General features: G+C 38.2%; 6 protein-coding genes and 2 non-coding genes across 22 annotated transcripts; 4 read left to right on the forward strand and 4 right to left on the reverse strand.

Annotated features, from left to right (window-relative positions):
• The first annotated feature begins 22,780 nt into the window (after nt 1-22,780).
• LOC114822079 (DNA replication complex GINS protein SLD5) lies at nt 22,781-25,816 on the forward strand. Of its 15 annotated transcripts, none has more exons than XR_011577363.1 (7): nt 22,840-23,084; nt 23,213-23,424; nt 24,006-24,128; nt 24,315-24,599; nt 24,820-24,970; nt 25,138-25,270; nt 25,356-25,816. XR_011577363.1 is itself a non-coding variant. In XM_029096083.2 (4 exons), the coding sequence occupies exons 1-4, from the start codon at nt 24,476-24,478 to the stop codon at nt 25,456-25,458; spliced, it is 402 nt and encodes a 133-aa protein (XP_028951916.1). In that variant the 5' UTR covers nt 24,415-24,475; the 3' UTR covers nt 25,459-25,816. The 15 variants fall into 15 exon arrangements, 2 of the variants coding, with proteins under 2 accessions (XP_028951916.1, XP_070671827.1); XR_011577362.1 differs by having other exon boundaries at nt 22,894-23,084; nt 24,816-24,970; XR_011577361.1 differs by having other exon boundaries at nt 22,781-23,424.
• A 1,121-nt stretch (nt 25,817-26,937) lies between these two features.
• Nucleotides 26,938-27,938, reverse strand: LOC114822078 (calcium-binding protein CP1-like). Its single transcript, XM_029096082.2, has one exon. The coding sequence runs from the start codon at nt 27,723-27,725 to the stop codon at nt 27,234-27,236; it is 492 nt and encodes a 163-aa protein (XP_028951915.1). The 5' UTR covers nt 27,726-27,938; the 3' UTR covers nt 26,938-27,233.
• A 5,526-nt stretch (nt 27,939-33,464) lies between these two features.
• LOC114822382 (small nucleolar RNA R66) lies at nt 33,465-33,536 on the forward strand. Its single transcript, XR_003770458.1, has one exon. It is a non-coding gene; the product is annotated as a small nucleolar RNA R66 (small nucleolar RNA).
• A 54-nt stretch (nt 33,537-33,590) lies between these two features.
• LOC114822399 (small nucleolar RNA snoR118) lies at nt 33,591-33,668 on the forward strand. The gene has a single exon (XR_003770477.1). It is a non-coding gene; the product is annotated as a small nucleolar RNA snoR118 (small nucleolar RNA).
• A 7,812-nt stretch (nt 33,669-41,480) lies between these two features.
• On the reverse strand, nt 41,481-41,957 carry LOC139192996 (uncharacterized). The gene is made up of 2 exons (XM_070815950.1): nt 41,883-41,957; nt 41,481-41,735 (listed from the first exon to the last, which is right to left on the reverse strand). Exons 1-2 carry the CDS (start codon nt 41,955-41,957, stop codon nt 41,481-41,483), a joined length of 330 nt encoding a protein of 109 aa, XP_070672051.1.
• A 760-nt stretch (nt 41,958-42,717) lies between these two features.
• Nucleotides 42,718-49,034, reverse strand: LOC103425615 (uncharacterized). Its single transcript, XM_008363705.4, has 16 exons — nt 48,612-49,034; nt 48,213-48,407; nt 47,966-48,040; nt 47,698-47,865; nt 47,338-47,501; nt 46,469-46,687; nt 46,132-46,258; nt 45,723-45,911; nt 45,354-45,440; nt 45,049-45,203; nt 44,524-44,643; nt 44,002-44,227; nt 43,776-43,835; nt 43,528-43,701; nt 43,335-43,444; nt 42,718-43,196 (listed from the first exon to the last, which is right to left on the reverse strand). Exons 1-16 carry the CDS (start codon nt 48,807-48,809, stop codon nt 43,031-43,033), a joined length of 2,433 nt encoding a protein of 810 aa, XP_008361927.1. The 5' UTR covers nt 48,810-49,034; the 3' UTR covers nt 42,718-43,030.
• An 853-nt stretch (nt 49,035-49,887) lies between these two features.
• Nucleotides 49,888-53,800, reverse strand: LOC103425614 (probable protein phosphatase 2C 42). Its single transcript, XM_008363704.4, has 4 exons — nt 52,887-53,800; nt 52,080-52,450; nt 51,006-51,242; nt 49,888-50,380 (listed from the first exon to the last, which is right to left on the reverse strand). Exons 1-4 carry the CDS (start codon nt 53,221-53,223, stop codon nt 50,165-50,167), a joined length of 1,161 nt encoding a protein of 386 aa, XP_008361926.1. The 5' UTR covers nt 53,224-53,800; the 3' UTR covers nt 49,888-50,164.
• A 4,016-nt stretch (nt 53,801-57,816) lies between these two features.
• LOC103403632 (uncharacterized) lies at nt 57,817-58,857 on the forward strand. The gene has a single exon (XM_008342477.3). The coding sequence runs from the start codon at nt 57,817-57,819 to the stop codon at nt 58,855-58,857; it is 1,041 nt and encodes a 346-aa protein (XP_008340699.3).
• The last annotated feature ends 2,091 nt before the right edge of the window (nt 58,858-60,948 follow it).

A 60,948-nucleotide genomic window follows, 5' to 3' on the forward strand; every position in this document is an offset into this window, starting at 1 on the left:
ACATGGAAAAGTTGTACCACTCATCTTCTGGTAGGTGGATTGAATGGTGAGTTACTTTCATCACTTGGTTGGTGGCATAAAGGAGAGTACGGGTTGTACATTTCATCACCTGGTTGATGGCATGAAGATGAGTTCCTTTTTCACCTGGTTGGTGGCATGAGTGGCAAGTTGCCAAATGATATTAGAGTACGGGTTGTACATTTCATCACCTGATTGGTGGCATGAAGATGAGTTCCTTCTTCACATTTCATCACCTGGTTGGTGTGAATAAAGGCAAAGTGTCGAGGCACATTGTAGCAAGTGTCGAATGACATAAAAGAATGTTGAACCATTTCGAAGCACAGTTGGCTTATGTATGAATGTATTGGAATGTATGATTGAACAAATATACTGTGAAGCTGTTCATTTATTTTTATAGTCTTGTTGACACATACTTAGACTTTGTTTCATGTAGGAAGCATTCATGTTGAAACTTTGAACCCGAGTGTTTCATTGCTAGGAATGTAAGAGGATTAGGACTGAGTTGTCTAAATCACCTCTTTATTGTATTCATGCGAAATAGTCTTCGTTACATAAGATGCTGAATGGCTGAAGCTTAACACTTGTACAATGTGAGTTTACTTGTAATAGTACTTCAAGTGATCAGCGTTCCATGGATGGCCAAGTGTCTTGTCATCGGAGCTTCTAAGCTTGTAAGAGCCAAGGCGACTGATGCCAACAACTTCAAACGGTCTATCTCAGTTTGGACTAAGTGTTCCTTCACTCGAGACTCTGTCGCAGAGTAATCTTTTCTTCAATACCCAGTTCCCCACTTTGAAAGAACGAGGTTTGACCCTTGAGTCATAGTAGTTGGAGATGCGCTGCTTGTAGGCGACATTCCTCAAGTGAGCCTGGTTTATGTATTCCTCGACTAGATCTAAATTGAGGGTAAGTTGTTTGTCATTTTCGCCTTGCACGTAGTTCTGGACTCGGAACGTTGCTTGCTCAAGCTCAACTGGGACAACTGCCTTTGTACCAAAGGCAAGTGAGAATGGGGTTTCTCCTGTTGATGTCTGATACGAAGTGCGGTATGACCAAAGAACTTGGGGTACAAATTCTGGCCAACAACCTTTAACCTTGTCCAAGCTAGTTTTCAAAGTTCACTTGATTATTTTGTTGATGGCTTCGACTTGTCTATTAGATTGGGGATAAGCTGGGGAGGCAAAACATAAGTTGATGTTGAACATAGAGCAGAACATCCTGAACTTATTGTTGTCGAACTGTCGCCCGTTGTCAGTGACTATCACATTGGGAATGTCGAATCTACAAAGGATGTTCTTCCATACGAAGTCTTCTATTTTTGCCTCAGTAATGGTTGCCAAGGGTTCTACTTCAGCCCACTTTGTGAAGTAGTCAATTGCAACGATTGCATAGCAGACCATACCCTTCCCTGCACGCATTGGGCCGATCAAATCAAGTCCCCATTGGGCCGATCAAATCAAGTCCCCATTGGGCCAAGGGTCAAGGGCTAATCATAGGAGTGAGCGGCTCGGGAGGGGAGTGATGAATAATTGCGTAGTGTTGACACTTATCACATGAGTGAGATATTCTGATGGCATATTTGTGGAGTGTTGGCCAGTAATATCCTTGACGAAAAGCCTTGTGTGCTAGGGATCGAGATCCAGCATGATCTCCGCAGACTCCTTCATGTATTTCCTGAAGGATAATTTTTGCCTCTGCGCGCGTAAGGCATCTTAGGTACGGTAGGTTAAAACCCTGCTTGTAGAGTTGGTCATTAATGATCAAGTAACAAGTAGCCTTGTATCGAATCTGCTTAGCTTGGACTTTGTCATTTGGAAGGATGCCATGAGCAAGGAATTTATAAATCGGGGTAATCCAACTATCCCCCTGTTGTAAGTTGCATACTTCCGCAACCATGGTGCTTGGTGTTGACAACAATTCGACCTAAATTTTTTTTCCAATCTTGTCTTCCACCGCTGAGGCGAGGCGAGCCAAAGCATCTGCATGATTGTTTGCCACTCGAGGAATTTGGGTGATCTGGTAATAGAAGTGCTTGAGTAACAATTGTGTTTGTGCCAGATATGCTGCCATGAAGCTATCCTTATCGTCAAAGTTGTTGGTGACCTAGTTAACCACCAATTGGGAGTCATTGAAGATATCAATTCGTTTAACCCCAAGGTGTTTGGCCAAACGTAAGCCTGCTATGAGGGCTTCATATTCGTCCTCATTGTTCGATGCCTTGAATTTGAAATGAAGAGTATACTCCTTCGTCACTTTGTCAGGGGTCGTAAGAACTAGTCTTACTCCACAACCCTGTTGGTTGGACGAGCCATCAATATATAGACTCCATGATGGGGCTGTTGGTTCTATTTTCTGAGTTTCTGAGGGTAATGAAACCACTTCTTTAGGCGTAGAAACAATGTCAACAGGATATGTGAAGTCGGCGATGAAGTCTGCCACTGCTCGGCCCTTCTCAGCTGGCTTTGGTTGGTAGGAGATGTCAAACTCACCCAATGTTATCGCCCATATGATCATTCACCCGAAAATGTCAGGACTTTGGAGTATCTGTCGAAGAGGATGATTGGTAAGCATAATGATGGAGTGTGCTTGGAAGTAAGGGCGAAGTTTTCGAGCAGACAATACCAATGCTAGAGCCAATTTCTTAATGTTAGAGTATCGTGTCTCTGCATCTTGTAAGGCATTGCTAGCGTAGTAGACAAGCCGTTCGACATTACCATCCTTTGGAATGAGAACAGAACTTACTGCTGAAGCCGATACCAACAGATAGATAATGAGAGTGTCACTAACCTCAGGTTTGGAGAGCAGATGGGCTTTACTCATGTAGTCTTTGAGGTTCTTGAATGCCTCGGCACATTCATCAGTCCATGTAATGTACTTCTTACATTCCTTAAATGCTTTGAAGAAATGAGCATATCTGTCTGTGGCCTTAGAGAAAAACCTAGTTAAGGCTGCCACCTTGCCAGTAAGGCTCTGGATGTCTTTTGAAGTTACCGGTTCCTTCATGTCGAGGATTGCTTTGATCTTCTCGGGATTAGCCTTAATGCCTCATTGGCTTATCATGAAGCCTAAGAATTTGCCAAAGCCTACGTCGAAGACACATTTGTTGGGGTTCAACCTCATTCGATACCTCTTCAGAATGGTGAAAGTTTCAGATAGGTTGGTAATGTGTTGGTCAGCATATTTTCTCTTAACTAGCATATCATCAACGTAAACTTCCATGCTCTTCCCAATCTGTTCGGCGAACATTGAATTGACCAGTCTTTGATAAGTTGCTCCTGCATTCTTTAGGCCGAATGGCATGACTTTATAGCAATATAGTCCCCTGTCGGTAGTGAAGGCTGTGTGATCTTGGTCCGGAGGGTTCATGAGGATTCTATTGTATCCTGAGTAAGCATCCATGAAGCTCAGAAGTTCACACCCTCCCGTAGAGTCTATAAGTCTGTCTATGAGAGGAAGAAGAAAGCTATCCTTCGGGCATCCTTTGTTTAGGTCGGTGTAATCGACACACATTCTCCACAAGACCTTTTGGAGCAAGAGACTTTCCTTGGTCGGATTCTTCTTAACAAGGACAACATTTGCTACCCACGTTGGATAATTGACTTCGCGGACGAAGCCTATGCCTTTGAGTTTTTCAACTTCTGCCTTCATTGCCTAGTACCGTTCAGCGTTATAAGATCTTCGCTTCTGTCTCACTGGCTTAGTCTTAGGGTCAATACTTAAGCGATGATTAATGATATCGAGAGAGATGCCTGGCATGTCCTCGTTAACCAGGCGAAGACCTCAGTGTTTTCTTGCAAAAAAAATATCAATCCCAACCGAATGGGTGGTGACAAGGTGGTGCCAATCTTCACCATGCGATCCAGATAATCTTTTGAGATAGAGACATTCTCCAACTCTTCAGCGGGTTATGCTTGCTGGGTGAAAGAGTCATCTCGATGATCGTTGGGTTGACTGTTGTCATCGTGAAGATCCAAGTTGGCTTCATCTGGGCTGGTCTTTATGACTTGGTCATGTATAGAAAGGGTTTCCTTATGCACAGGCAGGTGTTGTTGCTTGACCGAAGTGTTGTAACATGATCGTGCACTAAATTAATCTCCTCTGATGTAACCATTGCCATATAGGGTTGGAAATTTCATCAACAACATATGTATGGATACCATGGCCTTGAAATCATTGATGCATGTGCATCCCAAGATGACATTGTATGCAGTTGGGCAATTAACCACAAGGAAGTTAGTGGTAATGGTAGCTGTGTAAGGGCCTGTACCAATGGTGAAAGGTAAGTGTATGCTCCCCAAAGGTTGCACGATATCACCAGAGAAGCTTATCAGAGGGGAAATTGAGCGATCGAGCAAGTGTTCAGCTACATTAAGTGCCCTGAAAGCTTCAGCAAACATGATATTGACCGAAGCCTTCGTGTCTACCAGGATTCATTGTACTTCAAAGTTGGTTATGTGAGCTTCCACAATCAGTGGGTCGTTGTGAGGGTAGATGATACCTCTTTCTTCCTCAGGGTAGAAACATATTGGATCACAGTTAGGCTTTTGATACTTAACTCCCCTGATGTCTTCCACGTGAAACACTTGGTAGCCAGACCTTAAAGTTCGTTCACTATTTTTCATGGCCCTGTTGGAAGATTTAGATATGGGTGTACCACCACTTATGGAATATATCACACTCACCTGGTGTTGGTTACTGTTACCCCTTGGAAGGTGAAGGAGGAATTGATCAATTTTTCCTTCACGTGCCAAAGCTTCAATATGATCACGAAGGGTGATACACTTCTCGTCGTCATGGTTGTTATGCTCGTGGTAGCAGCAAAACGTGCCCGTGTTCTTTGTGGGCTTGTAATCTGGGTGCCTCGGTTTTGGCTTCAATATCAGGTGTGTTATACTGGGGTAAATGGCCACACACGTGGCATTCAAAGGTGTGTATGCCTCATACCTCGGGGTAGGGGCTGTCCTGACACTTGCTTGACCCACTGTGTTGACTGCCTAGGGTCGGGGATTATCATGGCGATACCCTTGGTTATCGCGTTAGTGTCCCTTACTCCTTTTACTAAAATGAGACTGGTGAGGATGGAAATCTTTCCTTTTGCCCTAAGATTGATATGTCTGTTGACTTGGCAAAGTATTAAGTAAGGCAGGGGGCGGCACCGCTGCCGTTTGGATGTAGGGGGTTTCCCTTGATATGTCCTTGCCTCGGCAGAGGCATGGTTGTAAGCCTGTGCCATCACCTCAGAGTAAGTCTTCCAAGTGTTGTCATTGATCATGTACTTAAAGAAACAATCACGTAGGCTTGCCGTGAAAGCCTTGAGGGCGATCTTGTCATTTGCCTCAGCGCAGCGAGAATACTCATGGCTGAAACGACCGGCATACTCTCGTAGTGACTCGTCCAGCTTCTGGTGAATAGTGTTCAAGTCATCTGCATAATGCAAGCGATCGGTCTGGAAGATGTGTTGAGAGACAAACAGTTTCCTCAGTTCGTCAAATGAGTCTATTGTTTCAGGTGGAAGACGGCAATACCAGTTTAGAGTTCCGCCAAATAGGGTGAAGGGGAAGAGAAGACATCAATCTTCATCGGTGTGCATCCGATATGCCATAGTGGACTCAAAGAGGTTAAGGTGTTCAATTGGGTCTTCCCTTCCAATATAGAGTTGTAAACCAAGCTTTTGTTTTGTCTTCGCTTGAAGGGGTGTCAATGATCCTCCTTGTGAGAGGGCCAGGCTTGGGTTGGTTCCAGTCAACTATCTCGGCCTAACGTTCGGCCTTCAACTTGTTTACTTCCTCAATGAGCTATAGGACAAGAGTGTCCTGAGTGGAGTCATGTACCACTGGGATTTTCTTTCGTAAATCTCCATCGCCTCTTGTAAGTAGGAAAGTTTGAGCAAGGGCGTGTGATTTTTCCTTGGACTCGCCATACTGACTTCTAGGGCGAGTTTGTCGAAATACCTCAGAGTCTCATGTACCTTCATGTTCCTTTGGACATGTCGTTTCTTCCCTAGATTGACAGCTGGCTTGGGTCGTGGGAGGGGACCGAGTCTTTCAGAAACCCTTGGGTCATTGATCTTTGAGCATATGTGGAGGGTATTCTCTCGACGTTGCTTTAAGAAGTCTCGGCAATCACGATAAATGGTTTTCAATCCTTCCAACCCTTTTACAAGGAGGTGTCTTCCTCCACTTCTCCTGTTTCGGGTCGAAGCAGCTGGGTTGAGAGAAGTCTCATGTTAATCAATATTTTGATGATTAGCTCGCTCCTCATCAGGGATACCCATGTCGAATGAAGGTGACCCTCCGTGTTGGGGACCACCCAGATAATGGTTGATGTCCATAGGGCAACGAGCCCGCGTGTTTGAGTACGCCTAGTTTCGTGGAGCGTCTCATAGAGCTTCTCATATTGCTCCTAGAGGACCTCATTCTTCATTGTTATCTTGTTGTTCTGAGCTTCTAGCTCATCCACTTTAGCTTGAAAAGCAACCCTCTTTCCTTCATTCTTTCGTTGCTTCGCACTAGGTGCAAGAGATGTGTCATTCTGTGTGCTGTGGCTTCCTTCGCTCCCCATGTTGGAGAGGGATACCTGGTAAAAAAAGAGTATACGAATGATGGAAACCAGCTTGACAAAGCTGAAGAGAGTGAGAATAAGTGTCGCCCCCACAGACGGCGCCAAATGTTGATGCACAAAATCAGTGAGGACTTTGGTACAACAGAAAATGTTAAGTTTGTGACATTCGCTAGATTACTCCGGTCACTAGTGTGGATAAATATGTAAATGGATAGGAACAGGGAAGCAAACACAAGATGTACGTGGTTCACCCAGATTGGCTACGTCCACGGAGTAGAGGAGTTCTCATTAATTGTGAATGGTTTACACAAGTACATAGGTTCAAGCTCTCCTTTAGTGAGTACTAGTGAATGATTTAGTACAAATGACATTAGGAAATATTGTGAGAGAATGATCTCTATTTATATAAGAGAGTTTCTAGTTTCATTCTGACATTGACACGTGTCGTGTTGTGATTGGCTTCTAATGTTGACACGTGTCGCGCTATGATTGGCTTCTGATGTCGACACATGTCTTGCTGTGATTGGCCTCATGGTTAGAGGGAAACTCTTCTGGGTCCTTGAAGGTATAACGTTGACCGGTGCTCAGTAGTTTCAGGATTGGTCAAGTATGGTACAAACAAATTAAATACAGCCACTTGTTTCTTTTTTGAAGCAAAGTCTTTGAAATGACTTATTTTCTTCCTTTTGGTTTCCACGTAAGCATCAATTCCCAACTAATTTAGGAATATCACAAGCTTCTCGTTTCTTCTCCTTGTAGACTTAGATTTCTAAGTCCAAGCAGGACTTCATGTGGCGTCAGTAAAAACAAGCCACATTTAGCTTCATAAAAGCATCTGGCGCACTTTTCTTCCTTAGAGTTTTTAAACTCAGCGTATATACTTTTCCTTCTTTGTGTAGAAAAACATACTTGAAATTGGAATAATGGCAAGTGCCTATCTTGCTTTCTTCTTCACGTATCTCAGGCAGAAGACTTCTTTGATTTTTTTGAAGCAGAGCTCTTAAATGACTTGGGTTGCTTGGGTTTGCTGCGATATGTCTCTCTCTGAGAGATAAGAGTCGGTGGAATAAGAAGGAAGAACAACTATTAAAGTTACGAAGCCAGAACATCAAAGCTGTTACAGTATCGTCGTCTCAAGTATTGTACAAAGCTTTCCTTGACAAAAACTTGTTTATTTCCTTTACTTTTGATTTGTAGCTTTTATCATTTTGTCTCCATCTCATCTCTTCTTTGTATTTGCATTAAATCTTCTAGCAATTTAGAAGACAACTTCCTTTATTTTTGTATTCCCTGTTATAGCTTTCTTTTGCAGACTTTACAGTCTTCATTCTTCCTTCTCTTTCGATTCCTAGCACAAAAAGCTTTTGGTGGAACTCTTATTCTCTCCCTTTTGAGTTTTGAACTCTTTTTGTTTCTTGCACAGAACCCCACTTTAATGGAGAAGAGACAATCATGATTCATAGGTGATGATTTATCAGATGTTCCTGTTAGAGTAATTGAACCACATTTACAAGGAACAAATGACGTAGATGGCCAGGAAAGATGCACGGCTGCTTGCTTAGTGTAATTATCCCCTTTGCTTCAGATTTTTCTTTCCACTCATTTCTTTCATTACTCTCACTAGCCCATCCTCGCTCTGTCTGCATTCTGTTAAGCTGAAAACTTCTCTCTTTCATTTTTTTTCTGCATGATTTCTCTTTTCCACCATAGGCCTTTCCTCTTGTAGAGTTTGTAATCACTTGGTCAAAGTAGGAACAAAAGTATGGACCACTTTTCCTTCATGATTATAGGTCTTACATGACATCTTTTTCTCAAACGTAGCTACACCCTTTTCAAACATAGCTACTACACCTTTAACAGCATATCTCCAAGCAGCATATGTGCATAACTAATGTCTTGCATTGTAGCAATCACCAAGTCACAAATGACTGCTATCTTTTCCTTATTGTCGTGCTCTTGGACTGCGAAGGGGGCGATGCCTTCAACTTTGGCACCCAACAGCGTCATGGAATTCCTGAACTCCACGAAGCGTGGCCATTTTGTATGCTGCTCAGTGTGCCCATGCGTGGTGGTGCTTTCCAAACACGGCCTCAAGCCTTCAATTTCAAGTCACTTGCTCATATTTACAGAGCAAAGAGAGAGAGAGAGAGACGCATGATTTGCACATAAGATGAGCGGTCATGGCTGTTCTTAAGGAGAGAAGCAGATGGTGTGGAGGCCTTGTGCGCCTTCTAGAGGATCAACGGAGATGACGAGCATGGATCACTTATATTTGATTGGAACTTCACGGGGTGGTTTAGACCACCTCTAAGAAATTCATGTGATTAATGGTAGTGACAAATGAGCTAGGTTGTGGTAGGAGATGGAGGACTCAAGACAACGCTTGCCTGCAAAATAAATTTACTGGAGCGAAAATGAAGATAAAGGAAACATAGGTTTTGTACCTTCTGATTGTTGCTTGTAGTTTGCTCTCCTTCCTTGAAGAGCTTGGTTCGGACTCGCCGACAATGGAATTACTTCGTCTTCTCTTCCGACAATACTTTGTTGCTTCTTTTCTTTTCTCTCAATATCTGCAGAGTACCTCTTCCTTTTCTCCTCTCAATTCCTCTTTCACTTTCTGCAGCGTACCCCCTCTTGTTTTTTTCTTCCCCTCTTTGCTTTGGTTCGATGCCTTTTTATAGGCGAACAATGGACATGGCAGTTGAAGTTAGTGGGATGCTACTTTCCTGGGGTGTGGAGATGCTGAGAGAAAACCATCACATGAGTGGAGAGCGTGGGAGTTTAAGAGGGTTCTAGACACACACGATCTCTATACCCAGTTGCCATGTAGGTGACAAATTCCTTCAGATTTGGCATACGTTAAGGTCCACGTGTGCGGGTGTAGTTTTTTTTTCCTCTCTTTATCTCGGACTGGACTAGCTTCAAGGACTAAGTTGAACTGGCTTAGACTAGACTAAGCTGGACTAACTTAGTGAAGCGTTTGGTGCAGTGTTGGACTAAGAAGCTGGATAATAACAAATTCTAATATTATATTATTTAATATATAAATTATTAATATTTTATTATGATCTAGGTGACCGGAGATAACGAGGAGTCTATCGAGAGTGGTTGTTGAGCATGACGAGGACGAGAGAGGATAGTCTTAGCTAGTCCCATGGTTATTGGGGGGTCTCGCTAAGACCACTTAGTGAAGGGTTTTGTCCATGCTAGTCCCCTTTAGTCTCATTAATGTTAGTCCCAGCATGGAACAAACACAGTATTGGACTAACAGTTAGTCCAGTCCAGTCCAGTCTAGTCCCATTTAAAGAGGGCAAACAAACGCCCCTAATGGTATTCAAAGTTTTATCAAAGTTCCTTGACTTTGTACTCCTCATTACATTACAATTAATATTTTTATTTTTATAGTTTTGACATTAATTGTTTGATATTTTATTAGATTTATAATCCTTTAAATTTAAAACCCCTCATTATAATACTATTAGAAACGGTTACAATAAAAAAATTCAAACATTTTGATTGAATAAATGGATAAAAACTATGTAAAAATAAGAAATAATAAATGGCAAAAGAATGTATCCATAATGTTAAAAAAATTGGTACATTTTACAAAAAAATTGGTACATTTCACATATAACAAAGTGGTACATTAATAAAGAATAATTGGTACATTATAAATAAATTAGGGTATAGATAAAATATTAAAAAATTATGAGTATAAATGAAATCTTTAAAAATATAGGCGCTAAAAAAAATTAATACATGGGTACAAAATAAAACTAAAAAGAAAATACTACAAATTTAAAAAAAAAATGTTGCAAATTAAAGGTGGGTACAAACTAAAAATATAAATATATGATACAAAATTTAGGCATAAAACATAAATATACCTGTTTGGACCCAAAATTACATTATCGGCCCGAGTAATCAAGGTCGTTGAATGATCAAAATTTTAGACCATTGAATGACAAAGAGGTTGAAATAATTTTCGATTATTATTGAGAAATAATGTTGTGATTTTAATCATGATATTATCTCTTGGTAATATATTAAATTATTTAACCTAATATTTGTCTAAAGGATGTGAACCTAATTTCTCCATATTAAAATAACAAAATAGTGGTTTAAGAGCTCTTGGTACCCTTTCCTTTCCCGGTTTTTGAGCAGTTTTATCCATGAACTCTTTACAATTAGTATCTGATAATGGTTTACCCGGAACATTTGGAAATTACTTATAGCAAGTTCTACACCATCCCTTGCTATATGTATGTGCGCTATAAATGAGGTTCTATCATGCAACTAATCACTACATATATCTTTGAATATTTAGAGAAAAAATATGGTATCGATCAAACAAGCATGAATGAACGGCTGTACAATAAGAGTTTTGTCCGAACTTTTAACTCGGTCAGGAAAAAAAGAGAATCACACTCCAACTTATTACAAATGAGGTTAATCATGATAGCACAAATCCGTCGTCTTCGGTCTTGGCGAATTTACAAAAAAATAAACACCTTTGACCAAAGAACAAAGCCACGCATGCTCACGAGTTGAGAGGTGGTTTGGCCAATGGATCTCAGATGCCTAAGTCAGTTTCTCTAAAAAAAGAAAGAGTTTAGGGTTTGATTGCGTAACAAAAGCCTAACATAATGTAGGGTTCGCCTGGACATGTGTCAGCATTTGATTGGCCATTCATTCGTTGGATGGATGAGGAAAGAATTATGCATGTTGGAACATATATTTTCACAAACAAAATATATTAGCAAGTCTTATTAAAAACGGGGAGACTTCAAAAAAAAAATAATAATAATAATAGAGTCCAAAATGCGGACTGACGAGAAATAAGGCTCACATTATGTGTGTGTGTGTGTAGATATTCTTATATATACTATATTATAATGGAGAAATTAGGTTCTCATCCCTCTTTTTTCAACACCATTGATTGAAACTATCACATCCCGGCCCGGGCCCCACCACATCCCGGGCTCGACTCCACCGTAACACGATATTGTCCGCTTTGGTCCCGACCACGCCCTCACGGTTTTGTTTCTGGAAACTCACACGAGAACTTCCCAGTGGGTCACCCATCATGGGAATGCTCTCGCGCAAATTCGCTTAACTTCAGAATTCCGATGGAAACCGAAGCCAGTGAGCTCCCAAAAGGCCTTGTGTTAGGTAGAGATGGGAATATACATATAAGGCATAGAGGATCCACTCCGTTGGGCAATGTGGGATGTTACAATCCACTCCCTTAGGGGCCCGACGTCCTCGTCGGCACACTTTCACCCATGGATTGGCTCTGATACCAAAGTATCACATCCCAGCCCGGCCCCAACCACATCTCGGGCTCAACTCCACCATAGCACGATCTTGTCTGCTTTGGGCCCCCACCACGCCTTCACGGTTTTGTTTCTGGGAACTCACACGAGAACTTCCTAGTGGGTCACCCATCCTAGGAATGCTCTCGCGCAAACTCACTTAACTTCGGAATTTCGATGGAACCCGAAGCCAGTGAGCTCCCATAAGGCCTCGTGCTAGATAGAGATGAGAATATACATATAAGGCATAGAAGATCCACTCCGCTGGGCAATGTAGGATGTTACATAAACCTTATTCTTTTTCAATTTTTAATCAAGGTCCCTTAGTTTTAATAAACATCATTAATTATTTCATAATAAAATATTTTACATATCAATATAATTAAATTTTATTTCTAAATATATTTATTTAGTGTTAAAAATGTTACATTTGATATATTTATATTTATGGCTAAATTTTGTATCATATATTTTTATTTTTTAGTTTGTACCCATTTTAATTTGCAACCCTCTTTTTAAATTGTGCCAATTTTCTTTTCAGTTTTAATTTGTACCCATATATTAATTTATTTTTGTGTCAATATTTTTCAAACTTTTATTTGTACTCATATTTTTTTTACCATTTATTAGTACCCATAATTTGTTAATAATGTACCCATTTGTCTTTAAAAATATACTGCTTTGTTATATGTAAAATGTACCATTGTTTTTTTATATGAAATGTACCTTTTTTTTATATAAAATGTATCACCTTTTTTTTTGTATAAAATTTACCAGCTTTTTGTATGTAAAATGTAGCGTATAAAAATTACTAATTTTTTGTATGTAAAATATCATTAATATAAGTAATGACAAATCATGGGTTTTCTTTAAGTATATATATTTTTTTAATAATTTCAAAAAATTATGAATTTTATTTAAAATCTCATTAATATAAATAACTACAAATATCAAATTTTAATTTAAAAATTATAATAACATACATAAAAATGCATTATTGCATTAATTTCATAGATCAATAAAAACACTAAAAACCAACAAAATTTCAATCTAAGAATATTAATGAATAGGAACCGCATCCAAAATGACATTTTTTTATTTTCAGTACGGATTTGTCCACTTCATGATGTTATGAAGTCGAACTCTAAAAAGTCTGCACGTGCTCTAAAAGTGAGAAATATTAACTTTATTATGTCTTTATATTTTAACATGTAAAACCGATTATATATCACGTAACATTCAAGAACCACATAATAACTTTTCATAGAAAATTACATCAGACACCATAATTCAGTTTTGAATAAGAGTAATGTCATTCATACCATATTTTTGTACCACATTTTTATATCACTTTAAATAACATTTGATGTGGACAGCCACATTATTTAAATTAATCAGATTTTTAAATTTAGTTCATTATCTAATAAACTAATAATTAAGAAAAACTAGTTAATTAAATAATGATTGTGGTATACGATGAGTTTTTTTTATTCCTCTCCTTGGGTTTAGCAAATTTTTCAAATGATGTGGCTGTTCACATCAGATGTCACATAAGATTGTATAGAAATGTGGTATTAAAACATGATATGAATATCATTACTCTTTGAATAATAAAAAGTCAACAATGCAGTTAATTAATTAAACGCCTTAATTATCATTCATCAAAATAATTGCTTCTTTGGTGGCCATGTCCTCTCGACAAATATGGTGCCACCGCAATATAACCCCCCACTGCGTAGTGCTAAGAGATTTTATTAGGGGTGTGCTATCCACACATCTTTTTTTACTTCTCTCACACTCCTTGTTAATTTTTATCTTTTGATCTTCTTCAATTCATCCGATCCGACGATCGAAAATTAAAAGGGTATGAAAGAAGTAAAAAGGAGTGTGTGGATATCACATCCCTTGTATTATCTTAATCACCCTCCAATTATCTAATTATCTACCGCAGGAGAAAATACACTAACTTTGGTAGGCCAAAATAGCCTATATAAATGACACCTTTGAGCATAAATACTGTCATTGCCACTTCAGACGTTAATCTCTTATAGCAAAACTTGCTGGGTATCATCCACAAACCCTAATTATTATTATGTTTGCTTGTTATTTTTCTCAGGATTTTGTTTGCTTGTTTGTTGATTCATGTCTTGTCAATTAATAACGCTTTGATTAAGTAGCTAGTTAATTACTTAATTACACGCACCACTTTGTAATTTTATTTTCAGGGTTAAATAGTTTATTCTCCATGAGGACCTTACTCGTAACATGCGTTGCCTTTGCCTTGATCTTGGCATCTCTTCAAGCTGATGCTAAAAGGCTCACTCTGAATGAACGTCACCTGCTTGCTTCACTTAAAAATGATCAAAATCAGGGTCGGAGCACGGCGTTTGTTGCTAACAGCGGTGCGAAGTATCAACCTCAGTCTCAGACCACAAACAACAACGAGGCTAAACTTGACCAGGATGACGGTGATGCCAACGAGAGTTATGGTCAGTTTGGACATGGTCCTTCCGGAAGTGATTCCCACCGTTATTTTACCGGCGATCAATTTCAGCCCCATTAGCTAGGGTTTCTTCCAAGAGCTGCCCATGAACTTTTAAAATGAAGGTTCAAGCTCGCCTTCATCAGCAATCAAGGTTGTGTAATATAAATATTGTGTTTGGCTTGTAATTGCTAATTAATAAAGTGGAATTCAATAACACGTCGCCATATATCTAAAAGATGTGTCAAAGGTCGCAAGGCGCATGTTTGATTACACCAGTTTAGGGCTAGTCATGTCGTATGTTGTAATATTTTAGACTCATATAATAAAATGTCATGAATGTATGCATGGCTAGTGTGGATTTTTTTTGTGTAATTTCAGTCCAAAAATGTTATATTACACTCGTAAAATCTGACGAAATAAATTTTATGCTTCCATTAAATATGTATCATTTTATCTTATGGCATGGTTAGTGTGGGTTTTTTCAGTTATTTCAGTTCGAAATGTCCTCTTACATTTCCTTCTTACACTCGCACAATCTAACTAAATAAATTTTATGTTTCCATTAAACATCTATCATCTGAAGTAAATTTTATGTTATCATGAAAAATAGTATCAAACTATCAAGAATCTGAAACCCTAACAAACTTCAAGTTTTGTTCTTACTGATTCATTATTGTGAAATGGACTTTGTTTTGGGCCATAAGTGTATGCATGAAAGTAAAATTGATCAACAACTGGGCTTTCTCCAGTAGCCAATACATTACACACTTTCCTTTTTAACCATTGGATCAATCTCAACGGTTAGTATTAGAATTTCAACAAGCAAATGAGTTTGAGCGTGATGCTATGGATTTTAAACTATATTAAACGTGTAGAGTATACTAAAATTTACTTACATTCATATTAAAATTTATTTATATCTTTTTGTTCAATAAGGAACAAAAATATGTGTTTGTACAATATATTTCATAGCAAAAGTTGAGAAGTGGTTCACATAGTTATAAAACAAATAAAAAATACTTTGTTTTTCCATGTCATAACTTTTTATATTGTTGTTAGTTCTTCACTCTTTATTTTCTTCATTGCCAAAAAGATGTTCCTCTTCTACCATCTCGTTTAATCAACTATTCCTAACAACAGAATGACAGCTGGGAACAAAGAAAAACGCATGCATGAATATAATTTTAAATTTTCAATCACCCTTAATTAAGGTAAGAAAAACACAACTTAATTACAAAAATATTTATTAAATACCATGCACAAGATTTTTTGATATAGATCAAAACTAACCTGTATTATTGAACATTTGACTTTCACTTGCTTATTGGTAGCATCTAGCTCAGAAAAAAATATTCTAAGAGCTGAAAACACAGTAAAGAAAATGAATATAGAAGTTGTTCTAAATCATTCTACTGAAAGCATTAAAATAGTTATGTTTGTAGTATGTTGTTGCGTAAGTAATGTGATGCCCATAGAAATTTAGCATTGTAAATCTGATCTGCATATCTTCCAGATTGGATTACGTAGGGTTGTTGACCCTACATGATGTAGGCACTACAATAAGTATGGTCCCTATATTAAATATGGATGTTGGTGGCTTCTCATCTATCAAAGCCATGCTTTTATCCATTTTAGTTAGGTTGCATTGTAACTATAATATGTTATTAATGTCTATCCTACCAATGTAAGGTACCCTCCTATTTAAAGGGCTCCATATGTAAGATTAAGGAGTCAATTAGTAAATTAAAGTTAATCTAGAGAGTAATTTGCTCCTTCTTAAACAAGCTTTTGGCTTGGTCGTGTACGAGCAAATCCACGATTAGCGACATCAAGTGATTTTGTTGCCCCTAGTTGATTGATTTCCAGGTTTCTATCCCCCGTCTTCTCGAGACTCCCTTGGATTTATGATGTCAATTTCAATCAAGAAGAAGAAACTAGGGTCTACAACGCTTGGAATATTAGGGAAGTGGAATTTGCATTTTTTTTGCCTTGGAACACTTTGACCTCCTTGAACTTCATTTTGCTAGTGTGGTTGTTGTGGAAGAATTTGCAAGGTCATCCAAACGATCGAGGAAAACGAAATGAAACTCAAGGACGAGCGTTTTTTGGAGAAGAGGAGTATGATGTAGGCACTACAATAAGTATAGCCCCTATATAAAATATGGATGTTGATGGCTTCTCATCTATCAATGCCATGCTTTTATCTATTTTAATTAGGCTGCATTGTAACTATAATATGTTATTAATTGTCTATCCTACCAATGTAAGGTACCCTCCTATTTAAAGGGCTCCATATGTAAGATTAAGGAGCCAATTAGTAAATTAAAGTTAATCTAAGAAGAGGGTGGGTTTTCTCCACCTTAAAATCAAGTGTGAGACTTGGTCGTGTCAAGTGAATCCTTGATTAGCGACATCAAGTGAATCTCGTTGCCCCTGGTCGAGTGATTCCCAAGTTCTATCCCAGTAAAGATGTGAATGAATCCGTCCCCCCTGGTTGAGCGATTCCTAGGTTATTTATCCCCATCTCCTCGAGACTTCCTTAGTTTTCTTGCGTCACTACGGTTGACCACGTTGACTGAGGTTTGACTTCTGGTCAATATGTCTTGAATCATTCTTAACTGCTAAAGTTGTTATACTAGAGACCCAATTGAGCTTAATGACACCTACCAAGAATTTAGTGTTTATTGGGCTTCTGGATGAGATTGATGTTGTGTGCGATTGCTGGTATGAGAAGATGATTCGGGGATCATATAGAATTTGTACATCTGTGTGACTAGATATTCAAAGTCATTGCAATACAAGTTGTTTTCTTGAGCTTGATAAAGTGATGAGTTATGATTGGCTTGATCCCTTCATAGGATATGTAAATAGTCTAACTCAAAAGTTAAATGCAACCATAAGTTTAATGAAAATTAAATGTGGTATTCATGTCCTAGAGTTCGAGACATGACATTGTGTTTCGGTCAAGGTACAGATTTTACTAGAATGACAAGAACAATGCTCCTTAAGGGGAGCAAGCTAGAGGTGTGAGGGGACTTTTATTACAAAAATGTCTTTTAAACAAGCTTAGCAAATTTGATTTCAGTTACGTTATGGGGAAAATCAAGTTTTATGAATTTTTATCAGACCTTCAATGTATAAACGTATGACTCCACTTACACTAGCTATGGCTAGTGTATGATAATGATATTCAGTTTACACGTGTATGATATGTATTCATTTTGTCCATACTACATATATTACATTCAACTTACACACGTGTATGATATATATTCAGCTTATCTATACTACGAACATGTCATTTAGCTTACACGTGTATGATATATACTTAACTTGGCATTACATCAAGAGTACTACGTAATGACATGATTATACAGTTATAAGATTATTCAGTAATGAAATGATTATACAATCATGCACTCAGCTTGCCATTACTTTGAGACTACTTAGTTATGACATGATTATATTATCTAGCTTATACTAGCCACGACCAGTGTATGATATTGTAGGATCAAGATCCTCTCCTGAGCAAATGGAGAGGATCCTCCTGACCGGGTCCATCGGACCGTTCAAAAATTATCCAACGGCTATAATTATTATAATTTTTAGTGGAGCTGCCTGTTTGTAACCGTTGGATAAATTTTGAACTGTCCGACGGGCCCGGTCAGGAGGATCCTCTCCATTTGCTCAGGAGAGGATCCTGATCCGATATTGTATGATATGTCATCGGAACTAGTAGCAGTTGCAGTGAGGATATTAGACGTTGAGGCATCTTTCCAAAGCTCTAACACATTATTACCCTGGTAGCTTACCTATATTCATCTTTATTAACAGAACTTGTATTTTGGCAAATGTGCTCTGAACATATTGGCTGGCATGTAATAGAGGGTCAGAGACCTATTAGGTGTGGCCCTTCGGGAAAGTGGTACTTGCAGATGTTTCAAGTTGGGCCAATCTTTATTTTAGAGGAAGTTTTGCCAAGTTTTTAGTAGATTTATATAGATGACATCTTTAATTATGTTTTCATGCATGTTATAGCTTCGTCATATATTCGAATGATGGTCAGCACATCTCGATTTCGGTGATATTTGGATCAAAATGTTCAGTGCGTTTAGTAGTCTCTCTTTTTAGATGGTTCTAGTTTTGTTTTTCAATATGGATATGTCTACTTTATGATATTAAGGTCAAACCCTAAAAATTCCTCATGTGATTTAAAAGTGAGAAATATCAACCTCTTTATCTATCACATTTTTAACATATAAAACCGATTATACCACGTAACATTTAATTACCACATAATAATGTTTCCAAAGAAATTAGATCGCAGCCAATAATTCATTTTTGAATAATAAAAAGTCAACAATGCAGTTAATTAAACACCTTAATTATCATTCATCATCATAATTGCTTCTTTGGTGGCCATAGCCTTTCGACAAATATGGTGCCACAGTAATATAACCCTCCACTGCGTAGTGCTAAGAGATTTTATTGTCTTAATTACGCTCCAATTATCTAATTATCTACAACAGGAGAAAATACACTAACTTTGGTAGGCCAAAATCGCCTATAAAAATGTCACCTTGGAGCATCAATACTGTCATTGCCCACTTCAGAAATTACTCTCTTATAGCAAACTTGCTGGGTATCTTCCACAAACCCTAATTATTCATATGTTTGTTTGTTATTTTTCTCAGGATTTTGTTTGCTTGTTTGTTGATTCATGTCTTGTTAATTAATAACACTTTGATTAAGTAGCTAGTTAATTACTTAATTACTTGCAGTACTTACATGTACCTCTTTGTAATTTTAATTTCAAGGTTAAATTAGTTTAATCTCCATGAGGACCTTGCTCATAACATGTGTTGCCTTTGCCTTGATCTTGGCATTTCTTCAAGCTGATGCTAAAAGGCTCACTCCAAATGAACGTCACCTGCTGGCTTCACTTAAAAATGATCAAAATCAGGTCCGGAGCACTGCCGTTGTCGCTGACGGCAATGCGAAGAATCAACCTCAGTCTCAGACCGCAAACAACAACGAGGCTAAACTTGACGAGGATGACGGTGATGCCAATGAGAGTTATGGTCAGTATGGAAATGCTCCTACCGGAAATGATTCCCACCGTTATTTTCCCGACGATAAATTTCACCACCAATAAGTGTAGCTAGGGTTTGATCCAAGGGCTAGACATAAGCTTTTGAAATTAAGCCTTCATCAGGAATCAAGGTTGTGTAATATAAATTATGTTGTAATTTGCTAATAAAGTGGAACTCAATAATAACATGTCGCCATATATCTAAAAGATGCGTCTAAGGTTGCAAGGCGCATGTTTGATTTCACCCATCTAGGGTTGGTCATGTCGTGTGTTGTAATATTTTCAACTCATATATTAATAAAATGCCATGAATGTATGCATGGCTAATGTGGTGTTTTTATGCAATTTCAATCAGAAAATGTCATCTTACACTTTTTTCTTACACTCGCACAATTTGACTAAATAAATTTTATGTTTCTATTAAGCATGTATCATCTAAAGGAAGTATGAAAATGACATTTTATAATTGTCCACGCAGAGCCACAGTGCCACGTGGATGCATAGTAATCATCCAATCAATGAGCCACGTCATCAGTTAACTAAGCTCTTGAGTATTGACAGAACAGCTAACGGAAGTATGAAAGTGTCACACAATCCTCACTTTATGTGTGAAACTAGGACGACGAAAAATGTATGAAAGTTTGAAAATCACAATACTTGAAAGTATAGGAAAAATTATCCAAAATAGTATCGAACTATCGAGATTCTGAAACCATTACAAACTTCAAGTGTTGTTTTCACTGTTTCGATGTTATCAGCTTTAGAGCTGGGCAAACGGGTCTTCGACCCGCGGGTCGGGTACAGGACGGGTACATATATTGTAAATTCAAAACGGGGCGGGACGGGTACAAATTTTAGAGCAAACGGGCCCCTGGCCCAAACCTTTTCCACCGTTCATTATAAGGTGATTAAATCTCCACCATTTATTTCTAACACATAGGTTATGTTGAATTCTCCAAAGTCCTCTGACTCCTCTCAATCTCGACCTCAAATTCTCCCATCTCTGTCTGTTCATTAACTAGTCGGCGTTCTTCTTCGTTTCAGCAACCATTTCCAGCCTTTAGATCTAGTCAGTTGGTCTCCAGAGTCGACCTGCCTTGGTACTACACATCACAAGTACTACGAATTAGGATTCTTGTCGAATCCATTACATCTGGATCCTTCAGATCACCCATATTCTCCTTCCCATCTCCTCTGCAACAATCACCATCACCGTTGCAAACAAACCTAAATGCGCCGTTGAAACTGCAATGGAGGTGAGCTTGTAGCACGAGAACTACACGAATGACGCAAGGGCTTTCGTCACGTTGGCTGCAGTTGTGGATCTGGGGATGGACGCTTACAAGATTTTCTCGCAGCAGTTAAGGAATGAGCTTGGATGGGGTGATGTCGATGTGCTTCAGTAATTGTAGAGGAGAGTGGGATACTGAAAATTGATCGATTTCATCGCTCCAGTTCTTTGATTTGTTTCCGACGGTGCCCTTTTCCTGTCCAAAAATTCAATTTTGAACTTGAATTCGAACTCGGTCGAGTGGAAATTTGACTAGGAATCTAGGATATTGAAAATTAGAGAAAAAAAAATGTACCCTTGGACCTGTAGGAACAGGTCCATTTTATATGGGTCGGGTTAGGTTCGGTTCTCAATTTTAAAATTGTAAAATCCGCCCCGCCTTCTTGTTTTTTCAAACGGGTCATATCCGGTCCCTCTTTGGGCCCGGCCTGGCCTGTGCCCCGCCCCAAATCAGCTTTGTTTTGGACCATATGTGTCTGCATGACAGTACATCGATCAACAACTTGGCATTGGCATTCTCTAGTACACATACTAGTTGCACGCTTCTTTCCTAACCATCGGATCAATCTCAACTGTTAGTATTGGAACTTTAATTTATGCTCCAACTGGATCAATCTCAACGACCTACGCTGCAATTGCAGGCTTGCAGTGGTGCTTTCAGGCGTCCTGGAGAAGGAAGGAGAAAGAAAAGCAATCAGTGAAATAGATGAGAGAACCGGAGTGATTGGAAGTAAACGTTCTACCATGGGCGGGTTTCCAATTCGGGTCTTTTTTGACCCGGTTGTAACTTGAAGAAAAGCCTTCATCTCCGTTTATTTTAATCTAACGGTTGCTGTTTAAACGTATAAATTAGATGCGGATTTAGTGTACACTAGAGAATAATTGCAACTATGTGCTTGGGCTTGGCCGATTGTATACAAACAGATTTATTATTTTTCTTAAAAATGATCGGTTAGTGACTTCGGCACTGCAATTATTGGTCCACCGCGTGATTTATCATTGTTAGAAACTACTAGCAAACCCCCTGGCGGTTGTAAACAGACAGCTTAGTGGAGCTGAAAAGTATACATTTTTGTGTAATGCATGTCCATTTTTGCATACCTTGGCTTGCCCAAATCGCCAAACTTATGCACTTAAATTGAAATCGTCGTGCAAATTAAATAGATTTAATACAGATTATACTATTGATTAAAGAAATATATACAATTTTTGGCATATTGTATAAATATAAGTGGATTCATTTTTTAAATTTCAAAGTAAAGTACGTTACAACAGAATAAAAGTCTTCAATATAAAAGACATGAAAAAGATTTTAACGATTTGGTATCAATTTGTTCGTGGAGTCCACATCCCTAGTGGCTATTTAGGCACTTTCATGGTGCTTAACAACAAGGTTGAAAGAGAAAGAAAGTGTAGTAGAGATTGTTAAGAATGAGTTCTACATTGATGAGAGAATGAATCTTGCATGAGCTTATAAGATGTTGAACTACTCCTCATATTGCAAATTGGTTTTATGATGGAACCTCAACTTCTTCATGGTATCAGAGCACGTTGTCCCATGTGTGAAGCCAAACGGTCACACGCGCTCCACGTCACCCCATTGTGTTGTCCACGTGTTAGGCTTGAAAATGAAAATTCGCCACAAGTGAGGGGACGTGTTGAGAATGAGTTCCACATTGATGGGAGGAGGAAGGAGGAACCTTCAACTTCTTCAGAGATAAGTGTTATTCTTGCACCATGGTGTGGATTCAATTTTCGCCCACTCTCTATTCTAGCATCTAATTGAATAAATTTATTGTTTCACCAAAAAAAAAAAAAAAGAAAAGAAGAAAGCTTGAAAGAGAGATGCCAAAAAACTATTTGAAAAATGGAATTCTCCATTAACTCTTCACCACCTCATATTTTTATCACGTGCCAACAAAAAACTTAAAAACAAACTTTATTTTCTTCCAAATTCCAACACACGATACCGTTTTGGTTTTTTAAACATTTGATATTCGTTTTTTTTTTTTGGTACACGTAAAGATACAAGTGCTTGGTCCAAATCTGGAGGTGCGTGACGGTCGATCTCCTTCTCCCAACCCTCCTACAAATGGCAATATTTTCCATCCCTTTTTCTTCTCAGACCCCCATCGTCTCCCACCCTATCTATTTATATCCATATCTTCCATTCTCCATCAGATCATATCAGATCAGACGGGGCACATCTCCAGTTTGTGCCTGAATCAAACCCCATCTCAGCTGTCCATCTGTCTGATGGCTAATCCAACGGTGTTAGATTCACGCACAAACTCGTGATCTGTCTCCTCTTCCAACACCGTACCCCCCTTTCCTGCTTCGCTTTTTATCTGAATTACTTTTCTTTGCAAAAATAAAAATTAATTTAGCTTTTTGGCGCCAATTCCGATTCAGATTTTCCCTCTCAATCAGTTTTTGTTTCCCTCCAGACTCGGAAGAAGAAGAATTGGGGAGGGGAAGAATCTGAAATATTTGGGAATCGGATCGAATGGATTCGGGTCTGGAATCAGGGTCAACGGAGGATTACGAGACGGACGTGAAGCTCCTGAAGAGTGCGTGGCGGCAGGAGAAGGCCACTCCGGAGGTTCTTCAGTTCGAGAGTGCCTTGATTCGGAGAATCATTGAGCAGATCCAATTGATGGTAAACTTCGCTAAATATAAACAAACAAAACCCTAATTTCTATTTTTACTGTCATTATTTTGTTGTATTGAATTTGAGCCACAAAAATTTAGCATCGGATATTAAATGACCTAACTATTATTAACACTTCAAAAATTTCATTTTACGTTTTTCACGACTATATTTTTTTTTTCTAATTATAAAAACAAAAGGCAACGCTAACATTTCTCCTATGGCCTTGTAACTCAGCTGGTTAAAAAACGTTTACATGCACTCGAGATGCTGTGTTCGATTCTTGAATATCGTTTGTATTGACAAAAACTAAAATTTATCCGGTATTTATTTAAGAGGATTGTTATTGACACTCCAAAAATTTTACTTTGCAACTTCAAATTTTTTATAATTAAAAAAAAAATTCACTTGTTAGGAACGTAGAGTAGAATGATATTTTTAAAGTGCTAATAGCAGTTGCTTTGTTATTCTGAAATTTGAGAAAGGAAAAAGAAGTAATCTTACTGTTAGTTTAGCATGTTAATTGGGTTGAAATTTGTGCTAGTAATTTGTGTTATTTATAATCCCAATTGGATTCATATAACTAACAGGAAGAAACTGTGGAGGAGTTCACTGAGAGCGGTATTGATCCGCTTACCGTGTCACTCTACCAGATGGATTTGGACAGGACTCAGTTTTTGTTGAGATCTTATTACCGAATTCGTTTGCAGAAGGTAGCAATTCTTACTGTTTGCTTCTTTGCTTGTTTTTCGGTGATAGAGAGACGAGCATTCACTATGTTTCATGATAAGTTTATTAAAAGAAAGTTGAATCCTAGGTTGCTATAAGCATTTGGAAATTTCATATATGCTACTAAACAAAGCTTTGTTGTTTGTCTCTCAAGTAACTTCCTTTTGCAGATTGAGAAATACATGTTTCACATTCGGGATAATGCTGAAAGCCGTCTCTATGATAAGGAGAAGCTGTTTGTTGAACAGCGAGGACTCCAACTATCTCATTTTTAGTTTGTGTTCATTCATTGGAAGCACATGATTGAGATTTACTGTGTTTTGGAGTTGACATGGTTAGTGGTTGCAGGTGCTGCGCTGATTTGCAGACGCATCTTGAAAAGAGCGTTCTGTTGCAGTTGCCTTCTACTTATCAGTCTGTATTCCGTCAATCAAGTGAAAAGGAGACTGACATGGGTAAACATTCACATTATCCTTTCAGAATTTCGTGATGAATCTCTATTCTTCCCCCACCCCCACCCCGTATGTGATGTCTACTATTATAGTAACAGTTCATTTACCTAAGATCAATTCCACATGCTTAATGCTTAAAGTTTTAATTCCAAGATATATAGTTATTGGTCGCCTTTTCGACAATTTACCTGAGAGGCTTGCGTTTTCTGATATTGTTAGGCAGAATCGTATATGGTCGCTATTGTGCTAAGAAAAACTTGTAATAGCATGCAGTGAGGTATCCAATGACAAGCTAGTGTGGAACCAAGGTTGTTTTCTATGAAAAACTTGAAATTCTTAGCCCCCCCCCCCCGGTAGTCTGATCTTTCCCCGCGGTTAGTACTGTTCTTGATATATTTCTTTAACCGCATAGAATTGCTTTAACGGCAGACTATTTTCTACTAAACAGATTTTTTTTATTTTATTGATCATATATATGGTAGGCAGCTTGTAGATTGGAATTGTGAACTCTAACAATGTTCTGTCTATGCTCGACTTTCAGTGCCGAGACCCCAATTGGATACATTTGTTGTCTGCAAAACGAAGTACCATCTTGGACATATCCAGCTCAAAACCAAGTACCATCTTGGACATATCCAGCTCGAGGACAGTGGAGATGGAGAATCAGATAGCAGGCAACTCATATATTCATACTTATTTACTCTTATAGAGACTGTTGTTTCTTGTTCAGCTTACCGGTTTCAATTCCCCTTATGACAGTGCGAGCCAGAGACCATTGGACGAGCCGTTTGAGATGGAGCCTAATGTGTTGTACTTTGTACGTTATAAAGCAGTGAAGAAATTTAAGATTGATTTATACTGAGTACAATCTTGCACCCTATTGCTTGACCGATTTCATCTTGCACCCATCATGGAAGTGAGTTTCTGTGCAACATCCAGCGCTTCTACGTCGAATGTTGAAAATGATGAAATCCTCAAACCAAAGGTGACGTCGCGGTCTCTCCACCTTATTGCTTTACAACATTTGCTTAGAAACTATCCACGTGCAAGTCGGGGGAGCGGTTTTCTCCCTAGCAGGATCTGTATGTACTAATCATTTATCATTGCTTAAGAATGGTCATTGTGTACGATTGCTATTCTTTTCGATGGATTTTTAGTGTGCCGGAAACATGACCAAAGGAAAATTTCTCGTTTTTATTAATGTCAATTTTTTTGGCAAACGTTTGGTTTTGAGTTCGACGAAATCAGAAATCATATCTCAACTGATCAAAATCAAATCAAAATTTTATTGGAAATTGATACATCGATCATTGAGATTTGATAATTTCCCTTTCTTTATGTTAATTCAGACACAGAAAATAAAAGGTCATTATGGTAGAGTTTTGAAGTCCGTGTTGATTCAAATGCGTTACACAATTTTAAAACGTACTTGCATGTTTACAATGTGTTGCGTATGCGGATATGCTAGTTACACTAACTTGAAAACAAAAACAAAAACAATGAGATCCAATTAGACTTGATACCAATTTACTTTTCTTTACAAATTGGCTCCTACTACAATTTCCTTCTTTTCTTGCCAAATGACATTTCAATTTCAGTTATCATAAAACAAATTTGAGTTTCTATACTGGGGATTTTCAAGAATCGAATTTGTAACTTGAAGTGCATAAATACACGATCTTAACTACTTAAACTATAAATGATCAAATTCGTGGAGTCATGGTTAAGATATGTAGTCGAATCACTTTCAATGGCCATATTAGTGACAGATGAACTTTGACTGAGTCGTGGTTGCCACGGATCCGGTGATGTTGCATATGGTCGTGTCGAGTGTGCCTTGTTTTGTCGCTATGGAGATGAACCGATGGTGGTTTTCTTTTGGCTTAGTTGTTTTATGTATGTTTATGATGCCCAGTTGTTTGTGTGACCTCGCTTTTTAGCGATGGTTTTATGTGATCCTAAATTTCGAATTTGTCACCACTGATCTATTGTGGCAAGATTTGCACCGTTGGTTCTTATGTGTTCTTTGTTTATTGTGTTTGTCACATAAGGAATGCATTATGCTTGCTTGTTGCGCGTGCTTATTCTATCCACCAATAAAAAAAATGTACCCAATTATCACCTTCTTATAACCGTGTTATATTGTGTTTCTATTATTAATGAATTATCACTATCAAAAACTACATACAAATCAAATCTCGTACGCTCTAGAATTTCTCAATTGAGACATATAGTTCATTGGGGTATGTAATATCGGGTAATGTTAAGAAGACTAAATTGCATGCCGTTTATTGCAGAACGTACACTTCCACTGTATGCTAATATATGTGGACACCAAGTATTTTGAACCTACAACCAAAGAAAATTTCGAATATTATTGATTAAAAGAAAAATACTTGGAAAAAGATTCTCTGCATGCTATATAATATTAGCATGGAGCCAAACACTAACAAACAAATTTGGCAAACCCGACCAGAACGAAGCAGGGACACCTATCAGCTTTTCTTTGTCATCACATACAGCTTCAAACGACACACTAATTCTGTTTCCCACCACTTTCGCGGAGAATACAGAAAAATCTGGCTGGAGCACAATGAAGCCAAAAACTAAGACCTGGCGAGCAATGTGGTCAAGGGCTCAAGGCGCTTCGCCGACTTGATCAACGGCCAGGATCTTAAGCAAGCCAGCATACGTCACGCCTTGGTTCTCATCGCCGCCGCCCAGTTTAATCATGGCCTTGATATCTTCATCGGTGGCGACGAAGCCGGCGCTGCTCATGTAGTTCTTCAGGTCCTCGTGGCTGAGCTTCCCGTCGCCGTCCTTGTCCATCACCTTGAACACGTCATCCATCACTCCCGAGCTTTTCTCCCCGTCACCGCAAGCCAAGACGCGCTCGAACTCCTCGTACTGGACGAACCCGTCGTTGTCGGAATCGGCGGCAGAAATCATCGATCTGATGAGGTTTTCGTCCGCGGCGGAGCTGGAGAAGCCGGCGTAGAAGGCTCGGAGGTCGTCTTTGCTGATCTTGCCGTCGTGGTCCGCGTCCAGAACGTCAAATGCTGGACGGAAGTCAGAGGTGAGCGTAGTCGTCGCGGTCTCCACGCTGAGAGTTCGGCCGGAGGGACACATTGCGATGCGAACGGCGCTGTGTGTTAAACGACGTCGGGGGGAAGCTCCGGTAGAAGAAGTCGTGGAAGGAAAATTTATGTGACTTGAAGAGAGGCATTCGGGTATTTATAGAGGTAAGGGGTTTTGGAATGAGATGTGAGAATGTTAAAAATTATTTTAAATACTTTTATTTTAAATTAAATATAAATAATATTTAATAAAAACTTGTTGTACGATAAACGATTTGAGAATTCTCGTAACGAGAGGATCGTTTAGATGGTTTTCGGCCTTGATTATGAGAGAGTAAACAGTGAATTGCATGTGTAATGCGTATGGAGTGACGTCATGAGACTAGGATCGACAACGCTGGCGGGTCCAGAACCTGCCAAAACCACACCATATAATTGGGTTAATGATGCATTAGGTTTGACTTGGTTAAGTTTAAACCTCAAATTAGTAGCATAAACTAACATTAACAAAAAAAAAATTTATTTCTCCATTTTCTTTCCAACGTATGTTAGAAATCGTTCGAAAGTAATTTTAGTTTTGTGAAATTTATAACTAAATTTTGGTAAAAAACGCAAGTAAATCTTGAAAAACACTTGAAAATGTTTTCTGGAAAAAACACATAATTAGTACTTCTTCCAGGAAGTACTTAAGTGCTTTTAAAACTCAAAAATATTTTCTTTAAAAACGGGCTGTAGATTCGCTATCCCCTTTTACGTGTCTTATTTGTGTCTCGTTTACTTATATTTTGACACATATCCTCTAACTTAACTGAGAGATAACGCCGTTAAGTTTTTACTTGACATTTAAAAATTAAAAACAAAATCAAACACAAGAGGATCCTTCTGCAGATTTTTGAGTTCCTTCATATCAAAATCCATATATCAACACCCACGATCAAAATCCCTAACCAAAAGCCCCAGATCAAAATCCATAACCAAAACCCATATGACACAACGAAGACGACGATAGGCCGAGTTACTGAGAGAGAAAACGAAGATCCGCTTGGATGCCATATGCGAAACTCATATTTTTCTTCTCAAACCCCGATAGGCCGAGTTAATGAGAGTGAAAACGAAGACGGCGACAAATCGAATTCGGTTGAAGCGGAAACGCAAATAAAGAGTAAGGGAAATGCGATTGATTTTTGATGGGGGAGATGGGTTGATTGAGGGTGCAGAAGGTGTTTGATAATATGACTAAGAGAGACTTGATCTTGGAATTCTATGATCTGGTGTTACTCTCAAAAGGGTCTTCACCATGAGTCATTGAAGATGTATAATGGGTCTTGATGGGTTTACGATTGTTGGGTTGCTTTCGCCTTGTGCTCAATTGGGCGCATTGAATATTAAATAAAAAAGAAATGAATAACTTAACAAAGTTATTTCTCAATTAAGTTAGAGGATATGAGTCAAAAGGGAAATTTTATTTGAACTCATACAACCTCTTTCTACACCCAATTTACTCTTTACACCCATATTATTTTTAATTAAAGAATCAATCTCTTTTTAAACCCAAATTTACTATCTAAAATACCCTCACAAACTCAATTCAATATATAAAAATTCATCTTTACACCCTTTTAGAAAGCAAAAGCAAGAGGAGGTCATTGATCACTTTGTGAAGCAAGCCTCATCACTCGATGGCTCCGCCCTCGGCCCCCTCGTCGCAGAAGTCACCTCCCACCTTGCCCTTTTTTCCTTTTCGGAAATTATCGATGTCCCTAATGTTCTTCAGGTTCCATGTTTCTATTTATTTATTGTGGAAGTTTCATTTTTCTATGTATATTTTGGTGGTGTAGTTTCTGGGTTTGAGCAAATGATGTATAATCAGGATTTTGTTGTAGCCAAAGACAAAATAAAATTGTTTATTGTTACTGGGTCTTGCTTCATATGCATTTGTTTTTTTTATTGTGGAATATGTGCAGCTTGAAGGAACTGAAAATTATGTCTACCTCGATGTGCTTCGATTGTTTGCACATGGCACATGGAGTGATTACAAGAGTAAGCACGCAAAAATCGCTTCGTCTTTTGGTCGAGTTTCTAATAGATGAATTGATAAACAACATCAATTTGTTGAAAGCTTTCTGACTCTTTTGTTTCTTGTGGTGATATTGCTTGTAATTATTGCTCTTGCTGATCGAGTTAACATGAAGCTAGAGAGGAAATGAAAAGCAACCGGATTTGATTATTAGGTGATCGTAGGGTTTTATGGCAGCTCTTAGGAATTTAGTCAAAATGAGTATAGGATAAAGATTGTATGATGGTAGAACTTAATTATTGAGTATGGGTTTATTGATAAATTTTAGTTTTATTCTTAATTTCATCTTGTACTTAATGGTAATTATGCATTAAGATAAAATAGACAATTCATATTTAGAATTTAAGTTGGGTATAGAAAGAGGTTAGATAAGTTTAAATAAAATTTTCCGAGTCAAAATATTAGTAAACGAGACACAAAAGAGACACATAAAAAAGGACAACAAATCTACAGCACTAAAAACGTTTTCAGGTATTTTAAAAACATTTCTAAACGAGTCATTAAATACTTTGAGAGACTCCCTATTACCAATCTTGGCCGTCATTATTACAAATGCCTTTTTTATATATTTGATTTCCTAAAAGTTAATTCCCCTATTTTTTTTCTCCTTGATTATATCATTTACTTTTTATTTATTTATTGTCGTATAAATGCAATTACAATCTTCCAAAAGAATCACAAAAATATGGAAGCTTTTCAAATCAAAAGAACTCACGTCGAAAATATTAATAGGTTTAATATCATATTATTACTCTGAAATTTCTTAATTTTTAATATTCATAAGTTTTTTCGCCTTAGTCTAGTACATAAAATCATAATTCTGATACACTTTCATACATCTCTTAAATTTTTTGTTAAAACATCTGTCAACTAATGACGTGACGTCTATGTAGACAATGAATGAACGCCACGTGTCAATCTGACACCACGAGGACATTAAAAAATAAAAATAATTATAAAATTGGGGATGGATTTGCTTTTCTGGTGTTCTTCCTGACCCAAAACCAAAGAAATTATCACACCCTTTTCGCCCAAAGGGGCTTTTCAATTTCCTTCTTTCCGGCCTTCGAACTGAGAACCTTCATCTTCAATCACCACCGCCATGTTATATCAGTCCCCCACTCCTCCACCCACCGCTTCGACTTCCTCCTCCTGCCAACCCCAAAACCCTAACCTAATTTTTGGCCCGAATCCCCAAAAGGGGTCTGTCGAGTTGGGCTTCGTTCGGTCCCTGCAACCCAGAAACCATCCACAACCATTTCTCTTCTCAGTTCAGATCCGCCCAAGATGTTATTTTCCAACCCCAACATTGAAGGGACATCGATGATTTGCATGTAGGCCTTCAGATTATCGACTACCACGATGGACGACGGCGTTCAGGATATGAAGAAGGAGGAGTTAGATTTGACAATGCGTTCAGGCTCAGCAATGTGATCGGGGAAGAAAAGGGAGGAGCGGAGGAAGAGAGGGTTGGCTGCCCACGCAATGATGAATCCGGTCCAACGCCGATGCCGTCCACATCCCCAGTTCCAGTTGGTTCTTGCCCGTGGGACATGGTGGCAATGGTGAGGATTTTGAAAAGGCAGCGACGGCAGGAAGGGAAATGAAGAAATGGGGTTTTGGTGAAGATGGTAGCTCGGGGAGAAGAGAAATGAAATAGGGTTTTCAGTTTTATTATTTATTTAATTTTTTAATATTCATGCGGGCTTATATTGACACATAACATCCTGTTCACATAAACGTCACGTCATCTGTTAACAGAGGTTTTGATGAAAACTTAACGGAGGTATAAAAGTACCCTAAAATTATGATTTTAAGTACCAGACTAAGACGAAAAAAACTTCTATGTATAAAATGTTAAAAACCAATAAATTTTAAGATAATGAACTGAGATTAACCCATATTAATATTATAAATCACACTGCGTATGTATGGTCCAATACGATTAATAAATGAATCTCGAATATTGTCTCGTTTACGTAATCGTAATCAAAATAAGAAGAATTGGATTGAGGAGGAATTGAATTGAGGAGGAATTGGAATGAAGAAGAGTCAGAATCGGATTCCTGTTAAAGCTGTTTACTTAGATGTTCAGGAATCCGAATAGAAATTCAATTGATTTGATATAAGTTGTTTACTAGTTAAACTGAATCGGAATAAAAATTAATATAATTACTAAAATGTCCTTTTTTAAATTTTATTCTATATTTATTTTTAAAAACATTTTAATTAGTTATTTTTATTTATTTAGTTAAAGTAGAGTTAAATGTCAATTATTGTGTATAAATTAAATTATAATATATATAAGCCTAAAACCCAGTCACGTTCATCTTCCCACCAGCAAAAGAATAAACCCAGAAAACAATCAGAGCTGTCAAGAATAGACGAGCATCGAATGGCTAAGGTCGCGATCGCAATCGTCAAAGCGACGTCGTACGAGGATGAGCCGGCGAGCGAGAAGCACGTCCGTGAAATACCGACGTTGACGTCATCGTCCCGGGGCTACATCCACGCTTTCTGTCGGCCGTGTCGAAGCGTCTGCCGTCTGGTCCATCGCCTCCTGAACGATGGTGATCCGGTGTTCGTGAACGAGATCTCGTATGCAACCCGCAGGGTCTCTTTACCTATCGGATTTCATGGACGCACAGTCGACATAGTTGAAAGGCAGATTGATGGGAGGGCATTATAGGAAGAGCAAATGTATTCCTGATTCCCTCACCATCCGGGAATTCAATTACCTCATCTATGGAGGGAGTCCAATTCCTCCGATTTGAGGAATTGAATTCCATTTTTCTTGTGGGTCCCATAAACTTTTGATTCCTCCCAATGTCAGTAAACACAAGAATGAACTGTAATCGAAATTGGATTTCTTGTTTTCATTCCGATTACGGGTTAGTAAACACTCCCTCACTGAATTTCAGTCATCAAGTAATGTGTGCGTACAATTTAAATTTGATTTTAGCGAAAATCGAATATGAACCTAAACAATCGTGTAAGTTTAGAGCATAGGTAAAACGCAATCAAGCCTAGTAGCCCAATACGCTCGGCTTTGTTATTCCTTTATTTTCTTTAGGCCCAAAATCAGGCCCTGGAAGTTGGGTTTGCTTAAATGGGCTATTATTAATGTTGGATCCAATCCAAGTGAGCCGAATGTTAATGTAATGGTTGATTCGTAATATCACTAACATGAAGGGGCTTTCCATAGTATAAGTCACAAACCCTAAACCTATAAATTCCAGTATTTAAACACAACCCTGCCTTGCCTTCGCTGCAAACGCGAAAACAGAATAGTTCTCAGCCTCCCAGCCTCCCAGCTTCCTTTCATCTGCCTCCTCCTCTTTCTCTCTGCTATTTTTTTATTTTTATTTTTATATTTTGGTTCTTTTTTCGTGATAAAAATGGAGGAAAAGAAATGTGGTGAGTGCTATCGTGCGCCTCTTGATGAAGCCCGGATCCCATTAATTTGGATTTTAGGGTTTTATGTTCTTAATATAAAGAACGAGGAGGCAAATTTGGTGCAGGAATGTTGAGTCGCTTTGCCTTTGAATTCTTACCGGGCTCAGTGAATAACACCCTGCCAAATCCCCTCTTCTTTTTCTTTATTCTTTTTTCTTTTTTCATCCGGTTTTATTTTATTTTTTTGTTTCGTTTTGCATCTGATATTTTATGAAACGGATTTTATTGAAGAATTTTGATATGCGTTTGTGTGGGGGCTCCGATGATGGATTAAATCTTTGAGACCTGATCATCGAATGGATGACAACTATAAGCATGGTTTCTGAGGATCCCTTTTATAATTTTATGCAATTTAATTTAAATAAATTTATAGAATTTATGAGTATAAATGATGAAGTCAGCACTGGGCTCTGAGTACATTTGATGCACAAAAAATGCAGCCTAGAAAGCTATTTCTGATATAATATATATCAGAGAGCTTAAGGGAGGGATCCCGAAAAAAATGGGGATTAGGTGTGGGGCCCATTTCATATCAAATTTCAACGATTCGAACCGTCTATTTTGTTAGTCTCAATTCATAGATCATCCTTGTAAAAATTCAATTCAATCCGAAATCATTTGTCTATTTAATTATCAATATCAAATTTCATATTTTCTTATATAAGAAAGTATTCGTTCATTTCCTTGAACCCAATTAGATGTCTTAAACATTTCCAATTTAGCTAATATTTTACAAAGATGATCTATGAATCGAGACTAACAAAATAGACGGTTCGGATCGTTGAAATTAGATGTGAAGTGGACCCCACACCTAATCTCCATTTTTTTCCCTCCCCTTAAGCTTTATGTAATATATATATATATATATATATACTTTTCTCTTGTTCCAAATCTCTCACTTGTCTTTGTTCTTTTTTATAGGAACCCAAAAAAAAAAAGAAAAGTAAGTTGCAGACCTTGGTTATTTACAATGGAAATGGATTGTCTATCCTTCCCTTTTCATACTCCTTTCATGTTCTTCTGTTTTGTACGATCATGATTAGGTTTTATCAATATTTTATATTAATTTTTTTATAAAATAATAAGATAAAAAGTAAATATTGATGTGATTTAACAGTGGCCATACAAAATAAAAAGGTATGAGGAGGGGAGAGCAGACAATCTATCTTCATTTACAACTGCTGGACAAAAAGCAAAGATGTAGGGAATATTTAAAGATAATTAAAAATAATCTGAAAAGCGAAACGTTATTTGGATTGAAATGTTTTAGAACGAGAAAAACAGCAGAATGTTTAAAACATAAAACCCAAATGACATGTCTACTGATATGTAACAAAAGTGAGGGGAAACTGAATCAGAGGGTTTACAATTACATGCGACGAATACATCACTACTATGTCGTCTAGTGTAAATAACGAAATAACCTGGTAAAATTTTGTCGACATTACAATGTACCAAATGTGCACAAGACGCCATTGGTAAAAAAAATTACATATTTAATAAGTTATTCTTGGGGCAAAGATAGTTTCCTTAAGAGCAACTCCACCATGGCCAATAGCCTAATGGATATGCGATTTTTTTTACCCAATAATCCCAACTCCTTGCTCCAGCCCCATGATTGGCCCGAGTGAGAGACCCGACTCGAATCGGTGGTCCGAGAGCCTGAGGCCAAATGATGATGTTAGCCACGTTACAAAAAAAATTTGCATCAGGCGCATGTCGCACACATGCGTTGGGGGCACATCACCGACAACTTTTCAGTCAGTGGGACCAGCAATGCAGACGATTGAAATGTTACCGTTGGTGGGCCACGTGGCATGTTCTTGCCCGTTGGATTTCAACGGTTACTTTTTCTGAACCGTTGGATTTCCAACGGTAAAAAAAAAATTCAAACCTTTTGCAATATCAGCCGTTGGATTTGAGATCAACGGTCTACGTTATTCGTCTTTAAATATTTTTTTTTTAATTTCACATTAAAAAATTCAGATATGTTACCGTTATGCCACGTGGCACAATCTAGAGGGTTGGATTTCAATTTTTTTAATCCAACGGCAGAAATTAATTAAGTTGATAAAAAATCCGAAATTTTTTTAAATTAAAAAAAAAATTGATTTTACTTTTCTATAAATACCTTCTCGTTATTTTTTACCTTACACCATAATTTCATATTTTCTCAAATACTTTCAACCACATTCCAATATTTCTCTCAAAGTTTCAATCTAATTGGTTTCCAACAAAATGACTAATGATGCAGGTACGAATTGGACGCTTATTGAAGATGTTACGTTGTTTTCTATTAGGTTGAAGTTACTCATGATCCGGTTACGGGCAATGAGATGCAGTTGCGAGAAATATGGAGTCTTATTCATACACTTTTTCTTGAGAAAATTGGTGGAAAAGAACGAAAGAATCGATGTCCAGTTGTTGGAGAATACTTAGCCAATCGTTTAGTCTTTGGAGAGACGCCTTGGCACAAGCTAGTAGTAATCTTCGAAGTGGGAAAAATTTAGCGGATCAAGTAACAATATATTATTTATTTGTTTGTACTATAACCAAATTTACATTAGCTACTTTGATTATAATTATTTCTTCTACCGCATTGTGTAGACACTTCAAGCACAAGCTTGGTATAATGCCAAAACCAAAAACCAAAACAAATCATTCACCCGGTGGGAATGTTGGAATTGTCAAAGATTGTCCTAAATTCAGAGTTGTGTCAGTCGGTCCAGAAGTTGTCATGAACATCACCCTTCTACACTCTACGTCCAATCATGCCTCACGTGCTCATAAAACCGACATAGAAGAAGTGCCGGAAACGCCCCCTAAACAAGGGTCGGGGTCGACCCGTTATTCAATTAGGCCTCAAGGTAAGAAGGCTTCAAAGTGAAAAGGGAGTGCTTCCAAGAATGATTATGCAAAGTATATGGAAGAACTTGCTCGCCAAGGTGAATTGACTTTGGAAAGGCTCAACAAGATCGTGACATTATGAAGGAGCCTGTTCTAAAGCGGTCGTGGTGCAAATGAGGTGTGCAAGAGAAGCGAGATAAAGAGGAGATGATTATAGCACCACAAGAAGAGATGATCCTAGCACCATAAATTGGTTAGGTGATGATTTTCCATCCACGAAGGACTAGGGAATTTGTTTTTAATCGAAGCCCATAAATTTCCAATCACTTTGGATTGTAATTTCTTATTTATTGCATAGAGTACTTTATGTTGTTTCCAATTTATTGAATTTAGTACTTTATTTAAACTAAGAGTATATTTATTTAATTTGGTAATTTATTTAAACTAAAAGAATCTTTATTCAAATGACATAAACATACCAAATAAAATTACAAACACACCAAATAAATAAATAAAACTCACTAAATGAACTTAAAAAACACACCAAATAAAATTAAATAAACACACCTGTTGATGCACAAAACCGGAGATCTTGGAACAACGTAAATCCGACTGTGAATCTGCAAGTAATGTAAATAACACAAGATGTATCGTGGTTCACCCCAAAGTTTGGGCTACGTCTACACTGATTATGTATTTCTGAGGGAGAGAGTACCTCTGTAATGTGAGAGGGAATCTGAGAGGATGAGGGAGCCTAAGGCCTAAGAATTGGCCTCTCCTAATTGTGAGCGTGAGGAATCCTTTTATAGAATAAGGGTTCCTCACTTATTACATATTTGCCCCTTTCTTTATCACATAATTACATTTAAGTCCCCCGAGTATTTGTACGAGATCGAAATACGAGGCCCTAAATATTGTATAAACAGTAGTCCCCCAAGTCTTCAGTCAAGAGAGTCTTTTGGCTGGAGACTTGAAATTCAATCCATGTGTGGGTTGAAGTAACTAGATGTCGTCTAGAACTGATGCTCGATATGAGGCGATGCCTAATCTGAAATGATGCTCAACTAGAAGTAGCACATGTTGCGAGGCTGCTCTGCTTGTGGCTTATGTTGCCTTGGTTGTCTCGGCTTGTGGCGTTTGAAGGTGAGGGAGTCCCTTTTATAGAATAAGGACTCACTCCTCAATACATAAATGATGGGCTAGAGTTGATGCTCGCGGCGAGGCGGTTGCTCCGTAGGTGGCGATGCTTTCTAATGAAGGTGAGAGAGTCCCTTTTATAAAATAAGGGATCGCTCCTCAGTACATGAGTAATGGGTGCTCTCTAATGAAAGTGAGGGAGTCCCCCAAGTCTTCGGTCAATAGAGTCTGTTGGCTGGAAACTTCAAATTGAATCCATGTATGGGCCGAAATGGCGGTTGTTCGGAGGCGATATTTGTATACCCTGCACTGAAGCTTTGTAGGTGAAGCTTTGCAAGTGAAGCTTTGAAGCTAGAGCTCTGTAAATGAAACTTTTGAAGCTGGAGCTTTTGTAAATGAAGCTTTTGAAGTTAGAGTTATGTAAATGAAGCTTTTGAAACTGATTGACATGAGTGATGCTCATGAATGTTTATGTTGATTAACATGAGTGATGCTCATGGATGTTGTCATGAGTGATGCTCATGAATGTTAACATGAGTGGTGCTCATGAATGTTAACATGAATGATGGTCATGAATGTTTATGTATGATTGTCATGAATGATGCTTATGAATGTTTATGTATGAATGACATGAGTAATGCTCATGTATAATTTGGAGTACTAAGCGTACTTTTGATCACCTGGTTGGTGGCATGAAGGAGAGTACGGGTTGTACATTTCATCACCTGGTTGGTGGCATGAATGGCTAGTTACCAAATGATATTTAGAGTACGGGTTGTACATTTCATCACCTGGTTGGTGACATGAATGGCTAGTTGCCAAATGATATTAGAGTACGGGTTGTACATTTCATCACCTAGTTGGTGGTAATAGCGGCAGGTTGCTGAATAATTTTGGAGTACTGGACGTACTTTTGATCACCTGGTTGGTGCTATTTTGGGCTTATGGACCTTCGCCCTCTACACAACATTCCAGCCCATTTATTTTGGGCTTTGTCATTTATTTTATTTTATTTTATTACTATTACCCTCTGATGGGGTTTATACAGATGTCTCCGAAAGATAGGAAAAATACATCATAAAAATAAGAAAAGTAAATCACATCATTCTGGTGGGGTGTTAACTCCTTGCGTTTGCTTTCCTTTTTTTTTTTTTTGCTTTCTCCTTTCTTTTCTACTTTGCTTTTGCTTTTGTTTCTGTTTCCCACTGCGTTTCTTTGCTCAAGTAGAAATATCCTATGGGCCTTCAGAAAGTGATTTCACATGGCTACCACCCTGTAAAGAAGATGCTCCTTGAAGCAAGAAAGCAAAAATGTTGTTTGGATATGGGCACATGCAAGCTTTGCATAGTTGCAGCAGATAATTGTAGTGGAGATAATATATATAACAGGTGAGTGCATGGTTGGAGTTTATGGAGGACCCGTTGGTGGTGCCTGTGCCACTGCTAGTGGATGATTGCTTTTGCCTGTTTTTTTATGATGGTGTCTCTTTCTTTTTGAGTTGGTGGTCGACACATTAATTCGTCAGATTAAAAATTCTTATCTTCTTTCATCAGTTTTCTCTGTCCACCACGACATTGAACCTCAGCTCCATGATATGGGTCCATCTGAAAAGCAACTTGGGATTGATTGTATGATCCGAAAGCTACGTCGTTTAAGCTATGTGAAGCTTGGCGACGTGAACTGGATCGGAGAATCTGGGAGTTTAGGAGCTCTGAGCAGGAGTTTCTGAGGGTGTGCAGATCAGAGATGTGGCGTAGATCCGGTATTTGAGTCGGGTTGACCCGTTGGATGGGTCAGACTCGGACGAATGGAGAGGATATATGCTGCACCTGCTTCATATATGCAGATCAGAGACACGTGATCAACTTCTGCTTTAGGATCATTTTCCCCCGACGTTGGAAGAACTTTCAACCTCGAGATCAACGCTCATATTTTCCATTGAGTAAATCAGATTTGAGTGGTTCCTTTGTTGAATTAACTGCTTCAAGTTTGCGTGCAATCTGATCAACAGTTTGCTGGTCCTCCGGAGTGGCCTCAACGCCTCGATCGAGCGAAACAATGACGTCAAGAAGCTCGTCCTTGATAGGCTGAGTGTCTTTGCGTTTGTTCAAAAATGCAGGAAAGAATGAAACTTTGGCTCTCAATTTCTGATAACTTGAACTACAGCTGGAGAGTGTGTGAATGGTGGTGGTGGTGGGTTTCCCAGGCCATAAAGAACATAGGTATCAAGACGCCGCCATCTAGGATTGCGACTACTTTGGAGGAATGTATCAAAATTGCGAATGAGATTGGGTTTCTTAGTGCAGTTATTCACAATCTCCTTCAAGCTCTGTACCATCTTTCGAGATCCCACCGGTATGCCGGAAATCCCAGTATTACCTTTGCCATTGCTGGCCACTCCTCCGCCGCCTTTCCCGCTCATTCTCTTTCTCTTTCTCTCCCTCTATGAGAAAACCCTTATTAGATCTAAGACTGCTGATACGGCATCGTATTGGATTTATAGTTGTTCGCCTCTCTCTCTGTGGTTCCACCGCTGCTGCCAAACAGAACGAACAAGGAAGAAGAAGAAGATCATACATAAACAGCCACAGCTCACGGGGATGGAAGAAGCATGAGGCTTTTTCTGACTAGCTACTGCTATATGGCGCTGACGTTACTGGTGCGCGGTCGACGAGTTGTCGACCATCTGATTAGGTCGGACCTCCATAGCTCACGATGATCAACCGCCCCTGATCGACGGTTGCTATTCAATATCTGATTTAACGATTTCTAGTAGTGGTGGTGGCGGTGAGGCTGTCTTTTTGTTTTTTTGTTTTTTTGTTTTTTTTTGCAATGGCAGGGGCATAAGAAGATCAGAGAGAGCAGAATGGAGAAAACCACCGCAAGCCTCAGCGTGAGAATTCTTTTTTTGCTAAAAGATTCTCTGAATTTTTGCTACACAGTAGAGAGAGAGAGCTGAGGAGTGTGTGAGATTTGGATCTTTTCTGTTTCTGGGTTTTTTGTGATTTTGCAGATTCACGATGGGGGTGAAAAAAATGAAATAGAACCGACACAACTTTTCGTATCGATTCCCACAGACGGCGCCAAATGTTGATGCAGAAAACCGGAGGTCTTGGATCAACGTAAATCCGACCGTGAATCTGCAAGTAATGTAAATAACACAAGATGTATCGTGGTTCACCCCAAGGTTTGGGCTACGTCCACACTGATTATGTATTTCTGAGGGAGAGAGAACCTCTGTAATATGAGAGGGGATCTGAGAGGAAAAGGCAGCCTAAGGCCTAAGAATTGGCCTCTTCTAATTGTGAGGGTGATGAGTCATTTTATAGAGTAAGGGTTCCTCGCTTATTACATATTTGCCCATTCCTTTATCACATAATTACATTTAAGTCCCCCGAGTATTTGTACGAGATCTAAATACGATACCCTAAATATGATATAAACAACACCAAATAAAAACAAACACACGAAATGAACGTAAGTTTCTTGAGCTTGTTTCAATTCCTATTGGTGCTCTATCAAGTCAATTTGCCTGGCATTGTGCATATATGGGTCCTGAAGTGAAAAATCTTATTGAATGAGCTTTTTATTATAACGTCAATCTTTTTGTAATGGCTCATGTTGCATGGGTTTTTCGGTGGAATCATGAGCACAATATATTTGTGTTCTAGAATTGTTCATCGTATCTGGCTCATATTCATCAACAGCATCATAATCGTACTCATCTTCCACAATCATGTTGTGAAGAATGATGCACATTATCATGATGGATCAAAGCGACTCTAAATCACACATTCTGGCAGCATCCCTGACAATCGCCCAACGACCTTGGAGGATACCAAAACAACATTCCACATCCTTCCTACATCCCTCTTGATAGCTTGCAAAGTATTTTTCCTTTGCACTTCGTAGACGTGGCACTGTTTTGACAAACGATGACCACCTTGGATAAATGTTGTCTACTAGGTAGTATAGCTCGTGGTACTTATGTCCATTAACCCAGTAAGTGACTCTTGGTGCTTTTCCTTGCAGGACATCGTTGAACACTGGGGATTGGGCAAGGATATTGAGGTCATTTTGAGCTCCCGAAACACCAAAAAAAAGCGTGCCAAATCCATGTATCAAATTATGCCACCGCCTCCAAAATGATACTTTTTGCTCATTTTCTATCCCCATAAGCTCATTGCCATGCACTTGGATAGTTTTTCAGTCGATGCTTCCAATCATCCCAAGAAAACCTCGCATCTTGCCCTTCTTCAGAAGCCTTTGCAAGTCCATCTCAGTAGGTCTTCAGAGGTACTCTATGGTGTAAATAGATTCGATTACGGAGCAAAACCTCATCAAGGACTCAAGAATGGTTGATTTCCCCATCCTCACTATCTCATCCACTTGGTCTGCAGATGCTCTATATGCAAGCATCCGCAAAGTAGCAGTAATTTTTTGCTCAGGAAAAAGACCCATAACACCAAAAACATCATTCTTTTGCATAAAGTAAGAATCATTGTTGCAAACATCAATCATGATTTTGTTGAACAAATGTCGTGTCTAAAATACGTATCAGGGAATGCACTGTTAGGAACAAAATAATCGTCGAAGAGATCGGTACCTCATAGTTGCGGAACGGCTGGGCTTGAAGATCTGAGCCATAACTTGGATGACTTGACGGGAATGTGATGCTCTTTGGCTTTTTACTTCATCATCTTTCCTTCTACGTTCCTCATCGTCTTCCTCTTCCATCTCATTTTCACCCACCTGAAGATTGAACATTTCTTCCTCTTGCTTAAATAATTATTTCTCTTGCTCACCGATTTCCTACAACATCCTTGAAGAAGACATTGTAAGAAGATAACAGAAATTATGAATAATGATAGATATTTTGATTTTGGTGTATGATTTCTTAGGATGGATGATGGGTTATAAGGAGGAAAAAGAAAGGATTAGGTTGTAGATAATGCCCGTGGCATGCCATCATTCATTAAAAATCTAATCGAAAGCTATCCTCAAAGATTGTAACAGATTGTGACACATGGTGCGACTTGATTGGTTAAAAATCTTATCGGAAATCTATCCTTAACGATTCTGAAAAGATAACGACACGTGACAAAATAGCATTGGATAAAAATCTTATCGAAATCTATCACCAAAAATTATCTTTTTGGATAATGACATGTGGCGCAACGAAAACGATTAAAAATCTTATCCGAAATTAGAAATAAAATTATTTTGTATTATTTTATAAAATAAAAAATACTAATATTTTATTACATATTACCATGACTATTGAGTTAGGGATGAAGATACAAAAGACAATTACTGTTCATTAAAGGCAATTACTGTTAACTAGAGGGGATTGAATAGGAAGTTGCCCTATAAGGCTTTTGTCACGTTGGAGTTGCTCTAATATAAAATTTGGAATTTAAGTACAAAAATTGAAGAGTTTCAAATAACTTATGAACTACGTGTATTGTTTGACTGAAAATCAATATGGTGTCAGTATAAAGAGCACAAGTAAAAATTGAGAGAGAGATTGTGAAAACTTACCAAATACTTTTGACACTATTTTTATGCTAAAAGCGCATTTACGAATACATTTTACAGAACACCTAATTGTTTCATAAAAAAGCTGATCCCTCTCATAACACAGCATAAACAATTTTTTTTTAAAGCACAGAAAAATACCAAACTTGCCATAACTTAGTCCAGATGAAGTGGTGCAAAATTTTCAAGGTATCATTCTCCGCCTTGTGTTCCTTCTCCATTTTCCTGTTCTCGTGTGTCCGAGACATCTGTGCCCCAGGATTTGATTTGTAACCACTTTAGCATAAGGATTTGAACTAAACTCAGCGTACAGGATTTGAAAAGAAAATGACCACGAAATATACAACGAATCCGGCAATGAGAATCCCCCCGTAGATATAGGTTTGAGATGACTGCACAGGATATTTGTACTCAATATCGCAGCATTTCATCTTTTCCCTCTCAGTCGCCAGAACATGGTCTACATACCTGCACCACGCAAATGATTAAAATTTTGAGAAACCTGCTCCACAGATATACAGTTCAACAACCAGCTGATGATCTTTTCCTGCGTGGTAAACTTATAGTAAAATACCGAACTAAACTTTTGCAAATATGGAAACTTACTGCTGAGTAAATATGGAACTCTGGAGAATCTCTGAACTGTTTAGATGTGCTTCTTGTAAGCGATGACCATACAGTGATGAAGACAAGTCTACAAGCTGTTCCTCAAGGTTCTGTTGTTTAGATGTCTTAGACGTGTTAATTAGCTTCAAGATGTTTGCCAAACACATGAATTCTACAAGTAGGAGTGACTTACATCCAAGTAGTTCTCCAATCTCTCCACTAATACATGCGGGAAGGGTTCGGGCAAGTTTGTTGTTTTTTTGTAAAACTTCTCTACCCACAGTTCAGTGGTTGATTTGTTCTTCTTGCCCTTCACTGGTTCACCAAGGGGAGTTTTCAGATACTCTGCGGCAAAAGTTTGTACAGTCTGCAGAGGATGATCGAAACCATATAAGCACAGAATCATGCAACAAATAAACGGCCAAAAAAGACCAAAATTACCTCTGATGTTTCGCGAATTTTGCGGAGTGCAGAATCTACACATGCATATATTGTGTTCCTCTGCCAAAAAGATAAACAAATACTTTAGATATCACAATGCTAAAAAATATGTGCGTACATTTATATCTGTTTGCGTGTGCCACCTAGTAAAGAATATGTGCATACATTTATATCTGAAGTATTATATATGATAGTGCACAATTTGGCATCATAAAACTAGCCTTACCAACGCAACATCCTGAAGAATTTGACTGACTTGAGAAGTATTAGAGAATGGTCCAAATGGATGACAACCAGCTGCCCAAAGCCAATTTACAACTGGCCTTTCATGTATATGAGAAGCCTTCTCATATGGTGCACTCAACCCACCAACAGCGGAGGCAAGCCCTGCCAATATATGGCGTTGTGCCTGAGAAGGAAAGTTGTGTCTTCTCTGTGTTTCTGAAACATAACTGCCCGCCAAGACATTTCAGCAACACAGTAAAAATGTGACTTCTTAAGGAACATAGGGAGGTGAAAGGAGAATGCCATCAAAATCAATTCCAAAAGAAAGTCATAAAAATATGAGAGGCATACTCTTTTATTTTTACCCATACACATGATACATGATGTACCAAAAACATGTACTGTTTTATATCTTTTTCCATAGTTTTGACCAACCAGTACACTGTAAAGAATGAACAGAAACAGTACATGTTCAGTGATGCTACGATGATGAAAGCCCAGGAATATTATATTGTTTCCTTACCTAAGAGGTATCTTCTCATTTTGGTGCTCAAGTACAATCACGACATCTTTGCTTGTCCATACAAGACTTTCGTCTTCCATCATAAGTTGTGGATCCACATCAGCCAATGATAGCACAAAGCTGTGGAAAAAGATATAAAACAAAAATTTACAGCAAACAATACACAATGATTTTATGAGTGATGCAGTAAAAAAAACAGGTCATGACACGAAGCATTACTTACAAACTTCTAGCTACCGCAGCTAGGTGACCATATATGTCATAAAAAAACCGAAAGCAAGCCCTAGAAGTTATATGCAACAGCTATCTGATGTAAATATTCTTAACTACAAGTTTCAATGATCATATTTTTATGCTAAAATTCTGGGTAGCACACTATACACTTAAGAAGGCAGATGTAGTTAAGCAAGACGAACTCAAGAAAAGTATCTTAGATGTAAATGTATGAAATAAGAATGAAGATGCACTATTATGAGAATAATACTAAAATTAAATACTGCGGGCAACTCAAGATGGCATGCTCACACAGGAATCACTCTTGTTCCATAAGTCCGGTAGATATCTCCTTGTTTCCTTTCTACTTTCTTCTTTTTCTTGCCACGTTTTGAGTCATAAGTAGTCCAAAGAGGTTTATGCTTTAGTATAGAATCACTTGAATTTTCAGTTCGATCTGCCCAATGCTGGCGGACGAAAAGTACAGATTAGGACATTGAAGACAGGAAGGAAAGAGAACTCAAATATACTTTAGAGCTTCCATAACAGAAGAAAAATGTCTCAGAAAACAAAAAAGAGACACTAAACATGTACAACTGTAGTAGATTTAGACAAACCTGGCGGAGGAAAAATTTACTTGAAAGAGATGGGTCAGCCACTTCAAGTAAACCAGCAGCAAGCACATCGGCAGAACGTTCCATCTCCTGGAATGAGTATTTCCAAGTGGAAAAAAAAAATTAGAATGTAGAACTTAAGTTCCATCTGATGTTAAGATGAGGAAAGAAGCATGACTTTTTAACTAAAAAATGATGACATCTATTATGTATGGCCCTAAAGAAAAAGAACTGGGTAAAGAAACACATCCCGTGAATATTTAGACAGAGAGTCTTTCACCAAAAATCTGGGAAAAGGTATAGAAAACAGAAACCCATCATTTGACACTAAAAATACCAGGACGAACAGTAGATAAATGAAGAAGTACCCACTTCTTTAAGAATAGCACCATCCAGATAAGTCTTGGTATGAACATGGAAGCGTCCATCATTCTTAGTTTCTTGCAGCGAATGGCTTCGCATAGCTTTTGAAACAGCAATAGACAACTTCTCATGGCGATGCAATGAATGTGAACCCCCAATGATCACAACTTCTTGGCCAACATGAACCATTTTCTTCACCTGAAGAGGGACAAATTAAACGATCAAACAAACATGGAAGTGATTTTGGGTTTATGTATCTCAAAGCACAACAATGCAATTACTATAGGAGAAGGAGAGGGTTGCTGTAACGGAACAATCCTAAAAGTGCCTCATTCTTTCTTCACATAGTCATCATAGGCAATCTAAAGGTGTTAGAGTTATTCCAGAAAAAAAAAAAGAAAAAAAAAAAAAAACTTACCTCTGCCTCAATTGCTTCAATATTTATGCTGTAGTTGTGGCCTTTGTCTATTATATTGTACCGATTGTGATTTTGCAGGACAATTATTGGTAAAAGCAGCCTTGTTGTCAAGTCAACAGTTTCAAATCTGAGTTAAGAGCATAAATAATAGTTAAAGACCACTAATAAAAAATGTATGAAGTATTATAAAAAAAATAGCAAGCTTGTTGTCAAAGAAAAACCATAGTCCTGATTTAGTACGTTCTACTTTGTGACGTACAAAAAGACCAAAAAAATCAAGGAAAGAGTAAAATAGTCCCAGTTTCAAATCAACATGTCAAAAAAATACACTTATTACCTAACATCTGGAGCTATAACATGCTCAACTGTGGTGGACACTAAAGACGCAAGTTGTCCAACAAATACATCATGTGTAGGATGATCACTAGCTGCACCCAAACCTCTTGGAACCATCACATTGCGAAGTCGTGGCAGCGACCTAGAACTGACGGTTCCCTCTTCAGTTTCAATCTTTCCATATGTGCATGGGCCTGCTGAGAGATCGATCACAACAAATCTGACAGCATATGCAGGAAATTAGTCCCTTTTTTTTTTCTCAATGGAAAAAAAATACCATAGTCAGATATAGAGAGCATAAATTGGTAACAATACATAGTCCCAAAAAAGCACAAAATTGATCATTCAATTTGATACTGTCAAAAGCTAGAGTACCTAGCAAAAACGTGGATTAAAGGAACGTTTCTAACCACCATTAAACTGCAAAGCATAATGCCATTTTTATTCATATTCTATAACACCAAATAACAACTCTCCTACATATAAACTACTACCTCCTACAAATAACTCCGCAACCGAAACAGATAACAGACGACAAGGTAACACACTAACCATAACTCAAAACAAGCCTAAAGACTTCGAGATAACCTTTGTAACATACTAACCATAACCTCACACGTTCAAGTACACCAGTCCATGGATTTGAAGTATACTTGCTACATGTTCACACGTTCACTAATCCACGTTACTCCATGTACTTTCAGGCTAGGCTTCCCCCTCCTTGTGGCCTAACACAGAGCACACTGGATATGTTCGTAATAACTACATGGATATCTTACACCCCTAAAGTAGTGTGTAACTTATTCTAGCATTTGCTCTTGGAAAACTAAAAGGAGGTTTAATCTACAAATAATACTATGTTAACTGTACCTGCCAGAGCCAAGCCAAACTTGAGAGGCACCTCCTCCATTGTATCGATAGCGATAAATGTAGTCTCCCTCTTGGTTTTTCATATCTTCCTCAGTTAGCTGGCTAAGTTTTCCATACATTAAGCTGTCAAGATCAATGTCCTTATTCCTAGGATCCATCCTTACCTGTAAAACAAATATAAACACCCAAATATAACAAGTACAGTTGAGAGAGACAATTAACGACTGGTTTGAGAAATATTAGCAAGCACATTCCCTTCATGTATGCAAAATCATATGGTAAAGGTAAAGTACCATGCAATTAAATGACTAATGTTGAATACAAACAGAGACTAAGAACTGTGCTGATTTCAGACCATACCTTATCGAAATTGACGATAAATATTGCACTCGGGATTTGCCGATCCATATTCGCAGCAGAATTAGCAGCATTCTCTATGTCAAATATGTAGGAATATAACTTCTCAAACATCGGCTCCACTACAGTTGCGTCCACTTCATACAGAGGTACTTGCCTTCCAAAATCAGTCTAAAATATTGAAGAACGATTTAAACCTTAATTCAATGACAAAATGATACTTGCAACTTTCTCAAAAGACAATGTACAGCATACAAACAATGGGAGTCACCTCTCTTGCATTTCCTGCAGCAACCATAGCTTCTTTCAGTGCCTTCTCAAGAGCTATTAGTTCTGGCTGCCCAGCCTGTAATTAGAACAAATACAAAACCCAATCACCGGACAAAAATGTAGCCATACATAATCAATTCAAACATCATCGAACACACACATGTACATATTATGTATATTGAATGCACACAATTCAAACAATGTAAGAATATAAAAAAGATAATGCTACGGTTGGATATGAAGCATACCGGAAAGGCATTATAAACAATTTGATGCTCGATATCGAGAGGCTCTCCTGTCTCAAGGCAGGAAGGCCTGTGCGATGGGAAGCTGATTTTCAGAAAATCTTCCAATTTGTGCGAATCGACGGAGTACCTATAGCCTCCATCGCCATTGAAGCCAATAAGAACCACATTCACTTCGAGAGGAACCTGAAACGGCACCTACACGCACACACACACACAATCACTCCCAGTCACGATCACACTAAAGTTTAAACCACATGTAAAAGAACAATTTCTCAAAAATTAAAACCTAATTTCGGAATTTTGTGATTTATTTTCGTTTCTGGCTCAGGTTTCTCGGCAACCAAACGGAATTTCAATTACTTTTAACGAAGAAATAGACAAGGAGGAAAGTGAAATTACCTCGGCGCGAGAGTGGAGCATGCGGCGGACATCGGATCGAACGCTATCTCGAACGTCGTGGAAGGCGCCGTGGTGCCACTGGGGGTGACCGGGATCTCGCCGGAAAGCCTGAGGCGCGGACTCGGATTGAAATACGAGCAGGCTCAGTGCAAAAACAAAGGCATGTAATATTGGTGTTCGATTTGATTTGGCAGCCATGGCTGCAGCTCGGTTCGGAGAATCAGGTAAACAAGAAGGAAATGAGAATTGGGGGCGAAGAGTGTGAGAATTACTACTGGTTGAACTTGGACTTGGGCATGGCCGGGTCAGCTCTCTGAGACTCGGAGCGAGACTCTCACACTGAGAGAAGCAAAGAGAAGAAAATGCTGAATTACGTTAATTTTTCAAAACTGTCCCTGTATTTGAGCGTAATTGCGGTAGCGGACCCTCGAACCGTGATTGGGTCAGAGGAGCTAACACAAGTTCAGTTCATGCTACTGCCAATCCCTCGACACATGTCAAGCCCACCAAATTATAACTTATTCCAATTCTTCCAAGCCCATTGATAGCAGGAGGACTTCCACGCCACCGTTATATACGTCCCGTTCTAATAATACAACGACATATTATATATGTAAGTTCTTTTCTCACCTAACATTGTATTTTTGGCAAGATATGCCGTCTGCATTATGTAAATTGTTCTCGTTAGTAAAAACATTGTTATCTCTTTTCTTATAGAGTGCTAGTTTGTTCACCCATCCTTTCTATTTTTTGAATAGATACAATATTATACACTACTCTTTTTATAACGAGTCATTCATCCTAACCTGTAAATATGAATGATCCTACGGTGCAACACGTTGTATATTTCCCTCTCTCCCTCATAGGTAACTAGGTCATTAGATAGAAAAAGAAGAATATACCATCGTATACACCAGATTTTGCCCTAAACCAGGGAACGAAGAAGCTGGTGAATTTTATTTTTTTGGGTAAAGAAACAGAGAATACAACCAAAAACTAACTCGCAACATCAGAGGAAACAAAGCGAGTTTGAAAGACTCCAGCAGTATCATCCATGAGCGATGATCCAATCCAAACAAGACGCTGATATCCATATTAAAACTCCAGTTTACCAAATAATCTGCCACACAATTCTTCTCTCTAGTGAAATTTGTCGAGTACATGAAATCGTAGGTTATGAAACTGGTTTTGTTTACAAGCAGTCATGCTGTCACCAGAATTCCCTGGGAAGCTAATTCGATAAATAAACCCAGGGGGGTGCAGCTGTAGTTGGGAGTTTTGAAGAAAAAATATATATAAATAAACATGGCAGCTCTCGCATTCTGTATCTGGGACTGGGAGGCAACAAAGTACAACATGCTTTTAAATATGACATAACGGAGAATTACACGACTCCGTAAATACAGTAATCTCTTCTAACATTAAAACTCTCAAAGCCTCTTCAAAATCAAGCATTATCTCCGGATCCGGTGGTTTGTTATCGCCTAGTATGATCGTTCACGCGTGTATCAAAATCAGGGGCAGGCAACCGAGATATGTTTGATGTCGTGAACTTATCCTTGGTCACGGGCACTTTTTATTGAGACTGGGGGCTCTTCCACTCTCCCTCTGGATATTAGGTCATGGTTTAAGAATAAAACAATGACAGTTATATCATCGTGAAAATGGCGTCGGACCTTCTTGTCAATTTTCCGAAGATCTGAATATCGCATCTCTCTTTTTCTTGCAGCTTCTTGGAGAGCCGTCTTAACAAGCCGCTTGGCGCTTCCCTGCAACACGGGTACTAATCAGCACCAGAGATCAAGAATAGAATCTCACTAAAAAGAGACAAAATAAGCATCAGATACCAGAACATGTTTAAACCATTGGCTCTAAGCCAATGCTTCATTTTTCTTCCCTATGTTGCAAATTAAAAGGCAGAGTATTTATCCTTAGATCTATATTTCCCTTGATGGGCAATGTTAGGGAGACCAACTCAGAGCAAATTTTGTACACCATATGACGTGGTTGTTAATGATTAGATTATTACTTAAGTGTTGATTAATGTGTTTTTATCCGATTGGCATCACATGGTTTGTAAATTCGGTCTAAAATGTTGGCCTACCTAGCATTACTCTTCCCTCAATAGGTATTCAAAACTCAAGTCAGCACAATCACCAACAATCTCTTGTTATCAGACAAAAATGTGGCAGTGATGAATAAAGATAAATATTATCAAGAATACTGAAACCTAAATGTTTCGTCCGGATATCCAGTCAAATATATTTCTTCATTTGCGATCGTTCTTTAAGGTCATTTGATCCACACCAAGGCAGTTAAGTAATTATGGCACGAATGTGAATGCAAATAAGAGTTGCTAAACATGAATAAAAACTGAAAATATCAGAATCTTACTGAATGTGGATGATTGTGGACAATTTCAACAGCTTGTTCATTACTCAAGTGTTCCCATAGACCATCAGAAGCAAATATAAGAAAAGAATCATTTGGATGGAGAGGATGAGAAAGAATGGTTGGTTCGGCAGACAAGATAGGCATGGTCATTGGTTCGGGAAGTCTGAATTTTGCACTAATCGGCTCCCTGTTAAACCTTGCATGTTTCATATATGCGTCGCCTATAGATTTAGATACCTACATCAAATAAATTCAAGGTGTTATCGCAAGACATCAACTATTTAAGAATGAAAAAAGTATGAAAATTTATAAGGAAACATTTCATATTATATCCCAAAAATCTCATTCAAGAAAATTTCTAGCAAAAGATAAAAGGCTTATGCAGACCTAAGAAAATGTGAAGTATTTATACATTTAACTTCCTTTCTAAAAAAAAACTTGGTACCATGGAAAATTTTAACTTGGGTCTTCTTTAAACAAATTAACAGCGTTTAAGTTCATCATCTCTATCAGACAAACAACCAAATAATACATGCAAGTCAGGGAAAAAGTTAACACTTCAAAAATAACCACAGCAACCATGATTTCAATTAGACCTTGCAAAACAGTCCATTTTCCTCACAACTTGGTTTAATCAGGTAAAACCATAAAATCAAACTATTGAAGCTATTCCGAATCAGCAAGGGTATCTCAAGTTAACCCTTGTAAACAGAGCTAGAAGCTAGTGGATATATTAGACTTCTATCTTGGTTCAAAACGCTTATCAAAGGGCTTTCTAAACCTTCACAATTATAAGTTTTCAGTAATTCTTATAGATGGACCCTAAACGGTACGAGCATAAGATGCAATACAGCACTGCATATGCATGACAGACATAGGATAGAAATGCTCAGACTTTACACTACATGCACAATACCGATAGGGTAGGACTAGGGTTCTAGCACCCTTTCAACAAATATTGGCTTCATAAGTAACAGGTAGGAGAACAGAAACACCAATGACATAACTGTAGGTAGTTACAGATTAATGCACACCTTAATTAATGGGCTTTTAGATGATGTAATTAAAAAATACCTGGATAATGCCTTTTACTCTCCAAACTCCATGCTTTAAAACGACAATTTGAGGATCGTGTGGGTGCAAATCTTTCAGCTCATGCCTAACCTCCTCGAGATTTGCATTGTGTTCAGTGGATAACTGGATCGCAGCAACTTCCCCAGTGTTGCCCACTTTCTTTCCCAACACACAACGGGAATCTCCCAGGTTTGCCACAAATAGGGTCCCCTGACATATAACTCCAACCAGACAGCATGACCCAACAGTTGCTACTTGGGGTCTAGTACCCCACAGCTCTGAAACAAGGGCGGTAAACCCTTCCTCTGTTCGGAGAAAAGCATTTTGAATGGTCTCCGCTGTCACAACACCTTCGGACTCCACTGATATTGCTGCATAAACACAATGCCTAAGATAGCCAACATAAGAGCTGCTCATTCTTCAATAGTTAAACAGAAAACCGACCCCAAAACCACCCAACTATAGTAAAATAAAAACGATAGGAAACGAAAATTGTGCATTACAACGAAGAACCAATCAAAATCACACTATTTTTAACTCGAAGCACGATTAGCAAATTATATGCACAGAGATATATTCAATTTTCTGAGGTATTGTATGCAGAGATAATCCGTGATCCAAACTCAAAGACCAATCAAAATCACAACTTTAACAAAAAGCTCACAGCTTTAACAAACATCACGATTAACAATTCCAATCCACTTATTAACAATCACACATTCTACACCGAAACGTGGCGAATTCGAAACCACGCCATCCAAATCCAAAAAGCATATATATATTTTAAGAGGGTTGGGGATCACGAACCTTGGAAATGTTTGAATAAATTGTCGCAAACGTATCGAGCGGTCTCCGGGCCGCCGTGTCCGTCGTATACGCCGACGAAGGTCCCAAAGGGTCCAGACTCGATCTGGCTCTGATCCTCGAGCACCTGATTGGCCTGGACCACCGCCATAGAGAAATCGCCCCACGCGTACTTTCCAAAATCTCGGAACCAAAGCAAGTTATCTTTGCCATCTCGCCCTCCTCCGCCGCCTCCGTTATTCGCAGCGCCGACGATTCCAACAGAGCTGAGTCCCTCACCGTCGCCGCGCCCAAATGGCCTCCAGCAAAGAGAGAGCAGATTCATCAATGCCTGAAGCATCCCACATCTCTCAAAAACCCTAACCCCAAAACCCAAAGACCCTTAAGGACTCCGAATTTGGGGGAAGAGGCTGGGAGAAGAAGCCTAGGATTTAATGGAAATTGGGAGGGGAAGGTATGGGGGAAGAAGATGCGCAGGATTAGGGGTGGGGCGTAGGTTACGAGGGGAGGCGTAAGATAGAGAGAAGTAATGGGAGGGGGTTGTGTTCGGCGGTAGAGGAACAGGGAAAGACTCGTCCTCGGCTGTCTTGTGGGCAGAAGATGGTGTGGGGAAGCATTTTGTTGGGTGTCACCCCTTAATGTCCTTTTCTTTCTTTTCTTTCACTATTTTTAAAGTAATGTTACATTGGTTTTTCCACTAAGAAATTAGGTAAATGTTTGTATATGTTTCAATTAGGTAAATGTTTGTAAATGTTTCCACTAAGATGTAAACGTCATAAGTCAGTGACGGAGCTACACAGGTGGCATTGAGTGCCCATTATAATAAGTGCAATAACAATTAATATTTTGTAAGTGATCTTTAGAGCATTTTCAAATGAAATGCTAAAAAGTTTATATTAGTAATTACAGTTAAAAAAAGAAGATATCACTAGTGTTTTCCAATCAAAATGACAATTCCTATGTGGCATGACATGGAATGGCAGCTGAGGAAATTGTTGTCAAATTTTATAGTAGTTTCAAATCTATTTTTAGTAATTAATAAATGTTTTTCATAATTCTATTCTTATCTTTTGTTTTAAGGATAATAATTACAACTATAAAAAGTAAATCATGTAATAGATAATAATTTAAATTTGACATCTCAGTTGGAGAACAAAATTTAATAAAAGATCAATGTGCTACATAAGCCTTCAAATTTAAATTTTATGTTTAAAATTTGACATCTCATTTGGAGATATTCTTAGCATTGTTTGGTCACCCTATGCCACTCCAAGCTTATTTAATCTCAATAGTTCTTAGCACAACAACTCCTTACTCTTATCTCTTCTTCTCGAACTTGAATTAAATCTCAATTAAACACAATACTTGAGCTAAATTTTATGATTTATCTTAGTGTGAACTTAGTCTCCTTTTGAACCTTGTAAGAACTAAGAAAGAACGTACAACATGCTACATTTTTATTTAAGGGGTATTTTAAAATAACTCTCCAGCTTTGACAAATGATTTCATGTATTCTTCTTTGTTGTCTAAACTCTTAGTTTCTCTACATTTGTCTTTTGGTGTAATATGACGTTTCTAAAATATAAGAACACATCAGTAACAATACAAATGAAAGTATAATCAATTTTTAGGAGCTTATATTATGACCCATTATTACAAAATTCTAATTCTGCCACTATATTGACAAAAAAAAAAAACAGAGATATGCATATCTTTATCTGTAAAACTTTTGATCTCACATTCAGTCATTTATTCATTCATTTGAGACATGTTATACAAAGGTAAAGTACAATTACGCATGTGATACTACTCAAACTATTAGAAGCACAAAATTTCATAAAGTTCTAATTCAAATGGTTCTAAATATCGTTGAAATGGTGTCATGCTTGCATACTAACATTATTTTTGCCTAAGAATTATAAATTGAGTAATTCTACTATTTGAGTTACAAGCTCTTACAAAATGCGTTCTAGTCATTTACGTTTGGTTTAATTTTCACATATTGGGCAACTTTATATTTGTTGCTTTCTTTTTGAACAAAAGTATTTTGTTCCTTTACACTTATTTTTTGTCCTCTCCTCTAAACTTTTGAGAATGTGGATTATTTCTAAGAGGCAAAAGTGTGTATTTTTCTTTGGAAGAGTATGTACCTATGCGATTTATGTACAACTTAAGTTCAATTTGTCTTTTCCCACAATGTATAGCCCAACCATAATGATATTCACACATTAGCGATAACATATTAAGATCGAACATTTGATCTATAATCAGGCTAGTCCTATGTAAAAAAAACGAAGAAATATCACTACACTAACAACTTGGGAGCTTGTCTTACACATTTTGCAAGTGGAAGAGTGTTTCCTATAGGAATGTTCATCAATTGCTCTCGCTTTCTGTCTAACTGTGGCTGAATATGAGGAGACATGATAACCAATTGTAAACTCCACCATGCATAATACTCCAAAACCATCGTGCTATGTTAATCCAAATTTCTCAACATTGCATGTTGCAACAAAACACCGCATAGCGATGCGAAAACTGGGTCCGATTCGATAACGGTTAGGGTAGCAAAGTGTCAATCAAAAACAAAATCTACATGGCTGATATGGTTCGAGGTGTCATACGGAATCCGTTGTGGCCGGACATATGTCTTTCGAGTGGCTCGGTATGTTTGTTGCTGGTCTGGTCAGTGGTAACCATGGGAGCCCCTATCTTCTAGCATGCATGTTAAGATATTACCAAATAATGAGACATTAGCTAGCCCCGCTTTCAACACTTGCAGAAGATTGTGTACCTGTAATTAATGTAATCGTGTTGACCTAAAAAATTATAGGAACTTGTGTGGCATGCAACCGAGTAACTATTGAGCTAATTACATCATTCTTGTAAATGTGGGCGTGCCAACTCGCGACCAAGCTCGTTTGGATGAGTAGAATAGATATGGTGGGGGTGTTGAATACGTTGTTGACTTCTACACTTGAGTGACTACTATTGAGGAAAAAACAGGTCTCGGCCTTGGGTTCTAGAACCTAAAGAAAATGTTGCTTAATTCATTGTGAAGTTTAGGATCTTGTGCACCTGATTCGGTTGCTTTGATTATATTCGTGAGAATATAGGTGTGTCTAATTGGTTTCAGGCTATAGTGGCAAAGGTACTCAAAGGAGATGAGTGTCTTTATGATGAATGTGGTTCGATCGTTTGAATGTTGAACTATGAAGTGCATATTAGAGTAATCGATCATAGAACACTTGATGAAGTGACCTCTTTAGGCGAAAGAATTAAGAACTCTTCGCTGGCCGAGACTTGAATAGATAACCAATTGACTAGAAATGATGTTGTTTACTTGATTTTCTCATAGGCGTGAAAAGGTTTTTCCGTAGAACGAAAATTTTCGCGTAGAGCATTTTGAGTTGTTTGCTAAGTTGAACAGGCCTTTCGTGTTGAAAAACCTCTTCTATTTATAGGGGTGGGACTCATGATAAATGGATTTGCCAAGATAGAGTTATGATATGACTGACCTGGATATTCTCTCATTATCCCTTCTTTAGCGGAAACCCAATCTCTTTATGCGCTTGATTCGTCCTCATTTGATCAAGCAAGAATTCTGATTCGTAGAATAATTCGCATCTCATCAAAACTCATCATGATCATTGACAATTCTAACTCACCTAAGACTCTACCGAGCCACGCTTGAGCTTGATCCCTTCACAATCCTACTGCTATAGGGACTGGATCGGATTAGTGCTTTTTAGGAGGATGAAAAAAGCGCACTGGCCTGCGAATTATGGCTTTCCAACTTGGGTTACTCATCCTCAGCCCAAACCTTTATTTTAGACCCAAACAAATTGACTAACATTAAGCATCTAGGCCGAAGCTTGCGTTGATCTATGATCCTGCAATAAAAAATCATACAAGGCAAGAATGTTGATAAAGAAATCATATGATATAAAACAATTATATAAATCTACCCATGTTTTTCTTGGGTTTAAGCCTATCGAGGTGCTGCATAATTCGGTCCGCTGAATGTTATATATCAAATGTTGATGATGACTTCTGATTTAATATGTTACATTTCTTTTTTCATACACAAATTTGCAGGATCGTAGATCAAATATTTGGTTTGAGGAAAACAATCTAGCTACCTAACACCTCATGTTTTGTCTAAAATACGAGCATGGAAACAAGAACAATTTCACTATTTAAAAAACAAATTATATAATTTCTGAAACACAAACGTATGCTAGGATTGTTTAATAATCATATATTTTTAAGTGTTACATTTATCATATTTTTCATCATATTTTTTAAAATTAATATTTGTACTGTCTTTGTAATAGAAATATCATCCACGTTTATTGATAGGCCGTATAGATATTAGATTTGTATCAATGTATGCCCTGCTACTATCAGCTACCGTCACCACCTCAATGGAGAAATTTCTAGACACCCACATCGATAAGCAATAAAATGGGGGTTGCTGGTTAGACTATCTCCAACCCTTGGGCTAAAAGCAAAATTTTTTAGCCCGGAAAATTTGGTTTTTAGCCCAGAAACATCTTTTCTGCTCCAACCCTTCTGGCCTAAAATTTTAGCCCGGAATTATTAAAGAATGAACTTAGGCTAATTTTTTTCTTAAATCAATATTTAAAAAAAAAAAAAAATGTAGATTATTGTAAATTAATTTTATGAACATTTTAATCTAAAAAAATTTAAATTCCAATAAATATTGAAAAATCATGAAATTTTTCACAAAGCAAGCTACTTTCACCAACCTTTCAACTTTCACCAACCGTTCATCAATCATCCTCTATATAAACACAGGTCCAATATTAGTTGATCACACAATCTTTCAACCTTCAATCATCCTTTATATTCACCAATCTTTCAACTTTCAAAGAGTTTTTGTTTCCTAAAAATTCTCAATATCTCATCAATGGGTGATAGAAGAAGGCGTAGCAGGGCAATGGAGATGGCACAATACCAAGCAAGGCTTGACATTGAGGATTTAGAACTAATCAACGCCGAAGCTAAACTTGTAAACTCGTTTATGCAATATGAGCACCATGGCGAATCTAGCCATCGTGGTTCTGTCACGGGGCGTTCATTCGTGCAGCGTGATAGAGAAGAGTGTCATGACCAAATGATGAAAGATTATTTCATTGAGCGGCCGAGATTTCCTGCTCATGATTTTCGGAGGCAGTTTCGGATGAGGAGAGAGCTTTTTGAAGGCATCTTGAACGCAATTGTCAATCATGACCACTACTTTGCAAGGAAGATAGATGCCGTAGGCCGACAAAGTCTATCACCTCATCAAAAGCTCACATTTGCATTTCGAATGCTAGCTAATGGGTGCTCTGCTGACTCAACTGACGAATATTGCCGACTTGCGGAGAGTACTGCTATTGAGAACCTGAAGCGCTTATGTCAAGCAATTCAAGCCATCTATGGAGCCATATACCTCCGCAAGCCAACTCATGAAGACTTGAAAAGGCTTCTACGCAAGGCAGACAAAAGAGGCTTCCCTGGCATGATAGGAAGTCTTGATTGTATGCATTGGGAGTGGAATAATTGTCCTACTGGTTGGGCTGGCCAATTCAAGGGCCGTCATAACAAGCCAACCATCGTGCTTGAGGCTTTGGCATCTTACGACACATGGATTTGGCATGCATTCTTCGGCTCTCCCGGATCAAACAACGATATCAACGTTCTTTGGTCTTCTCCTCTGTTCGATGAGGTTGTGAATGGATGGGCACCAGAATTTCGATACAACTTAAATGGTAATAGGTATGAGCTAGGTTACTACCTAACTGATGGTATTTATCCTAGTTGGTCTACCTTTGTCAAAAGTTTTTCTCATCCCGATAGTGCAAAGAAGAAATTATTTTCGCAGAGGCAAGAGTCTTACAAGAAGGATGTGGAAATAATCTTCCCCATTGTTGGTCTGCATCGGTTGCCCACCTTGGACAATCCTTGAGGACGTCCCAAGCATGTTGCAACTTAAAAACTTGATTTTTTGGTGTTACTCTTGTCTTGTAAATTTCCATTGCTTTGTCACCCTATGCAAAAAATACATAAAAATAATTAGTTGCAAAATAATATTATGTACATGACAAATAAAATATCAAGAAAAAAACTCACAATTTCTATGGCACTCATTCCACTAGGCATGCCAACCATGGCTCTCTCTAAGCTTCCCTTTCATAAAGTGCATGCTTTATTGATAGTCTTCCACCGATCATAAACACCACCACCGTCTCGCTCACTGCCGTTGCAGTTTTCTTGAAACTTTGCAATGATTTTATCCCACAAAACCTTTTTATTTTGATTTGTGCCAACTGCACCATCTTCACTAACAGAAACCCATGCCAAGCATAAAGAAACATCTTCCTCAAAGGTCCAATTATGACCTCTAACATGCTCTCTTGTCATGTTGAACAATTTGGAAATGGAAAGAAATGATAGAAAGATAAATTGGAAGAATTGTAGGAGAAAATTGAATTTTGTGTGGATGTTTGAACAAATATATAGGTATTTATAGAGTTTTTGGGTAAATTTTGTGTTAAATAAATTTATTTAATTATTTTAGCCGTTAGATCTTTTTTTTACAGTTAGATTTGAGTATATTCAATCTCAACCGTTGGATTCAATGTATTTTAAAATAACATATTTTTTAAAAATAAAATTTGAATCTGGACTGTTGGATCAACCAACGGTCCTTAAATGCTGCCCGTCTGATTTTGAAAAGAGCTGTTGGGCTCGGGTGAGTGGCCGACAAGGCCTGACGCAGGGCCTCGTTCTTGTCGGGCTCCGGTTGCAACTTGCGGGCGTGGGGCGCGTGCGCGAGTCGGCGAGCCGAAAGTGGCCCAAAACTGGGCGAGTCCACGCGTTTGGGGGGGAATTTTGCCCAACTTTAGCATTCCCCTTTTAGCCCAATATTTTAGCTTGGGTTGGGGGGTGTTTGGGGGGAATTTTGGGCTAAAAATTTGGCTTTTAGCCCAGGTTTGGAGTTGGTCTTAGGGTAGGGATTCATTTAAAACCCACGAGCAAATTCTGGGTTTCAGAAAATACAAATTTAAAGAACATCAAAGTTCATTACCACAAGTAGATTTTGGGTCTGAAATTGATTTTAGGTCGCTCATAACATTCCTTCTATATCACAACACAGAGATCGGGGCGTTTCATGGGTTTTGGTTGCTGGGTAGCATTTGAGAGGCATATAAACAGAGATTGGGAAAGGGATGTGGATGTGGGTTTGGGTATCAGTGGAGAAGGAGATTGAAAGGTGGTGGTAGCTGATGGGTTGCGAGTTGAGGTGGGTGGGCGGCTGGGGTTTTAGTTGCTGCCAGTGACTGGAAGTGAGTCGTGGAGGAGTTGCCAGCGGTGGAATTGGGTGGTTAGGACGTGGGGGAAGAAGAGAGAGGGGGGAGGAAGCTGCGAAGTAGACAAGGCTAGAAGTTGATTTTTAGAAAACTGTAATGCTAGGAAACCAAAATTTTAAACTAATGATAGATCATTAATAAAAAATAAGTACGTTAATGAATGTTTAACTAATAATTTAATCATCAATAACCATATTATTTGATTTATATTATAGTGTCACAAATAAGAAATTAGCATTATTTTTAGTAAAATCGATTCTATTTTTTTTTTTTAACAAACAGTAGTATCTACACTAAGACCTATTCTAACCCTTGAAGCAAAACTTAAATTTTAGGTTCTAAACTTACCCTAACTTGCTTTAATCCTTAGGGAAAATATGAGTTAAAACCCAAAATCATTTATGAGTTAACTTCATTGAATCCAACGGGTAAGATCTAATTTGATCAAATTCCACAGTAAAAAAAATATATATCTAAATGTCTAAATTTAAATTTAACGGCTAAAGTAATTTTTTTTTACCTTATGTGTTTCATATTCTTTTGCAGTGTTCTACGAGTTTCATGGTACCGATTTAGTAATTTTTTAATATTTATCGAAATTTAAATATTTTAAGTTATAATGTTAATAAAATTAAATTAGGATAATCTACTTAAGACCTTTCGCTTACAAGTGAGTAAATACCACT

This window comes from Malus domestica, chromosome 16 (assembly GCF_042453785.1).
Source record: "Malus domestica chromosome 16, GDT2T_hap1".
NCBI lineage: Eukaryota > Viridiplantae > Streptophyta > Magnoliopsida > Rosales > Rosaceae > Malus > Malus domestica.

What these genes read in the sequence shown, in the direction of transcription:
- LOC114822079 (XM_029096083.2), top strand. Translation starts at nt 24,476, where the DNA reads ATGGTTAGTGGTTGCAGGTGCTGCGCTGATTTGCAGACGCATCTTGAA. An exon ending in TGAAAAGGAGACTGACATGG is followed by an intron (nt 24,600 to 24,862) that starts GTAAACATTCAC and finishes AACTTGTAATAG; the next exon opens with CATGCAGTGAGGTATCCAAT. An exon ending in GATGGAGAATCAGATAGCAG is followed by an intron (nt 25,271 to 25,355) that starts GCAACTCATATA and finishes CCCTTATGACAG; the next exon opens with TGCGAGCCAGAGACCATTGG.
- LOC114822078 (XM_029096082.2), bottom strand. Translation starts at nt 27,725, where the DNA reads ATGTGTCCCTCCGGCCGAACTCTCAGCGTGGAGACCGCGACGACTACG.
- LOC139192996 (XM_070815950.1), bottom strand. Translation starts at nt 41,957, where the DNA reads ATGTTCAATCTTCAGGTGGGTGAAAATGAGATGGAAGAGGAAGACGAT. An exon ending in GTAGAAGGAAAGATGATGAA is followed by an intron (nt 41,736 to 41,882) that starts GTAAAAAGCCAA and finishes TACGTATTTTAG; the next exon opens with ACACGACATTTGTTCAACAA.
- LOC103425615 (XM_008363705.4), bottom strand. Translation starts at nt 48,809, where the DNA reads ATGGCTGCCAAATCAAATCGAACACCAATATTACATGCCTTTGTTTTT. An exon ending in TTATCGTCAATTTCGATAAG is followed by an intron (nt 47,502 to 47,697) that starts GTATGGTCTGAA and finishes TTTGTTTTACAG; the next exon opens with GTAAGGATGGATCCTAGGAA. An exon ending in GATTGGAGAACTACTTGGAT is followed by an intron (nt 43,445 to 43,527) that starts GTAAGTCACTCC and finishes TCTAAACAACAG; the next exon opens with AACCTTGAGGAACAGCTTGT.
- LOC103425614 (XM_008363704.4), bottom strand. Translation starts at nt 53,223, where the DNA reads ATGCTTCAGGCATTGATGAATCTGCTCTCTCTTTGCTGGAGGCCATTT. An exon ending in TTTATTCAAACATTTCCAAG is followed by an intron (nt 52,451 to 52,886) that starts GTTCGTGATCCC and finishes GTGTTTATGCAG; the next exon opens with CAATATCAGTGGAGTCCGAA. An exon ending in GAGTAAAAGGCATTATCCAG is followed by an intron (nt 51,243 to 52,079) that starts GTATTTTTTAAT and finishes TATTTGATGTAG; the next exon opens with GTATCTAAATCTATAGGCGA.
- LOC103403632 (XM_008342477.3), top strand. Translation starts at nt 57,817, where the DNA reads ATGGGTGATAGAAGAAGGCGTAGCAGGGCAATGGAGATGGCACAATAC.